Genomic DNA, 72089 nt, shown 5'->3' on the forward strand with positions numbered 1-72089 from the left:
CGAATAATTTTTTTTTGTGGTATATTGATTCGAAAGAGCAAATTTTCCCATTAATTATTGAACGCGATTTCATTCATGTGGCTGCATTGGCTGACTTCGCCATAGTATTTCTGCTAACCTAGTTTTCGAAGACTTTGGTGACAGTGTCTATCTCTATTTTACAAATCGGGTGCTCACTATTCGGCTTAAGAGTCTGAAGCGCTAATGGATTATTTGCATAACTTCGGTCTCAATAATGACTGTAATGACCACCGGTCCGAAATTCGCACTGCTTCAGGATGCATTGGCTTTTCGACGACAACGCTCGTATTATCCGATCCCTAAGTGTGGCACAACATTCACTTCGGAAATAAGTTTGCAATATCTCCCAACGTTGTTCAAGCGTAAAGCGTCTTAAGGTGGCGAAAAATGAATAGCGCTATTATATTTTTTCTGAATGACTTTTTATATCTCCCAATATTGTTCAAGCGTAAAGCGACTTAAGGTGGCGAAAAATTAATAACCCAGTTTTATTTTTGAATGACTTTTTACCTCGGAAAAAAATTATTTTGACCTTTACGTGCTTCTTTTCTTGTCTGTTTGTATAATGCAGCTGTCTAGTTTAAAAGTATGATGGATGTAACCCGCCATTGGCAAAAATTATATATTCCGATAGGGTAATTAATTTTGCGCCACCTATCATAAGACAAATAATAAAAATTCGAAGTAAGAAGGAAACAACAATTTGAATTTTCTTTTGTAAAGTTTCAAATTTCAGTGTACAGTCCTGGATACTTTCCGCATATGTGAGTTATATTAGTGAGTTATATCTGTGCATTAGATCGGGTCACACATACTACAGATATGGTTCTGTATTTAAGGAAGTAGGCCACGGTGCATTTTATCAGCTTGTCAATGGAATAATCAGAATTAGGAAAACTGTTTTTAATTGTGCATGTTAGAAATAGAATTAAGAATAGTTCAAAAGTAAAAAACAAAATATATTAAAAAAAATTAAAAATTTAAATCGTCAAGAAAAAATTTAAATCGAATAAAAAACCATCCGTACTTTCATTCAAAATATAATATAATTGTGATTATGCAGTTCAAACTTCAAATTTTGTCAAGATTTGCCCCGTTATGACTCCAGCCGACTTCAAATATTTATGTAGTATCTAGAAAAACGCGTTTACAGTTTTCGTTACGGCAGCCATCGTACTGAGAAGGGCTGCACTAATTTTCAAAATTAGAATGTTCAGACATTTTTTGCACTTTATTTATTTGAATGTTTAATTTTTAAGCACAGCTTTAAATAAAATAATATTAATTATAAGTTTTTTCAAATTTCGACAGCGGCCGAATCGTATCTTATATAGGGTGGGCCATGTAAAATTTGCTTTTTGAATCGGCTATAAAAAAAAAACTAATCAATATTTTTTCAAACTTTTTTTTTTTATTTTGAAGATTGAACATTGTCATTTATGAATGAAAAATAATATCGTTCAAATGACGGCCACGACTGGCTTTACAGTAGGCCATTCGATCAACCCAATTTTACGCACATTTTCGATTGTTCGGGCTCCAATTTCATGAATGGCAACTTCGATTTGGTGTTTTAAAGCATCAATCGTCTCTGGATGGTTCGCATAGCATTTGTCCTTAACGGCTCCCCACAAAAAATAGCCCAACGGGCTTAAATCACAGCTCCGAGGCGGCCAATCGATATCGGAATTTCGGCTGATTATTCGGTTTTCAAAAACGGTAGCCAAAAGTTCGAGTGTAACTTTGGCAGTGTGACAAGTTGCACCGTCCTGTTGAAACCAAATGTAGTAAATGTCATCCTCTTCAATTTTTGGAAACAACTCGTTGAGCATGTCACGGTAACGCTCGCCATTTACTGTAACCGCGGCTCCTCGCTCATTTTCGAAATAAAAATGGCCCGATGATGTCGCCAGACCAAAAACCGCACCAAAAAGTGTTATGGATGCATTTGCTTCTCTTCAGTAACGTGTGGATTTTCTGAACCCCAAATCCGACAATTTTGCTTATTGACGTAGCCACCGATGTGAAAATGAGCTTTATCAGAAAATATGATTTTTTTTTTCAAATTTCTCACAGTTTGAGTAGAAGACTCACCACTTTGGAAATATGTTTTCCCAATTTTGTTCACGCGTATAGCGTCCAATTTCGTAAATATCAAACCTTTAAGTAAATTATGAACACATTTGACATGTCATTTGTGTTACCATTCTCAAAAAAATAGGTGGTTCGAAAAGCAAACGCTATATGGCCCACCCTGTATACGGATGCTTTTGGCATTTTCCAGTCTTCTTATCTTGTAGATATATTATATGTGGCCTTTCTTATTGCTCTGCAGCGAACTGGTGATGACTGAGTCCCTCGTGCATTAGTTTTCTTTTCAAGGAAGAAAAAAAATATATCTTAATTCCTAAATTTCTTTTCCGTCCTTCAAGTTTGTTCGGCCTGGTAAGTCTACAAGTGCGTTAGTCAGAGCAGAGTTCAATAACCTTAACGGCAGTATTACTATTTTCGCAACGAACGAAAAAATTGCTAAAAATAAAGCCAAGAATAATAAAGGCAAGAAACAAGCAGTGGTTATTAAAGGGCACATTAGTGCAGAAATATTAAGAAAACTCATAAGAATAAGCCTAATAAAAAACAAACATCAGCTTGACGTTGACCTCGGTAATCATGCAAGACTTTACTGGCAGTTTCACACGCTTACAAGTAAGTTTACATGTGTGTGTATGCATGGAAATAAAAACACAGCAGCACATTTTTTTAATATTTGTGTGTATGTATGTATGTATGTATGTATATATGTATTTTAGTAATATACATTAATAAACATGCAGATCAGCCATGGTAAAACTTTCGGAACAAGGATAATTTTGTTAACTCCTCTGTTTGTCTACGAATTTGTTTGTTTGTGAATTACAGGCTTCTACGCATACTAAGCAGAAGCGTGGAGTTTATTGAGGCTTACAGGCGTTAACAAACGCACTTTTGCTACCCAATAAAGTTCAAATATAAACACTGATTGGCGCAATGGCTCTTTAAAGCGTGCCGACACACTTACACATATACATATATACATACATACATTGCGGTTAAATTGTCTGAGTAAATCAAGCGGCCACAAGCATCACGGATTTACAATTACATACTTTCGCTTTTGCCTTGCGTTTCAGCCATATTTTCTTTCTTAACCATCACCACCGTCCTCCTTCCTCCTCACTCTTTTATTTATTATGCTGCTTTAGGTCCTTTCAAACATTTTGCCGCTGTACTCGCTGTAGATAGAAATCAGCGTGCGTTCCCGCGGGTACTTTGCTCTCTTCTCATGCGTACGTTAAGGTTCAATGCCGCCACTTTTCCTCTCGAAAGTACAGCGGCAGCCACGCAAGTGTAAGGGTTCTGTAATTCACCGCTATTTGGTTCGGTAAACAGTTGTTTAGAAGTTCAAATTGGCTCGCAGAAATGTGGAAAATTAGCTATAAAGTAGTTGCTGCTTTGTGACGGTTATTGACAGACATTAAATTTCATTTATGTACAACCTGAGGCTGTTCCGGCGTGCTGCTCTTATGAGTTCAAAGTTTGAGAGCAATGAATTGTTTATAATATATTTTCTTGACAAAATTAAAAATAAAGGGAAAGCTGACGGATTTTCATGAAATGCGAAAATAATCAACTCACATGATTTATTGAGTACGGTAGTATTTCAAGGACTTATTGACAAGTTTTGATAAGTTATTTGCTTCTTATTTAATTTTAATAATTTTTTATGAAAACTATAGATCATTCTACTACAAAAACCTTTCAAATCTAGGCATACAACGTTTGCAAACTAAAAATAAAATTCAACAGATTTTCATAAAAATTTCAAATTTTTCGGTCAGAATTTTTGGCCAATTTTCCAGTATGCACTTTTATAGCCCATTAAATTTTGATACGTTAGTTAGGTTAGCCAGGTTGCTTTTTCAAGACAAGATATTCGGTGGCCCTAAGGCCCGTTGCGATATCTGTGTATGACTTCTATCCCCGAACTAAGTTGCTTAAACCCCTTAACTCTTTTTATAAAGGTAACTAGTCGCCTATAGAGCCACGCTGCGATCGGGCGCAGCGCGAGACATGTGGGACCGCTACAGAGAGCTAAAAAAGAAGAAAGACGTATTATCCGAAAGAAGAAACGAGAGGCCGAAATACGTGAGTGCGAAGAGCTTGAGATGCTGCCCAACAGGAACAACGCCCGAAAATTCTATCAGAAAGTTCGGCGGCTTACGGAAAGTTTTAAGACCGGGGCGTTTTCCTGTAAGAACAAAGACGGCGAACTGGTAACTGACATACAGAGCAATCTTAAATTATGGAGGGAACATTTGTCGAACCTGTTAAACAGTGACAGCTGCGCATGTCACAGAGAATGTGAAGCTCAGCCAAAATCGCGTAAGCGGTTATCGCGTCAATTAAGAAGAAGAAGAAGAGGATTTGCCGAAGATAAGTCCAATCTTGGTATAATAAAGTGTAATTTTTGGTGGCTTGAAAATTGTGTTGATGTTTGACAATTATTTTGCTGACGTTAGAGAAGAGAAAATGTTTTTATATCAATACGATTTATGAACTACTTGAAACGAAATTTTGAATTTGCAGACTTTTTCAAATTTTCACAAAGCTGAATTCTCATAAAATAATTATTAAAAGTAAATAAATGGTCAAAACTAGTCAATGAGTTACGGGCGTATAGCGCCGGAATATATTGTTGTAAAATTAATCAGACTATCACTTATAATTTTTGCAAATGGCGTTCTCCGTCAATCATATTTCATTTGCCACTTGTGAATTAGAAAGCGGCAATGTTCAAACAGACAAGTAATGGAGCTCGTAAAGATCAAAATACGGAGTCCCGTCGCTAAAATTTTGTTTTCATTTAGTAAAAAAAAAATACTCAAAAACAAAGTTGGATAATTAATTTTGCGCTACCTTGTATAACAACTCAAGTTATTAATTTTATTCATAATAAGGAGCGCGGGAAATAAATTTCGGGAGATATTCAGTAAAATACAAGAAAATTAAGTTACGAGCAAAATTTTATAATCGACCTTAGCAATACTCTCTCTCACTCTCTCTAATTCTTCGCAACGATTCCAAGGTTGCTCCCATGATTAACAGCACATTTGGTAACCTTTTGAAATTAACTCATTTAGCACCACGGAATGAAGCGATGAAGAGTTTGCTTGAGGTGCGACTTCATACTGAAGAATAAGAGAAAATTGCAGTGTGCGAACTCATGGCTAAAAGTTGGAATGTCTTTTTTGGCTAAAAACTTCTGCACAATGAACAAATAATGGACCGCTGCGTTGTCGTTTTGCAAAAACCTGTCAATCTTAGTTAGTTCGAACCGTTCCGTGTACGTGCAGTAATGAATATAATTTTGTCACGATATCGAAAAAGGATCAACATTGCTTCTAGTCACGATCTGGACGTACTCGCTTTCGTTGGCTGCTCCACACCTTTTTCCATTCTCGGCTGACTTTGCTTACGGGTCTCTGCCGCCGGAGGACGACGAGTTATTGCAGATCGATGTGAACCACTATTTTTCACGATTCCATTAAAAACAAGATTTCTTTCCAAAAACACGCATGAAATGGAAATCTCGGCTGGACTGAAGGAAGATCTCATCTCACTTTCAGACTATAACGAAGTCCTCGGAATTTGATTGCCACACCTCGTGCCTCGGCTTTGATTCGATTAAGTTGTTCTATTATATGATATATTATTATATTTTATTAAGTTATATTAACTATTGTCTTAGTTAACTTATATTCACATGCAGGATCTCTTGAGCCTATGTTCACCTTTTGTGGCTGCGTCCTAATGAAGAGTTGAGAAGTGATCATGTTCAACGGAAATATGCGAGCCTTTTTGGCCTTGCGATTAATTTCGGATTGATACTTTTACCAAGTATCTCTCCACCAGACTAGAATTCAGTAGGTTATGATCATTCTGATGACTCTGGTGTACACAGCATAAGTGTGCACAACAATATTCTCAACAGATCGTCCAGTTTTTGGTCTTTGGTCTGCCAGTTCTTTTTCTATCCTCAACAGAACTAGTTTTGAATTTTCGACTTATTCAGACGGTTATTTCCACCAAAAAAATCCCGATTGCAATTTGTTGCTCTTAAAGATCGATAATTTAAAATTTTACATCTGTCGACTTGAGAAATGTCAAAAATGACATAAAGAAAAGGTACCGTCTAGGAATTATTCACTACTGAGATCTAGACGTCCCTTTTGAAGCACCTTTTATTTCGCTGGAAGGAAAATTGAAGGTTATCTGCATTCAATTTGGAAGAAGAGAATCCGAGAACTTTTAATGTTCTTGCAATCAAGATCAGCTGCGTCTTAGAAAAGAATCTCCCAACCGACTTTGTCTAGATTACTTAGAAATATCACCCAGTGTTGCTGCATTAACTCACTAAAATTGTTCAAAAGTTATGAACGTCTTATATTATATTATTTAGCTATAGTTGGGTCACAGTTTTTGGTAATTTGCAGATGATTTGTTTGTTCTTCGCTCACTTAAATGTTATCAGACTTATTATGATTTTATTATTATTTATTATGAACAATACTGATTCAAGCACATTTTTTAAGGAAAACATTTATTTACTTAAAATATGTATGCACATATAAGATAGATGTAATACTATAAGTTTTTTATATTACCTATTTTAATTTTCCATGCACATTTGAAAAGAAATCCAATTACCGCTGCCCAAATGTAGCCATACAATATTTCATTTTGCCCACAATTCAAATTCTATTCTTGGCTTATATGTATATACATTGCATAGTTTTCAAATCTGCACAATGTATAAAACTATATATAGACTAATTTTCTGGAGTACTGACGTCACAACGGAATGGACTTTCTTATGAACTTCTTTGACTTTAGGCTGTATGTGCGTATGTAGGAGCTGGAAATTCTCTAGCTGCATATGCCATATGGTGGCGAATTGTTAAAACGAAGCAAAATATTAAACATGAACGATTATTTGCTTTAAAAATACCTAAAAAAAAGATAATAAGGCAAGGGCATTGAACTGAAACCGTTCAACTCAAGTACTATAAGAGCTAATTTTACGTGCAATGCAGAAAGTTGGAAAATCTTTTAGTGTTTAAATTAGGTGAAAAGGTTGACTGTTGAGGAGATTGAACGGATGGTTTTTTTTAACGTTTTCCGTCAGTTAGGCTCTTGGTGTGTTAGAATGAACTTGATTTCTAGAAGTGTCTGGTTTGCCTAGATACTGCCTTTTTGCTGTGTGGAAGGCTGGTGAGATGAGTTGAAGTTTTAGGGCCAGCAGGGTTAACTTTGTTTTCATTTTAAATGGAGTTTAAATAAATTTTTTATTTTATTTATTTTATTATTTTAAATTAATTAATTATCAGTCACCTTAGTTAAAATGTAATAGTGGAAAAAGTGAAGAATGTGAATTTTTAAATCAAAGTATTGTGTTCTATTCAATATAACCTCAATATATTCTCCTCAATTTCAATGCATTTGTTTTATTTACTGTACTTATGTAGTCTATGAACAATCATTCTTACAGCCTACTTACACAATTATTTCATTAGAAACTGTAATTACTTTGTTCATTAAAAATAATTAATTCCAAAGACCGAAATAAAAATTGTCTTTGTATTGAAAAATAAAGTTCGATAAAAGTTGAGATCTGGCTAAGTTCATTTAGGGCGATAGATGAATTAGTCGGATTAATATCGCCAAAAAACGTATGGTAACTAGAATTTATTTATTATGAAAGATCCGATTAGCTTAAATTACCTGAAACCTTAACCCTCGTTTCCCTAAAGTAGAAGCAGAAACACAAATTTCACTGAAAAAAGTTAAGTTGGAAATCGCCAAGCGAGCCATGTTGATTAGGATTGATTAAACTTTTAACTGAGAATTAAATGGTCCATTAATATGTAAATAATTGGCGCGTACACCCTTTTTGGGTGTTTAGTCGGGCTCCTCCTCCTATTTGTGGCGTGCGTCTTGATGTTGTTCCACAAATGGAGGGACCTACAATTTCGTGCCAGAGGAGGTTTTTCGTGGCAGAAATATACTCGGAGGCTTGTCATTGCCTGCTGAGGGCGACCGCTAAAAGAAAGAACTTTTTCTTCATTTTCGTGTTTCACCGAGATTCCGAATGGTAGTTACGCACCAACTCATTTGGCTACAGGTCTATTAATAAGGGTCCATTAATAATGGACTCAAAAAGCTTGGGAATATTCATTTCGTAATATTCGTAATATTTTTCATACTTTTTTTCGTATATTTTTTATGAAAATATAGTTCATCGTATAACCAGCGCGTCTATCTCTGTAACGATTTTCTGGAAGCTCTGAAAAATATTATTCTAAAGATTTTTATATATTCTTGAATTATTAAATAATGCAACATTAACTTTCCAAAGGGCTTTTCTATATGTAAGTAATTCTTCAATAAAAATGTTGTGTACTTTTCATCTGAGATGCTTATCGCAGGATGCAATTCCTCACTTAGTCTGCACAGAGAATATCATCCGGGGCTATTGCACTTTTTGGACGTTTAGAAAGTGGTTCATTCTATACTCTGAAACTCAACGGTGCACACTTAGAAATGAAGGATCGGAGTACTTTAAGGCTTTAATTATGTTTTATGAATTTCTGTTGCGTATAAAGTCCTTTTAAAATTTAACACTGCACAATATCCGATTATTTCCCTTCAATAGGCTTTCAAACAGAAGATAAATTAATAGATTGAAATCAAGTTTTTTCTGTGTTCACATGAAAGCTGAATTCTGTATGAAAATGGCCTATCAATTTTGATTTTTCGACTGGTAAATATGTAAGGCTTTGAATACTTTTCAAGCAATCTGCTTTTCTAGCCCATCATCCATTTATTTTCCGAGCTCTAGCAGATGAAATGGACGTGTCGAAAAACTCAGGGTAGTCAAGAGGTGTTAAACGCAACCTTCCATTATTAAATATAATTCAAGGGAGTTCAGTTTTTGTTAGACTGCTGCCACTTGGGAGCCTGAATTGTCTCCTGAATACGCCAGAATTCACCTCCTTGAGCTGAAAAGATTCGAGATTCAGTAACACGCACGTTGACCACTTAACCCCAAGGACTAACCTCTAGTAATTTATAACATTTTTCAGATTTAACTAACAACTCATTAAACTTTGATCTCAGATCAGCCACTAATTATCACACACAAAGACTGAGGGACTTGCGAATTTACACCAAATCAAGAGCTGTTTTCATTGGAGAAATACACTCGGAGTCTTGCAATTATCTGCCGGCTAGTGACCATCATTAGAAAAACATTTTCTATCAAGTGCTGTTTTATGTCCGAGGTTTTGAACCTATGCACTTCCGAATGGTAGTCAATATCAGCCCATTCGTCTATGGCGGCTTTATTTATAATTTATTAGGCTACAAATCAACGGGCAATACCTTCAAATTTTCTCAAAACTCTTATTAAAAAATTTTAAGTATTTCTACTTTCTTGATTTTGTTTACGTTCTGTGCAAAGTTAGAATTTTTAAAGAAATTTCACTTATAAAGACTTCAGAGCTCGTGCAACCCAAGGCGACGAGAACGACTAGCAGGATGACTAGAAGAAGATTAGATCAACGATTTCCTTTGCTCTGCTCCACCTGAAACACATTTACGGTATATTTATGGTATTCAAAAGCCTGGAGAAATACCTTGACGGTAGGAGGCTTAGTTCCAGGTAAAACTCCACACAGACAGGGTTGTGCTCTCGATGCTTTCTCTTTGTAAGCAACAAAAAAACATATAAATTTCTCTGCTGCACCTGTAATTCGCATCCTAATGCTCCTTTGCCTCAACTCCGACTACGCTGGAACAGCATATTTCCGTGGCCTAGAGGTAGATGACTTGAGTGGCATCACTTGCTGAAGCCCAGTCAGGCTTAGTAAGGCTGCTACAACAAGAACATGAAACAGTTGCAAATACAAATAAGAGCGGAAATACAGAATTTCGGTTGAACAGAGTACTTGAAAACATTCCTTGGCATAAATCAATTTTTAGTGTATCAAAAATAGAATATCTCAGTACGGATGCATCGGGTATTACCTATAAACTTACAAGCGCATATAAATATTTAGATAGCGTACACTTATTTAATTCTTAAGAAATTTGTGCATATTTCATACGAGCATGACAAAAATACGCTTATCGTCATAAATTATAGCACTTCATCAAAAGTTTATTCGCTTTGAGTTGCAAACTCATGCATCGCTTACTTGCTTCCTTGATGTGTGCACTGAGAAATGTGTCCCGAAAATGATATGCATACGCTTAATACTATCATATAATAGACTCGTGGCATAATGCATTAAATAGATAAATTGCATTCGCATGTTCGGAGGAATTTGTGTTGAATGAAAAGGTAATAAATTCAAAAGACAACAATAGAAGTCAGATAAGGAAATAGTTTTTATACCTGGTGCTCATGTGCCAGCTGTTTGTTGCAATCAAATTAAGCGTGGCGGATATGAACATACAGACTATGCAACGAATAGGTTTGAGTGAGACTAACTGATTTCACATGATCCAGTACTGGTCCGTATTGTTGCCAAGAGATTTTAAGTAGGCTAGACTTTGGATCTTTTGAGTTAGGCAGTGCAACTCTCAAGGGGCGACGTTTACAGAGCAAAAGCAAGGCAGCCAAATGGTGTTTCGCAAAATGTCGGGCAGTAACGCCGAAATCAGCAGTAACCACTGTTTTTGGCACCTAAAAACGATCTTATGCCGGTAGTGTGTGAGTAAAGCAGTAATTTAAAGTGCATTCAAAGGAATTTGACTGATATTTTCTTTATCAATGGGTCCCAGAATGAAACCGATTGAAGTTTGTAGTGACAGTCAGGCTGCAGTGAAGGCCCTGCAGAACGCAAGGCAGACTTTAAAGATTGTTCAAAAATGTAAGAAGAAGCTTAATTCTGTCGCAAGATAGAACAGGGATGTACTTATATGGGTTGCAGGACACTACGGTATTCAAGGAAAGGAAATTGCTGATGAATTGGCCAACTGGGGATCAGCGGTTAGCCCACAGGGACCAGAGCGAATAATCGGAATCAGTTCTGCAGGAATCGGGAAGGGCTATGGTCCTGTCTAGAACGCTGCAGAACTGTAAAGTTTTGTGAATAAAAAATTGTCGAACTTGTTTCTAAATCTTGGAAGGAAAGACGTTCGCTTGATGGTCGGCATTATTACAGGACACAACCCATGGGGTCAGCATTGAAATTATTATGGACTCAACTTGCCTGGCCTGAGCCTTTCCTCTGAGAGTGTCCTGCCTTGGCTGGAGCAAGACTAATAACTTTGGGCTCATGAGAATGAGTAAAATTCGTTCTCTCTTAGTTATCTTTGTCTCTATTCGTATCGCTTACTCTCTGTCACTTCTCTTCTTGCCTCCTTGACTATCTACACTTTTACTTTCCGAATATAATGGGCTTTTTAGGCTGAGTGTTTCGGGAGTTACCATTTCCTCGGTGCTTCTTGGCTCGCCATTTTGAAATTTCAATTTCAGTTAAAGTGTGTAAGAGCCAACTAAGTATATATTTATATAAATATATATTTTTATTTTTTGGTGTAAAAATGGATCTGTTATCTGAAAAATGGATCGGATAATTTGCAAAAAGTTTTGTGTAAAAAGTGGAATTTAGGGCTCAAAAACACTTGCAATGCTGACAGTGGCATAGAGTGATTCTGCCCTGAGTAAATAAAATGTTTTCGAATGGTTCAAGCCTTTCGAAGATGGCGGAAAAGATACCAATGACGAAACTCACATTGGACGCCCCAGCACGTCGACAACAGGACAACACACGAAAACATTGAAGCAGTGAAATAAATTGTTTTGAAAAATCATTGAATCACTTTTAGAAAACTTGCTGAGGCTATGCAAAGTTGTCTGATCTTTTGGGCATGAGACGCACTTGTTCTGAAACTGTTCCGTTTTGACCGGAAGAGCCGTCGCATGAGCGTCGCTCAGAAGCTGTTGAGTGGCGTCAATGATCATCCTGATTTGTATTCTAGGGCTAACTAAGTGCTTACAAGGAATGCTTCGAGGATTGGAAAAAGTATTGGCACATATTTGTGGGGAATCACTTGGAAGGAGAAAAAATAGATATTGATCAATAAATAAATATGGAAAATTTAAGATCTACTTTACTTTGTGAACACAACTCGCATGAATAGAAAATAGTTGGTGCTTGTTTGAAAGATTTTAGCAGTCCTGAAAGATGTTGACGTAGTCCATCAGTTAGGTTAGGTTAGGTTAGCCAGGTTGCTTTTCTAAGACAAGATACATGGTGGCCCTAAGGCGCATTGTGATATCTGCAGTTGATTTCCATCCCTTAACTAAGATGCTTAAAGCACTTAGATCCCTTTAAGAAGGTAACTACTCCCTCCAGTGGATTAGTTTGCAAGTTTCCAAGGTTTTTAAAGAAATAATCGTCAAGATATTTGGCACGGCTTCTTTGAAGTACAGAAAATTCACAATGGACCTGTTGTGCCGACTCAATTTCTTCTTCATCTCCACAGCCCCTGTAGAAATCATTGTGAAGTGCACCTATTTTCCAGGGTAGGGTCAAGCTCAGAGCCTTTCCTTGCTCATGTCCCTCAACTCCAAAGTGACCGAGGACCCAACAAAGTGTGGTGTTGTGTTATTATGTAACCGATAAGGACCTCCTGCCTTCCCTAACACATCTTAAATTGATGCGCACTGAGGCTAGTGCATTGATTGCTGCTTGACCATCAATAAAAATGGTAAGGTTTCCCGGATCCAAGTCCATTAGTCTTATCGTTTTTGCGTCTTTGGTAGTCTTAAGAAGCCATTTAGATATCAATGCCATGTCTAGTGCAGTTCTAAAGAAACTGAGGTAGGGGCAGACGTTTGTCACTTTGATCGGTGATTGCTGTCTGCCACTACCTTCTATTCTTTTTTGCACTGGCGCACATATGTTTTGTATCTGTCTCACCATTGCTACTGGATTGCTAGATCTGGATTGCATCCTACTAAAATCACACTCAATATATGAATCGGGTTCGCTACCGTCCGAACATTGGCTCTTTCTTACTTGGTTATTTTCATTTCCTTTGGTTCACTGCCTGCAAGCAAAATGTGAAATGCAACGCTTGAATATGTTACTTATCTTGACAGCTCGTTTGGCTGGTTCTCCTGCTCTGTGCCTATGCTTGCCTTAATTGCGGATATTCCTAGATAAGAATTTACTTTGTTTCACAGAAACTTTGAGAAATTTAAGTTTTTGTATATCTAAAATGCATTTTGAGTTTTGATTGACGCGCTGTGGATTATCTTGCTTTTGATATGTCACCCGTTGCATCCATTTTCACGGTTATCAGCACCGTTTGTTCGACTTTTGTGAAAATGTAATTTTGATTAGATAAAAACGCCAGCAACTATTTGGTGCTTTTTCATTGCTTTCAACGTTCGTCCTCGGCGCAGCACATTTCCTATTGCGGAAAAGTAGTTGAAGTGAATTTTTGTGTGAATGTATAATTTTTTGAATAAAAATTCACATTTTTGAAAATAGTTTCTTTAATACTTGTGAGCTCGTTGTTGTAGGAGAATTATCAAGTAAGTATTCTGATACTGGATTCAATTTTTTAAATATTGTATAGGTATATCTGGAGTGTTTAGAGATGCAAAAAGAGAATTAATAAATAAAATTTCAACTAAACATTTTTCTAATAGTAAAAAACACACGCAAGTTTTTCTTTTAACGATTTTAGAAGCTAGCGGTTCTCTGAAATAATATTTCGAAAATAATAGAGATTTTTAAGAAAACTGGACACTCTACAGATACAAAATTATTCTGCATGAAAAAATGCCATGTAATTTATCAATTTTCAAATTTTTTTGCGTACACTTAGAGAATTATTCGTAAGAAAATCTCATCTATTTATATAACTTTTTTTCTACTAACTCCTTTTTTTAAAGAGCCAAGACATCTAAAATAATTTTTAAATTACACTGCAAAGCACCAAAATACAACAATGGCCATCTAAAGACACAATAAAAAAAGGAAATAAAAAGTATCTATCATGGCTTTATAAATTTTGCATTTGATCTTAAGGTTTATTAAAGTTCACCCCTTCTTAGGATGGAATGCCGCACGAAATTACCAGATCCTTACATTTGAGGCATGGAACGCGAACAGCAATTTTATGTTGTACTCTGCGCGGTTGATTGTTTTTGGAAGGCGCAAGGTGCGCAAAAAAATCACGTCATTTTGTTTTTGATTAACTTTTTTACTAAATACAAAACAAAAAAAAAATGATTTTAAGTGATGAAAATCTTTATTTTGAGCTCTAAGCTCCATTGCTTTTCTGTGTGCGACAGCTGTCTAGTTCACAGGTGTCAAATATGATTGTTATATACTTTTTTATAGGGTGACTAATTTTTCGCCACCTAGTAGAATAGGTTGGCTGAAAAGTATTGCAAACCGACATCTATTTATTTATTTATTTATTTATTTATTTATTTAAGTCTATGAATTACAATCCTTACAGACTATGATACAAAAGTTGCTTAGATTAAGCTACAAATATATTATATGTATTTAAAAACTATACTAGCTACTAACTAACTATAATATAGAATTCAAAAGATTTAAAAGTGCTGTTCTTGAAAGCGAGAAATCAAGAAGAACATCATTATGAACGGCATTTAATTCCCGTAAAGCACGAGTAATGGGAGCATTGCTGGCATACGTAGTTTTAAAGTTTCCCCCATAATAAGGGTAGAAGTTCCTAAGAGATCGCTGGGGAACATTAAATCGAATCCTTTCCAATAAGTAGGGACAATCAATTACTCCAGTAATAATATTATGAGTAAAAGACAGACACAGTATAGTCCTACGAATCTCTAAGGACTTGAGACTTATAAGCATGAGACGAGCAGAATATGATGGCATGGGATCAATAAAATTCAGGGACCGAAGGGCATATTTGAGAAATATTTTTTGCACACGTTCGATTCTATTAATAGCTTGCTGACTACAAGGTCTCCAAATAAAAGCAGCATATTCTAAGTGAGATCTAACAAAAGATGTATACAGTAACTTAATGGTATAGGGATCAGAGAACTTAGTGGCGTTCCGTCTGACGAAGCCCAACATCGAAAAAGATTTAGAAGTAATATAATTTATATGGTTATTAAAAGAGAATTTGTTATCGAAGATGACGCCAAGGTCCTTAAACTCACTAACACACTGCAGGACACATGCCGAGATCCTGTACTTAGTGCACAAAATATTAGATGTTTTAGAGTACGATATTTGGAAGCACTTAGATAAGTTCAGCGAAAGTCGTGAATTCTGGCACCAGAAATAAAGCCTATTCATATCGGCTTGAAGTTTAATGGCATCCTCTTGCGTCTTGATCGCTGAGAAGATCTTAAGGTCATCAGCATAAAGCAAAAATTTAGCAAATGTGAAACAACTTTTGATGTCATTAATAAATAACACAAATAAAAGCGGTCCCAAGATACTTCCTTGCGGAACACCTGAGATGGCAGCAAAGGAAGTAGATGAAATACCATCGATTGTTACAACACAGCGTCTATTGCTCAAATAATAGTTTATCCATTGCAGAAATGTAGAATGAAAGCCAATACTAGCTAATTTTTTAACTAAGATTCTATGAGAAACTTTGTCGAAGGCTTTCGAAAAGTCGGTGTAAATACAGTCGACCTGGAAGCCAGCGGAGAAAGAATCAATGCAGTATTCACTAAAAACGGCCAGATTAGATACTGTAGATCTGTTAGCAATAAACCCATGCTGATTAGGGCAAATTAAAGATTTAACGGCAAAACTCAGCTTTGCATAGACCGCATGCTCAAAAATTTTGGAGATAGTCGACAGCTTAGAGATAGGTCTATAATTTCTAACGTCATTTTTATTGCCACTCTTAAAGAAGGGCGTAATGAAAGAGAGTTTCCATGCGTCAATGAAACACCCCGACGATAAAATGTTGAAAATAATTTTCAGGGGATAGACGAAGGCCGGACAGTTTTTTATCAAAACTGCTGAAAGTCCATCAGCATCAGTTTGAGAGGATGATTTCAATTTAGTTAAAGCATTACTAATATCCTCAGAAGAGGGGCAAAGACCTCCAAAGTTCAGGGCATAATCTAAGTCAGAAGAAAAGTCGGATGGGCGATCAAGTTCGTCGTCAGCAAAATTAGATTTAAAAAATTCAGCAAACAAGTTTGCCGTTTCAGTTGGGGTTCGCGCTTGGCTATTATCGAAAAACATACCAGTGGGAACACTGGCACTACTCCTTCTAGATTTTATGTATTTCCAGAAGATTTTGGGATTCGCTTTAATGTTTAACTCTATATTGGTAATATAGCTGTTATAGAGAGATTTATTTAAATCGTTGAAATCCTTTAACGCTTGCTTATATTTAACGAAGTACAAATGATTCTTCGTAGATTTAAACTTCTTGAAATAATTATTTTTAAGATTTTTAAGCTTTTTCAGAGACTTAGAATACCAGGGCAATTTATAGGGCTTTTTCTTTCTGAGCGGAATGTTATCTAAGCAGAGTTTAGACAAAATGGACTTAAACGCAGAAAAACTACTAGATGTGTCAAGTTCAGCAAATAAATTATCCCAATTAATGTCAAGTAATAAGTCATTGAAATTGACAAAATCGCATAAAGAATAATTGAATGATTGCCTGACATCCGATGCAGTAGTAGCAAAAGTATAAAAGTCGATTTTGACCACTAAGGGTAAATGATGCTTACCTTTTGGAGTTATGGAATTCAAACATTCATTGATCTCGTAATTTATGTTATCACTTACAAATATGAGGTCTAAGATTCTATTCAGAGAATTAACAAAATTATTAATTTGAAATAAATTAAGACTAAGAATATTATCAATAAGATATAATTCATGGTTTGCAGTTACATTGTTTGGTATGAGAATAGAGTTAGAGGCACTAGCACACCAATTTATTTTACTCAAGTTGAAATCACCTAACACACATAAATTATTGTCATTTAAGTTATTTAGGACAAGATATACTATGTTGTCAACATGCGCTTTGTACAGCTCGTATGAACTTTCAGGCGGCAAATACGAGGCAATCAGATATAAAGAGCCTTGTGAGTTGGGACTACTTATGCAGACGCACAGTATAGGAATCATGTTTTATGCGCCATTTGAGTTACTCATTTTTCGGACACTTACCTCGCGACAATTAATAATTAAGTTAAACATTAAGGCATTATGGTGAATGCTGCGTATTTTTGCTCGCCCACTGTATTCTCCGCGTATCCACTCAAATTAGTCGCTCGAATCGTTTACATGATTTACATATCCGGTTTGATTGGTATTTTTCGTGCGTATATTTGTATATAAATATGAATTTACATATCTGGTTGCACATAGCCAATAATAAATCAAAATATATGGCACTACAAATAGATATGTTTGCTTACTAAATATACACATCAAATCATTGATTTATGTGGATGTTGCATGAGAACTAATTAATTAGGCATTTGTCAAACCTAATTAAACTAAACAACGGAAAATGCTCACCTACTAAAATAATAAATGGAATTTTTATGCTAATTGAAAAATATTGTAGAAAAATTCTACATAGTTTATCTGGTCGTTTTATTAAAGTTAAAATATGAAATTAGAAATATATTTTGAAGTGAGGAGAAAGCGCTGTGCGAATTTTGGCGATATCAGACTTTAATGTTTTTTAGTTTATGTGGTTAATTATGCCTTCAAAGGTCCACAAAGCGGTTTGTGCTGCCTAGCTCTAGTTTGGATCTTTAATTTAAACGCTGAGATACACTGCGTTAAATAACTGGACCGTATGGACTTATTGACAGGTTTTTTGACAAGATTTATTGACTTCACATATAAGGTAACAGCTGACCTGTAAAAAGTGCAAATAACAAACTTGGAAAACGGAGTAGAGGGTAGATCGAGGTAGGATGCTGTAGTTTCAGAAGCAAAAGTCTGCACAAGACTGTACCACTTGTCATGATGATGATTGGCTTATTAAGTCGCATTTAATTTTCATACTTTTTTAACCAAAATACAGTTCATTTTCCCATAAAAATTATACAAGTTCAAGTTTCAAACTTGGTGCAAAATTTAAAAAAGTTCAGCCAATTTTCAGCAAAATTTCTATTATAGCCTATTGAATTTTGGTTTAATGAAGTGTACGTACAGAGGGTTCAAAAACGGATTGTGGTGTGGCAACAGTTATATATTCTCATTGACAAGGAACTGAAAAATCTGTGCGTATTCCCAATCCTTGCAGTGTCTTCCAGGGCGAAGTTTTAGGGCACTAATCGCACACTTTCATATCACTACTAAGCTGTAATCTATCACTGGATTCAATTACAACAAACTCTAACATCGGAACATTGAAGTAAGCGAAAAAGCGGACGAACTCGCAAGAGGAGGATCTGCCATGAATAAAATTCTTGGAGAATTCGAATTCGCACCACTGAGTGAAATCAAGAATGCAATCTCCTCAAAATACCTTCAAATCGCGGATTGCAGATGAAGAGACCTGGCTGGATATACATAGTCGTGAAGGAATAACCCGTATGACTTGTAGGTAGCGAGGATGTGGCAATAAAATGGTGCGGAAGCGCTGATTGGACTCTTGGAGAATCACCACTTCTATGAACCAACCAGCGAGAATGTAGGTGTAAAGGTCTTTTATATAGAAAAACTCACTAGGTGCAGTTCTTGCAGTGCTGTAGATTCCGATTTATACTACAATAACTTACACGTGATATTATATATATAAAAAAAAAATAAAAAAAAAACAATGAAAGAAAACATAAAAAAGTATTTCTGAAAGTTGTGAAAGAATTTCTTCGTTTGATTTGGAAAAATGTCTTCTAACATCGGTCGCACCCTGTCAATGAATGGTGAGCGCTTTTCTGCCATTAAAAAGCTTCGCACGACAGCACATTTGCTTGCCTTCACTACAGATTATTATTTAATGACCTTGACCATCATCACCATTTGGCGCTACAGCTCTGTGTGAGATTTGGCCTGCTGCACAAGATTTCTCCGTTTGCGCGAATCTTTGGTTGATTCCTTTCAGTGTTTGACTTTGAGTTTCCACATGTCGTCTTCTTGTTCGTCAAACCATCTTAATCTTGGTCTGCCTCTGGCTTTCGTTCAAATGTTTTAGCGTCAATTAGTTTTTGATGAGCTCTCGTGGGGTCCATTCTCATGGAATAGCCTAGTCTTAGTCTTTGAGCTTTGATGAACCGCACAACATTTGCCCTTTTTATAAGTTGGTTGCATCTTATTAATATCCTTGACAAGCAGCTTTATTAATAAAGACAATTAAAAAAAATATTGCATTTGAAATATTTAATCTTTAATTTAATTTAATGGCGCACAATAGTGTTTAGTAGTCACTAACAGTGAATAGAGACTTATGGTTGAACTCTGATATAATTTTGATAAAATTTAAATGAACTTGACTGTAATCTGTTTCTGAAAATTTTTTGGTGTTATTGTATTTATTGTTAATTATGTTTCTTCACATTTTGGAGGTGGGCGAAAATGTGCCCAAATGCTTCTCAAATGATCCCTGGTAGTTTGAGTTTATAGAGGCATAGTGCACTGTGTCTTCTGATGTGGTCCAATGGGCCTGATTGGGACCCTATACTCCAATAGGATATAAAGGCAGTTATAATGATGGTGATTGTGCTTGACCGCAAGCCGTGAAGTCATCTCAAAAATTTGAATACTTCCTCGGATTATTTTTATATTACCAATGGATCTAAAGACACACAACCTAGCTGAGTGAGCTTTCTCTTGCGAAATGCACTCTGGTGTTTCATCGCCCAGCTCACAAAAACGATCGAAGCTCGCTTCGTCTAATCATAGTTTCTGAAATGATAACAAAGACTACAATGCCAGATCGTACGGCCTCTCTACACCGATTTAGGGGCCCTGTTGAGTTCATATTATTTTATAATTACTTTAAAACTCCTATTTCTGAAATTTCAAATACATAAATAGGTAAAGATGTATGCCTACTTTTACGTTCATTTGCATAGATAACACAGTGAAGCGGTTTTAATCGCTCATGATACAGTTTAAGCTTAACTCGTAAGTCTTAAATAAATAAAATGTAGTTAAAAATACACCTGATTTGTTGATCATACGCCGCGTGGTGCGAGCGATCATATAAAAAAAGCCTTTGCGTGTGACCAAAATAAACAAATATGAGCCGCTTATAACAGCGATGCTAGACACGATTGCTACCGCAAGAATTTTTTTCTGAATTTATATATAGCGTCCATTGTATTTTTAAATAAATATGTTTGTGTTTAAGTATGTGTGTTAGGGTATTCCATTCAGGTTCTACTGAGAATGACAAGAATTGATAATGAATAAATAATAATGAATTAATATTAAATGTATTATTAAATATTATTATTAAATATATATATATAATTGGCACGTACACCCTTTTTGGGTATTTGGCCGAGCTCCTCCTCCTATTTGTGGTGTGCGTATTGACGTTGTTCCACAAATGGAGGGACCTACTGTTTCAAGCCGACTCCGAACGGCAGATATTTTTATGAGGACCTTTTTCATGGCAAAAATACACTCGGAGGTTTGCCATTGCCTGCTGAGGGGCGACCGCCATTAGAAAAATGTTTTTCTTAATTTAATTAATTAAACTAATTAATATAATATTAAATTTTATTGTTTTTTCAGCAACCTAAAGGTGTAGATGCTTTTCAACTCAATTTTCGGTGAGTATCTTATTACAATATTTACTTTTCAATCCACAAAACCTTTAAGTTTTCTTACATATATTCTTTGCACGCTCATTGCCTGGAGGCAATTCTAAATTTCATAAAATGTTCTAGATTGAAAGAACTTTTTATGTCTAAAAGAAACAGATTTTCTATTGTACGCAAAGCTCCTAAACTCTTGGTGGGGTACAATCTTTTATGAACTAATTCGGTATGGACAGACCAATGGCATAAAATAAGAAGAAATTAAGGTAAAAGCTAGCGGTTGAATATCAGAATAATTACTTACCTTTATGTCGAAATAGAATGCCATCAACACGTAATGAAAATATAAAACGATACCGTATATGGGAAAATAGTAATTGAGGTAAGAAAATCACAGAAAGAAATGAACCTTGAACTAACATTTCAAAGGAGTGGTCGTACTCGAACAAGCAAAAAAAATGAACAAATTAGATATTTCTTTTAAGTCATCTTTGAAATCGAATACCTCAAATACGGTTAAAATTTTAAAGTTATGCCATGTAACCAAATTAATTAGAAATTACCTAAATAATAATGCCCTTAAATATCTGGGACGACTTTCCCGGTAGCGTGGTATGACCTGGTAGCTGCCTGAAAACTAACCGGAAAATGTCAGTTGCTCATGCACCAACTTGTAAAATACTCATAGCTCGCCTTTATACGCATAGTTCATGGCAAAATTGTTGGTTAAATTAATAAAAAAGTTCCCGGAATAAATTCACAAAATTAAAAATACCAGTTTATTCCTCAAAAGCGATATTATCGCCTTTAAAGTACTCTCTATCAACTGCAACGCACTTTCGCCAGCGTTTGATCCAGCTCTGGAAACATTTCTGGAACTCTGTTTTGGGTATAGCCATCAGAGCCTTTTTCGATTTTTTCATTACTTCCTTTCGGCTGTAGAAACGCGTTCCCCGTAGTGGAATGAATCCAAAAATCGCAGATAGCCATATCGGATGAATTCCATGGCTGTTGTATGCCACTCGTTTCGTTCTACGCTCGGAAGACTTTTATATGGAAGATAAAGCTCAGCGGCTCAGCAAAAAAAATATCGGAATCAACGAGAATTTGCACCCACTTGAACATTCCACTTTGAGGATTGGTCTATAAAAGTTTATAATATAACTAAAGTTGATTTCTAAAGAATCTGAATAAAAAGATGAAAATTTTAATGTCTTTCATTTAAAATTGGTTAAATTTTTATATTAAGTGGGTTTTGTTGTAGAATGCACCATAATTAAAAAAAACATATCCAATAATTAAATACACAAAAAATAGTTAAATCTCGGTAGCTGGGTAGCGCTCATATTATTATGAAGATGAGTATTCAACAACTTCCATTGCTGAGGGCACGCAGGTGTTTTCAGGTTTTACAAAAAAATTCTGAATTTTAAGTTTTTCTGCAGCTCTGTCATTATGTGTTTCACTCTTGCACACAAATTTTATATTAATTTGAAGATTACAAATACAACTTTCATGATTAAGATAGTGGGAACTCGTAAAAAACATGAATGCGGAGTGTGTCTTCTCGGTGGCGACACTGCAAGAAGTCACGAGTCTTTATGCCAGTTTTGCAGCGAAATCCCGGAGTCTGTGTGATAACAAAGGCGTTGTCTGCTTAAGCAACGCAACGTTGACTGCGCTACGTTGATAATAAAATGACTCGTAAATAGCTTTTGCTGACATACCTCGTATTATATTTAATTTATTTATTTCTTTTCCGTGCAATCCATATGAAGAATGTCAAGTGCAGTAAACGTAACGCAGTAGCGCTGCGACGCTTTTGTACTCTGATTAAAGTAAAAGCCCGCGCTGATAAATTATTCATTGTGCCTTCTGTGAGATACATTTAAGCATAAAGGGAATTGTGTTTTTAAATAAATGTGGCTATATAAGAATTTGAAACTTCGATGCAATTGAATACAACTATTAAAGAGGACTTTTTTTTCATTCTCCAGTGCCTCGTACGGCAGCTCACACGGCTCGGCATATCAAAAGCTGTGATTAGCGTTATTTGAGAAAAGTATGCATTTGAGCAACAGCCGCTACGAGTTTTTACTCACACAACATCCATAAAATAAGCCAAAGATGCACGGCCGTCAACTATGGATGTATGAGTGCAATGGCTTTGAGTGAAATGAAAGGAGAATTACTCAGTGGAATGAAAACTTAATTGAACGTTAGCAACGCCCTAAATAAGCAGACGCTCTAAACAGACATCAAAAAATGAGAAGTGCTATGTTAAGGTAGTCGTCCGAACTGCTGTGACCGGCGCCTTCCAAGCGGAGATCTTTGCTTCAGAACACTTAGTATTTTGTATGGTCGTCCGATTTGGAGTTTCATTGAAAGTCAGGCGGCAATGAAGGAAATCGTATCCAACGTGAGGAAATCAAAGGCTGCAATGAAATGCTTCGAATCTCTGTGCTAAATGGGTCACTTAAGTGTCACCCAAACACAAGAATATTGCATGAAACAGAAAAATTATAGAAACAGTTTTTTCTTAGATTTTTCTAGGCAAGCAATGTCAAACCTCCGAGTGTATTTCTGTCATGAAAAAGCTCCTCATAAAAAACCATGTGCCGTTTGGAATCGGCTTAAAATTGTAGGCCCCTCCATTTGAGTAACCACATCAAGACGCACACCACAAATAGAAGGAAGAGCTTGGCCAAACACCCAATTTAATTTTATTTTTATTTGTTAATTAATAAGTCAAATTCGGAGACAGTAGGTTGTTGGTCTAAGGTCCCTATCCTCGCGATGGGATTACTACAGCTGCTTGTAAGCAGCCAAGCAACCGCTCGATACGAGACAGACGTTGCTTGGCTTTCTAGTTTTGGCCCGAGAGTGGTATTCTATTTTTTACTTACCCTGCACATCTGCTGAGCTTTCCTCTAACCGTCATGTAGGGACGAGTTCAATGGAAGACTAGAAACGCCACACGGATGATAGATGTATTTGGGTTACATAGGTTGGCCCCTGTTGTTATTGCGGTTTTGTGTTTACCATACCCTACTTATTTTGTTGGTTATATTTTCAAGAGCGCTATTTTCTAAAGCAACTTTATGTTCTCTCGGAATATACGCGGATACTCAAATTCCAAGCCTGAATTTTCGTCAACGTTGTTAAAGAAGTGTTTGTCAAGAGCTCGTTATCTTGCCCTTGATAAATCCGCTCACTTTCAAAGACAGTAAACTGGAGTTTTCTTTTTCCCTCTACTCTACAATTGCGGCGAATATTTTTGCAGTTGCTTAATTACGCCGCGTGCTCCCCAGCCTTCAAGTGTCTTATGAGAACAGCGGCTAGACTTGAGATGTTGGTTCGACCGTAACCAAGCATTTATTTGGCCTTTGATACGATATGATCAGCCATATTTTCCTAGAAATTACATAGTTTGGCAGTCCCTTCCATCATCTACTTATAATACTGTAGTAGTGGGACTCTACTTCTGCTGTAATCCCACTGCTTCCTCTTTGGTCTAACTTAATGAGGATTCTAACCTAATAAGCTCATCCACCTTCTCGCCACTTTCGATGTTCTTGTGGCTGGATCTCATATTAGTCTCAGACTGAATGAGTTGAGTTAAGCCCTTCATGTGGCATATTACGTCGTCATCCTGCTGAACCCAAAGACCGTCCAAGTTCATGTCTTTAATTTCCGCCGACAAAAAATTATTTATGATGCCTTTGCAGCGCTTACTATTCACTGAAATGGCATTTCAAGCAGAATTTTCAAAGGTAAATAAATGGTTTCAATAACACATCGTTTGGGCTACCCAACATTGTCTATATGAGTTTACAATATTTCCCAACTTTGTTAAAGCGCAAAGTGATTCATTTCGTTTGGTGGAGATATGATGCTGATTTTCCGTCGATTTTACCGGTGGGAAAGAGTTGTCGGTGGCAAAGTAACAATCGATTATAAAAGAACCACTATATGGACCTGCCTGTATTTTAATGCAGTTCAAGGTTGGGTGGCCACCCTGGCAATGAAAGAGACAAAAAGGCGTTGTGAGAAGTTATAAAGTAAATTAAAAAAAAAAAATAAATAAATAAATAAAATAAAAATAATAATAAAATTTAGCCAATGTTGGCAAAAATCTAAATAAGCATATCCGAATGCGGCTCAAAGTGCGATCAGGTTAAAGGACATTGGCCTCTGAAGGCAATATCTGAATGACATCATTTTTAGGCCGCTAACACCGAATTTCTCTTCACTCTATACACAAACTGGAGTTTGAGCGTCGTGCCAGGGCAGTCTTTCCAAGTAGGCAGGATTGGAACGCAGGGAAAATCTGTACCGAGACTGGTTCTTTTGTTCTCAATGACGGCTCTAAGATGGAATCGGAAGTCGGAACAGGGGTTTCCTCTAAATCAGCCAATTCATCTATTTCCTCAAAACTGCCGAATACTGCTAGTCGTTTTCAGGCGGAAGTCTTTGAGATCCTGCAGGCATGCAACATGTTTAGGGAATACAGTAAATGGGATCAAGGTTCCGACGACGCCATGGGGCAGATCGAAAGTGGTCAGCTCCTGCAAGGGGAAGATCAAAACTCCAGGATGTGGAGGTAGTGTTTCCCTGATCTGGATTCCAAGACATAGAAACCTCGAGGGAAATGAAATTGCGGATGAGCTTGCTTGGAAGGCGTCGACTGAATTCGTCGCAGAGGTCTCCCACCCGGTTATCGTCATCATCCTGACTGTTGTTAAAGAGGAATCGCGAACACTTATTTCTCAGAAAAACGCGGAACAGATGGAGCTCCAGTTCTTCGAGTATCCTTTGCTATCAGTACAATAGACGTGGTGTTTAGAAAGTAATGTGGACTCCACGCCATTCAATTTCCAAACTTGTAGCATTATTTAACGGTCGTTGGACGATTCACACACGCAGAAAAGCTAGGCTGGTTGTTGCTCATCGCGCAATAAAAACTGTAAAAATCAAATTTCCACACTTTGTGCTAAATTAAGAAAAGTTTTAAAAAATTCTCATCAACATTTTTCCAATTTTTGCATAACAAAATGTAAATTTGAAGTTGCCCTAAAAATAGCGCTTTTATAATATTTTTTGTATACGAAGGGGAGCATTTTCTTCCACATGAAGCCGACTAATATTATATAATTTATTTCTTCAAGTGCTTTCATATAAATGTGTAATTTTATCTAATAGTTCAATAATTTTAGTTCAATGAATTTGTTGAAAACTTTAAATATTTTAATGAGCCATGAAATGATTTTTTCCACTGACGTCAAAAGTGGTATGCAGTGTAATTGTGGCTCATTACGCGCAATTTTCCCAAACACTTCGTTAGTCACGAAATCCCAATTTTGTGGTATTTCAGACGATAAACTATAAACAAACTCATAAGTAATAGTTTATTGCAAAACTAAATGGTGGTGATTTTATTTGATGAGTATTTCCATAGCAACAAAAACGAAATGTGGCAAGTCGCATGAATTGACGTATTTATTTTTATTATTAATAAGAAAACAACAACAACAAGTATAAACAAGTATGTTTACTTTAAGCTATAAAAAGAGATATTGAGGTAGGGTAAAGCAGAGTGTACGCATGCCGACTTGAATGTGCGCGGATCTAAAGCAAGAGGGCATCGCAGCATCTGACGAAGAAACTGAAAGGCTACTTGCACCTTATGGATGTGCCGAAAATTAAAAGAAACTTAGTAGCTCCTTTTTTTAGGACCCTGTAGAATTCCATTTGCTGAGATTTTCTAAACTCGCACGAAATCTAATTGGTAAGAATAGCAATGCGTGGGCTAAGAAATATGTTCTTCACGGGTGCCAAACCTTACCAATTTTTTATGTTTACAAAGCTTTCATCTAAAGCAGTAACATTCGGTGAAGTGGTTGAAGTACCAGACTAGAACTCCCAAGTAGCACTAAAGCGTCGTTTTGATACATTTATGAGGCCTCCAACGGGCAGATAACTACAGCCAACCAGACCTATTGAAGTCTGATGGAAAAGATTGATGGGATTTAGGTTGGAGCACTGCCTCAGGTTGTCGAAGAAAAGAGCACCCAGTGACCTTAATCGTCTAGCTGCCAAACCTGGATATTAACAGAGGAAGTACCTGACAGTCGCTTTTTCTAAAAGCTCTCCACAACTTCTGCAATGGGGATTAATTCTGCGTGTGTATCAATCGCCAAACGACCCTAAAATAATGCTACAAGATTGGAAATTGAATGCATGGCGTCTCCAGAGCTTTGAGCTTAGTACTGCATCTATTGTATAGGGATCAAATAGTTTTTGGAAAAGCACATGAAGAAATGGAGCTACATCTGCCCATTCCTAAGAAAGAAGTTGGGCGAGTCCCCTTTGCAGCCGCCGTAGCCGAATGGGTTGCTACGTGACTACCATTCGGAATTCAGAGAGCGTAGGTTTAAATCTCGGTGAAGCATGAATATTGAGAAAACATTTTCTAATAGCGATCGCCCCTCGGCAGGTAATGGGAAACTTCCGGGTGTATTTCTGCCATGAAAAAGCTCCTCATAAAAAATATCTGCCGTTCGGAGTCGGCTTGAAACTGAAGGTTCCTCCATTTGTGGAACAATATCACGACGCATACCACAAAGAGAAGGACAAGCTCGGCCAAACATCCAAAAAGGGTATACGCGCCAGTTATATACCTATATATATATAAGTCCCCTTTAACAACAGTCAGGGGAATGCCAATAAATCTCTGAGGCCAATTCAGTCGACCCCTTCCTGGCAAGCTCATCCGCAATTTCATTTCTCTCTACGTTCCTGTGTCCTGGAATCCAGATCCGAGAACTGTTACCTGTACACCCAAGATATTTAATCTCCTCCTAATAGGAGCTGACCAGTTTGGATATACATGGCATCGTCAGAGCCTTGATCGCTGCTTGACTATCGGAGAAAATATTAATATCTTCCTCGCTCCCACATTCCTTAAGCATTTTCCATGCCTGCAGGAGCGCAAAGACTTCTGCCTGAAAAACACTAGCAGTAGTCGACAGTTTTAAGGAAATAGATAAATTGGCTAATTTAGAGAAAACTTCTGCTCCTACTCCTGATTCCATCTTGGAGCCTCTTCGTTCCCTTCCTGCCAATCCAATCTTGGAAAGATTGCCCTGGCACGTTCCTCAAACTCTAGTTTGCGTAGTATAAGAAAAACTGTGAATGGAAACTGAAATCAAATAAAAAAGCATCCATTTAAGTTGTTAAGCAAAATGTTTTACTTTACTTTAAACAAATGACATTTGCTCAGCGATCGCCTACATAGCAAATATTTATAACAAGAAGCCATTGTGAAAAAAGCTTGTAATTCTGAATAAAAAATACGAAATCTCACGTTTTCAGTTGTGAATAAAAATTAAATCTGCAGCTTCTAATTTTCAATAAAAATTATTTTGACTGGTAATTTCATGCATTCGCAATCGAATTATTATGGCTAAGGCAGCAAACCGTTGATTTGACACATATGCCGCAAATATCTTCATCGTATTCAGTAGCGGATTTTTGTTTGCTTTTTCGGTGGTCGACCTGGTTCGAGTTTGATTGATGCTTCCGTAAACGCTATGTATGCCGGTTTGGATAATATTTTGTTGGTGGTTTTGTTTGTTTTCCTTGTGCTTTATATATTTCTGGTCAATATGGCATTACACAGCGCTTGCCGACTTCGATTGGACTTTCTGGCGGGCATTGCTGCCTGAAGTGGTGTAACAATGGTTAATAATGAAGACATATTCGATGTTTGATACTTCAAAGTTATCATGCATTTGAAATGTTTGGTGCTTCTTTATTTGGAACTCCGAAAAACATGATGTAGTGCTGCTCTTTATCAGTCCTTATAGGTTCGAGAGCTTTGCGCATGATTTTCATCACTATTCATGGAAACTTGTTTGCAATGGAAATGTTTTTGTTTGTTTCCTAAGCTGAAAAACGAATTCCCTCATGTAATCACAAAATTTTGTGTGTCTCGACTTTGACGGCGTATCCCATTTAACATCGGATCATACGAACTGGGAACACACAAACACTTTTGAATTACATTTTAGTAAACAAATTTAGTAAATCTATTTTTTGCTTTCGTGTTTTTGAAAAATTTTTTTATTAAATAAAAATAATTAATTTAATACATTTGTTGTCTGTTTGTATGCAGTTTCCTAGTTTCTAAGTGTCAAATATAATTGAAGTACGACACCATTTGCAAAAATCACAAATCTTTCGATAGGGTGATTAATTTTGCGCCACCTTTTGGATAGGAAAGGTACAATTTTTTAATTTTTTTCTTTATGTAGAAGATCCTTATTTTTATTTATTTTTTATTTTTATTTATTATTTATTTTGTCCAATCAACCGATAGGGTGATTAATTTAGCGCCACCTTGTAAATACGTTTTTTTCGTTTCTCTCAAGTTGTTATGCTACTATTTCAACAATTAGTTTTGTGACAAATGTACGAGTATATTTCTCGCGCATTTAACTGCAAATAACGTGAAAGTTTGCAGGAAATTTTTGCACTACAGGGCAGTTAGCGTTGGCGCGAACGGAATGATTTAGATTGCGTCAAATTCTAAGTATTACTCCCTTATGATATATTTCAACATTTTAGTAACATTTATATAAAAAAATTGCTGATGGAGCTTCATTTTTGGTCAGTAGATTACTGTACGCAACATTTCTTAAGTTTGATCTTGTCCAGCACGTTTTTGTTCGTATTCGAATTTTTCGTGCCCTAAAAATTTTTATAAGCCAGCCAACTTTCTGCTATCATTTTCGTTCAGACATCTACTAGGGCAAAGCTCCCTTCATATGACTTTCGAAATACATTTTTATATTATTTCTTATATGTTTACCTTGCCATTTGCAAGCCAGTTTGTGACCGATCATAATTTTACATTGTGGCCAGTGCTTATTAGCAGATGAGTACATTTACCCATACTTTTATTTATCTGGCCATTCCACATTGTATCAGTTGTTTGCCGTTCCACGCCTTTTGTTTCGGTTAAGCGCAAATAGCAAGATAAAAATTGATTTTGAACCTAAAATGCAGTTCAATGTAAATCAAATTAAGAAACCATCTTCTGTTGAAAGTCTGTGTAGATAAATATTTTGATATTAAAATAAATTTATTTTTCATCTACGTAGTCACTGAACTCGGAAGCCGATCGATATGCCAAGTCGTAATTCAGTTGCATAAGAATCATTTTTTGTCAGCAAAATTAATAAACAATTGAACAAATAATGGTACAAATTATACAATTTTAGATGCAAATGTTTTTAAATTTCCTTAATCCTGCGCTTTTGAAAGCTTCGGTTGAGCACCCGGATCTAGCCTTTTTTCGTCCTGTTCGAGGATCCTCTTTAAAAGATTATATCCATAAATCGATAGAAAATTACATTTTAAGAACCTACTTGGAAGCTTAAGTCGTTAGCTAATATGAAATATGCTAAAATCAATTCAATTCCGGGTGCCCAACGGAGGATTAATTCACTCACTAGAGAACTTAAAGAGGTCTTATATGCTTAAATTCAACAACATCTGAGTAGTATTAACGTGATTGCATTCTATGGAAGGCAACAAGTGAGTTAAAATGGCCGCCTTTGTCACTCTATGCTACGAGTATACGAATGGAGAAAAGCGCATGGAAAAAACGATATTTGAAAGTAGCTAAGTAGTGGATACTTTTGCATCCCTTTCAAGTATTCACTCCATATTTTAGTAGAATTCCCTTCCAGTATTTTAGAAAAGTTAAAACTTATTCAAGTAGCTCATTTAAATGGATCCGCGCACACAAAAGTCTTTGAAAGCAGAAGTAAAAGCAGCGATTGAAAAGCTTGAGTAGAAAACATCTCTGTGTTTAACCCTCGAGAACTGGCGCGCGGATTGTCTTGGGTGAGCATTTTGCACTTTTGATATAGTAATGCAATTTTTTGATACATTTAGATTATTACTCGTTTAGTTGTTTTTGTTGTAAAATTAGTTGGTGTTGTTCTTAGCCACTAATAGCAAAGATGTAATTGTGTATTAAAAATATTAAAAAAAATATTTATTATAAAAAATAAAATTTAAAAAATTAGACTTCGCTAAATTTTTGTATATGTGTTTTTCGAAGGAAGTTGGGTACAAGGCAGGTAGGGCTATTATAGAGCAAGTTTCGACATAAAATGCATTATTTTTTAAATGCTGACCTAATCCTTTATCAATAATAGATGTAGAGTCAGTATCTAAACTGATAGGGGCCGTACAAACCGACTGTTGAAACTTAACAGAAATGATGTGAGAAATCTGTTTGGGGTACAAACAGGGCATTGTCTTATAGGCAGGCATGCCAGCAGATTGGGAGCACCCTATAACGACTACTGCGGATGCTCTAATGACTTTCAAGAAGAAGAGACTGTAGAAGACTTTCTGTGCTGGTGCATGGTTCTGTGTAGAAGAAGGTTCCATATTCAAGGAAAATTTTTGTTTGAATATTTTGGCAGAAGTAGCAAATTTAAAACTAACAGAGATTGTTAGACATATTAAAGCTTGGCTGGTTCAATGAGGACAGTGTAGAGTGCGGAGGGAGCACAGCTCTGGTGGTATCACAATGGGTCTACAGCAGGCCTACGTGTGTCAATTGGCAATCACTATATCCTATAGCATTGATAATACTTTACTTCAATCTGTTCATGAATTCAAAGGCCAATGGGAGATCTGTGACTCTCATTTTTGATTCAACAGTCACATTAACTTTATTATGCCCACTTCTTACTCTATCTTAGTTTTTATACGGCGTACTAGCTCGGTGTTCTCGTACCACTACACTCACAAATTACTTTTTACTTCCATTGTTCGCTTTAGATTAACGATTGCTTATCATTTATCTGGATGGTTTGCTACCAATTTGTCTCAGGTCGTTAAAATTTGCAATTCTTATCCCTTTTTATAATTCTTTCTTGATTTTAATTAATTTAAAGTCTCTAGAGAGTAGAAGGTCTATACTCTCACTGTCTCTTGTTTTTAGTGTAATTAAAGGAAAAATTGATTGTTTATCCCTATTACGTAGGGATATTCCTACTAGATCTCTACGCAATATTTTATCTTAAAATTCTTAACGCGAATTATGCTCCTATTATCCTCGCTTTAAGAGAATTCAAAGAGATCTTGGGCTCTATTCCGCTTGACTTTTCGATTTGAAAGAATCAATTTTATAAATTCTTAAACTCTTTTTGAAGTGAAAACTTCTTTAGAATCGTTGGGAGTGATTTGAGACTCGATGAAACGAAAAAGCGACACTCTTGGCTACGAAGCGTTATATGTTGATATATATGGTTGTCAAAAAAGTCTTGCGGTATTTTTATTGAATTTTCAATTGTTCTTAAAATTGGTTATAATAATGAGATTTAAGTCAAATATGCGCCGTTTTGTTCGATGACGAGTTCCCAACGAGATGCCAACTTCATAATGCCCCTCTTATAGAAGCTCGCTTCCCTATTGTCAAAAAACTCGGAGAGCCAATTTTCACAGGACTCTCTTGAGGACAACTTCCGACTACCAATCTCGTTCGCCATGGACAGAAATAGGTGGTAATCACTTGGTGCGAGATCCGGACTATACGATGGATGCAAAAGAACCTCCCATCCGAGCTCCCGGAGCTTCTGGCGCGTCACCAAAGATGTGTGTGGTCTGGCGTTGTCCTGATGGAAAACAATTCGGCCTCTGTTGATCAAAGATGGCCTCTTCTGCATGAGTGCTGCATTCAAGCGGTCCAGTTGTTGGCAGTACAGGTCCGAATTGAGCGTTTGGCCATAGTGGAGCAGATCATAGTGGATGATTCCCTGCCAATCCCACAAAACACACAGAAGAACCTTCCTGGCCGTCAATCCAGGCTTGGCCACCGTCTGGGCAGCTTCACCGCTTTTCGACCACGACCGTTTGCGCTTCACGTTGTCGTAAGTGACCCACTTTTTATCACCAGTCACCATCCGCTTCAAAAACGGGTCGATTTTGTTGCGATTCAGAAGCGATTCGCATGCATCCATACGGGCAAAAATGTTTTTTTGCGTCAAGTCGTTTGGCACCCATACATCGAGCTTCTTTTTGAATCCAAGCTTCTTCAAATGGTTTATAACGGTTTGATGACTCATGCCCAGCTCTTGGCCGATGCTACGGCTGCTACTATGCCGGTCTCTTTCGATCAATTCAGCGATTTTATCGCAATTATGTATACCTATACTACTACTACCTAATACCATCTTAGACCAAGCGTCCTACGAATGTTTGTGTGTATGTTAGTACGTCTGTGTAATATATGCGTTACGACGCTCATAATAGTAACCGCGTGTGCTGTATTGCGTATATTCGTAAATATTTTCATTTTTAAATATTTACCGCAATTGTAGGCGGTGTTGTAATATACCACAATCAAAATGACGGTGCTCGTATTGTAACTCCACAGAGAGATCTGAATGCACAGCAACTAGAATCACTGTCTATTCAGCTCTCTAAAGTGGGAGAAATATGTGCATGCGAAACCAGATTGAGCAATGGAAAAACAGTTTTGATTGTGGCAATTTATATTTCACTGAATCAATCAATAAATAGTATCACGGAATTCATTCACGAAGATTTAATAAAGTATACACCAGAAGTATCGCGGATACTTAGAAAAGATTACGATAAAGTTCCAATGATTTTAAGTGGCGATTTTAACGTAAATTTTGCATTGGACACAGCGGTTCCTTTAATTGACTTTCTCAATACAACATTCAATTTAAAAATGTGTAACATTATTTGACGCGATATTTCAAAGATATGTTGACAACTTCGAAACCAAAGCATTTGTATCATATTTTAGCTATCATAAGCCACTCGAATCATTTGTTGAAATTGAAAACAGTGAGGATGAATAATAATAAAATGAAGAAAATAAAATATGAACTTTATAGCAATATTATAATGAACCTATAATTATCCCGCTCCTAATGCTGCTTTCGTCTCATTCTCTCTCAGTTTGTTTTACGGAAGGTTTCACTTTTATCGCGTCTAACCGTTAGACTGGATTTTTTTTTTTAATTCAGTTAATAATTATCTTTAGTAATTTAAGTTCATATTAGATCTAAGTGGTCTGTAAAAACAGTAATTATGTTTAAAACTTGAATCAAACGAAAAAATCGAAATAAACCATGCTTACCTATCTACCTACCTACCTAGCGCAAAACTAAGCATCAACATTTTTTTAAATAAATTTGTTAATAAGTAAAAAAAGAAATTATTTTGAGTGATGAAAATCTTTATTTAGAACTTTATGTGTTCCATTGTTTATCTGTTTGCATACTGCAACTGTCTGTTTCACAAGTGTCAAAAATGATTGACGTGCGACTAATTTGCAAAAATTATATATCATTCGAAAGTGCGCCACCTTGTAGTATCCTTTATCCTCCTTTTGATAAAGTTTTTATGGTCTGCTTGAAATATGTGGCTTTGTTATCTCAAGAGCAACTTCCTTTAGAAAAGTTTCCTCCTCTGACTCCGATTTTCGGTATTGGCTGTACAAATAATTTGAAGAATTATGCTGACAGTAATAATGAGCCGCAACACTAGCAAATACTAATGTAAATATTGCCAAAATCAATCTTAAAAGTCATTTCTTCAACAAACAAACAAAAAATACTTTGCTTGTCGCACATTGAGCGAAGTGTCGCTCTCAATCCAATGTATGTACAAAATGCAAAGGTGTGGCGAACATCAAACCGTTAATCGGCTCTCAGCGAATTTGAAGGAACCAGCTGATTAGAAGAGTGTAAGAACTCTATTAGTCAAGAGGTGCCATACCATAATGTCATAACCTTCTCCGTAGCTTTAACCATAACCACTTTTACTGTCCTGTATTATTTGTACCTTAACCATAAATAGCTGATATTTACGTAAATTCATTGACATTTATTTGTTCATTTCAAAATGAAATTTAATTCATGCAGAAACTAAAGCCATGACCCATGATTAGTAATTCATTCATTTATAAATAATATAAATAAATAAATGGTGCGTTCCTTATGTAAGGGCTCGGCCTCCTCCTATTTTTGGCGTGGGTCTCGGTATCTTTGTTCCACTAATGCAGGGACCTACAGTTTTTAAGCCGACTCCGAACGACAAATGGCTTTTTATGAAGAGCTTTTTCATGACAGAAAAACACTCGGAAGTTTGCCATTGCCTGCCGTAGCGCGCTCGCTATTATAAAAAACTGTTTCTATTATTCGATGTTCATGCACGAATATTTGAACCTACGCACTCCCGAATGGTAGTCACGCACTAACCCTTCTGCTACAGCGCTTGTCGTACAATATGTATTTTATGTCTCCCATAACCGAGTTCACAACGAACTGAAACATTTTCATTCGACTCAACAGAAAATGAACAGAAAAAGTTTCTTCATTAATCATGCAAGTTGCACAATAAACCTATAAATACCGTTAAATTTCCATTACGCTAAGATAAATAAATTACTAATTGTGTTATGCACATATTGGCAATTTTAATATATTATTATATATTTAGACTGCAAAGAAAACACAAAACAAAAAAACAGACAAGTATGTATATAAAAACAAAATGTAATTCAAAGCAATTAATTATAGTAGTTGAGTAGGTGCTTATAGCATTTGAAATAAATTACGTACAAATATGTTGCTTCACAGTGGGAGGTGCACTTAGATTATTTATAAAAATGCGAATTATCGTATGTTCTTTATTATATAAGTAGTTATAATGTTTCTGACGATTTTCAACATTCATTTTTATTTTTTTTTAATTGGATGGTTTTCAATCAGAATGAAATTGCTATCCAATAAATACACTGTTTGATGGGTTTTTGAACGTATAAAGTCATTGCCGTTTAATAAGAACTAAATAAAAATAAAACAAATAAACTTGAATAACAGTGCCAGAAAAATTCCTAATCATGTTCATAGCATTTTTTCAACAACAGCGGGCATTTAACATTAACAGTGAACGATAACATGAAACTGTAAGCATAAATGTAAATTAACATTTTCAGTTAGGCGAGGCACCACTATGAAGAAAATTATATATGGTAAAGAAAATTATTGTTAGCAGTGATATTCAAAGGTCTTATTATTGACTTTTTAAGTATATGTTTTTAATATTAAAATATGTGGGCCGATAATTATGAAAGTGCTCTAAGTCAAAATTAAAACAAAAATAGCTTATCTGTTATTTCACACCATATTATATTATGTGAAACTAAATTCGATGTAGTTTTTACGATATTGTCAAAAATAAACCACTAGAGTCAAAAATTTATAGAAATTATGTAGTTAGAAAAAAATTGGAACTATAATGCAATAATGGGAAAGAGAAACTACATCTAAGAGAAAATCATGATGCACATTTACAAAATATCGAACGAGCCAGGAACTGCCTTGCAGACGGTCAGAAAACAGAAAAAGAAGATTCCAGGAATATTAAGGATTCTCACCTGATTTGCAAAATACCGCGGGCGAATCTGTCTCTTCGCTGCAAATACATAGGATCAGATTCTTGAAAAATGAACCTTTTAAAATGTTATGCAAAACTTCTTTAGATAAGTCTAAATTCTACGTTTTGGATTTCTCACCTAAAAGAGGAAGACCAAAAAAAATAAACAGAAATTTTAAACTTTTTATACACCACCACTAGACCAATAACGGAAGAAAAACGTAAAGATATTATGCGCTTACTACCATACATCCCTCCAGCTAGGAAGAGAAAACATTGGAAATGTTAAAATTGATCACTTTTTTAAAATAATTAATAAATGATTATGAATTATTTTATTAAAATACTGTTTCAAATAAAACTCATAGTTCTTTATTGTCTTCTTCTTAATTGGCGCGATAACCGCTTACGCGATTTTGGCCGAGTTTAACAAAGCGCGCCAGTCGTTTCTTTCTCGTGCTAACCGGCGCCAATTGGACACACCAAGTGAAGCCAAGTCCTTCTCCACCTGATCTTTCCAACCCAGAGGAGGCCTTACTCTTCCTCTGCTACCACCAGCTGGTATCGCATCGAATACTTTCAAAGCCGGAGCGTTTGTATCCATTCGGACGACATGACCCAGCCAACGTAGCCGCTGGATCTTTATTCGCTGCGCTATGTCTATGTCGCCGTAAACCTCATACAGCTCATCGTTCCATCGTATGCGATATTCGCCGTTGCCAACGTGCAAAGGTCCAAAAATCTTACACAGAATCTTTCTCTTAAACAGCCCAAGCGTCGCTTCATCGGATGTTGTCATCGTCCACGCTTCTGCGCCATACGTTAGGACGGGCGTGATGTGAGTCTTGTAGAGTGTTAGTTTTGTTCGTCGAGAGAGGACTTTACTACTCAGTTGCCTACTTAGTCCAAAGTAGCACTTGTTGGCAAGAGAGATTCTACTTTGGATTTCAAGGCTGACATTGTTATCGGTGTTAATGCTGGTTCCTAAATAAAGGAAGTCTTTTACAACCTCGAAATTATAACTGTCTACAGTGACGTGAGTGCCGATACGCGAGTGCGCCGACTGTTTGTTTGAAGACAGGAGGTACTTCGTTTTTTCCTCGTTCACCACCAAACCCATTCGCTTTGCCTCTTTATCCAGTTTGGAGAAGGCAGAACTAACAGCGCGGTTGTTAAGGCCGATGATATCGATATTATCGGCATACGCCAACAATTGTACGCTCTTATAAAAAATTGTGTCTGAGCGATTAAGTTCTGCGACTCCTACGATGCTCTCCAACATCAGATTAAAGAAGTCACACAATGGCGAGTCACCCTGTCTGAAACCTCGTTTGGTATCAAACGGCTCGGAGAGGTCCTTCTTTATTGCCTTAAGTCTCTTATAGGGCATTCAGTTAATATTGGAAAAGGTCTAAGTCAATTCCAACTTTAAAAACCACATTTTCTTCTGAAATCCATACAAAATTTAAAATTCAAAATAAATTTCGGTTAACTAAGATCAATAAATCATAAATAAAACAGTCGCATAATGTAAAAATGTTTTTTAATTACTTTAAGAACACTTTCATTCACATGTGAATAAAAAAACTTTATCATTATTAAATAAATTTGTTCATGTTAGTATTCGTATACAAAAAGTACAAAACAAACAATTTGGAAATTAGTTATACAACTTTGTTGCCAGTATATTGTAACAAATTTTATTAAGTAAATAAACGCTTTTTAAGTTTAAAACTAGCGCTTTGAATCTCAAAAAATTGCCATGTTAAAAAATAAGGAATTTGAAATTATTACCTGGAAACGTACAAATGCATAATTTTAAACAGGCAAAATAAAAACTTAGGAACGAACAATAAATAAGCAACACTGGATCATTAAGGTACTGCCATACAAGTCAAGGAGAGTCTTATTACTAAGCTTATAAAGCTTATGAAATTTAGAAAGTACAATAGCACAAAATAAATTTTACAAACACTTGTGTTCATAATATTAGCAGAGCGACATATTGGAAAGTTTTGACTATTAATTTATTTTTTATCTAATTTCTTGTAAAAAATTTTTTCATACTACATAAGAACCAAATAACTCAAAATTTTAAGCTTTGCAAAAATTAAAAAAAATTCATTTAAAGTTCATCAAACTACATCGAACTACAAAATTACTACAAAATACTGTTGAATTTTCAAAAGGTCTTTTGTTTCTTTGCCTCAAAAAAACAAAAAAAAAAAAATCGTGCATTTATTTTGTGTACAATTTTGAGTAAGCAGTTTTATAGCCCATTGAATTTTGGTATAGTCAATTTTTGGACATTTTGTTGTAGACGGTACTAGACCTCTCTTTCATATAGAATAATTCGTGCATACACTTTAAATCAGAAAACAAAAGTCGTGACATCTGAAAATTTTTAATTAGAATTCGTAGAAAAATTTGGAGTATGCAGTTTTATAGTGAAGTGAGTTTTAGTACAACAAAGTGCAAGTTTCAAGTGACTATAAAATACTATTGAATTTTGTAAACTTTTTTAGTTGACCGTGCATGTAAAATGCATGTAACTTGTGTGGAAGAAAAGGTGTAACATTAATCAGCATTCTTAGAAAAATTTCAAGTATGCAGTTCTTAGCCGATGGTTTTCCAAAAACAATCATTGACCACATTTTGCCAGAAGATGAACTTCACAAAACTCATCTGAAATCGGTTGTGAAAAAAAACGATGACGTGGGGGAACTGATATTTCACGACCATCTTGTGATGCATATTCGGGCATTAGTTCCACTTGCATTCATTTCATAAAGCATGGCCATTTGACTGCCAATTTAAGACTGTCAATTAAGGTTTAGAAAAGGTTCGTGGCGAGTGCCACGCAAATTGGTTTAAAAGCATGCAAAGGTGTATTACTCTTTACATACAATGATTTAAAAAATTACGTAGTCATTTTCGATTATAACTACGTAGTTTTGAAAACCCATCTCAGAACTTTAGTAGCAACCCTCGTATTGACTTAAATTTTTATATAAATAAAAAATTGTTAACTATTGGAGATGCGGGGCATCGATCCCCGTACCTCTCACATGCTAAGCGAGCGCTATACCATCTGAGCTACATCCCCGTTATATCGCCTCCTTAAAAATGCGATCGAAAAACTATAACACGATCAAATTAAATTCAGCAGTTCGTTATCCTACTACTTAAAATGCAAGTAACGCTTATTTTTCTAAGCCGAAAGCTATAAGCAACTACTCACAAGCAGTAACGGTATTCAAAATCATATGGAAGTTGAGGGCATAACGCATGAATTTTAACTAATCCGTATTTTCTGCTTGAAATTTGAATATCTCTACGCATTTTGTATAACTGGTTTTAAACATAAAACATTTAAAAAAAAGAAATACTTACGCTTGAAATTGGATGGAATATTGATTTATGCATGTGTGTATGTATGTAAGTATGTATGTATGTATATGTGTTTGTATGTTTTACCTAAATGATACAAGTTAGGCCACGAGTTCAAATAACACCTTAAACCCCATTCATTTTTTACCAAACGCTCAAAATATATTACTTTTTGTACTATTTTGCAGCTTTTGGAACCCAAAATAACAAAGTAATTTTTTTGGCGAATTAGTTACAATACATACGTAAATATATCAGATATCCTAAAGATAACGTATGTTTCGATATTCAATGCCCATTCAGCATACAGATTTTTTTATTCATTCACATACACACACGTACATATGCATAGGTATTATTTTGCCTTTTTGCATGCATATCTACTTCGGCTTACGCGTAAATATTTTGAATTGAAATTCAAGTCAGTGTGACAATAGCCTTTGGCGTTGATTTTCAATACACCGTTAATAATCCGTTATATTCAATTTAAAATTTTGGTATCAAACATGTGTATGTGTTAATATGTGACAAATATAACGGGGATGTAGCTCAGATGGTAGAGCGCTCGCTTAGCATGTGAGAGGTACGGGGATCGATGCCCCGCATCTCCAAATAAAATATGTTTTGATCGAGAAATCGTAAATTTTATATTTTTTTCTTTTACTTGCTCGATGCAATATAGTAAAATATTTTAAATATATATGTATGGAGGTTAAATGCGCAACTCAGGACAGGAAATAGATCAGATGCAGAGCAAGAGAGATCAGAGAGCAATGCTTAAATATCAGAAATAAGGGGTCTTTCAAAAGACGTGCCTAGATGTTATAAAATAAAGCATGAATACAAAAACAAAATATTAGATTCTTTTAGGTTTCACTTAATTTATTCAAAATAAGGATCTTAACAATTTTGTGTGAAAAATGGCATCATTTAAATTTTCATCATGTGAAATCCGCCAAACAGTCGATTCATTCAACATCTTTGGTTATTCAGCAACACTTTGCGCTATAGCAGCATTATTCTCAACATAACGCCCAGTTTTAGGTCTGATAGTGCTTTTTCTATTCTCTTCATAACCAATTTCTTGATAAATATTTTTCCAACAGCCTTTGATTTGCCCACTCATTCGGACGATTATTTCCACCAAGAAAATTACGAATTTCGCTATGTTTATCTTAAAGATCGAGGCCCTTTTGCTAATAACTTTCACTAATTTTAACGCATTCTTCATAGTTAAAAATTGTACGTCTGTTTACTTGACAAATGTCAAAGATATCACATTACTAACATCTGGGCGTCACTTTTGAATGACCCTTCTTATAATAAAGCCTCTGAATATGTTATGTTATTAGATTTTGCTAGGGAAATTTTGTTTGTGTAAATTTGATATCCTCAGAAGTTAATGGGTGTGTGTAAAATCACGTCCAACATACTAGAACCTCCATCCTTTTTTTCCAGTTAATAACTTTTGTTGTTTAAAAAATTTTTGGTTTGGAGATGCGGGGCATCGATCCCCGTACCTCTCACATGCTAAGCGAGCGCTCTACCATCTGAGCTACATCCCCATCATACACAAAGTGTACGAATACTAGCCTATGATAGTTGAAACTGAGTATATCGGTTTATTGCAAAAAAAAGCGCCTGAAGCCATTTTTGAAACCGACTTGCATTACTATTAAAATCATGTACTCTTATAGCTAAGTAAGTACATGCAACTCTTTTTAAACCGTAGAAACGTGTAGATATGCATAGAAAAGCGTGCAATAAAAGAAAATCGTATAGAAAAATATTGTACATGCGACGTTTGGTAAATTTGGGTATCGGATCCACAACAAAAAATGGTATAAGATGAAAAAAGGCTAAATATGTTTTCTAAAAACCGTGCAAAAGAAGGAATAATGAAATCTATATCACATAAGTATTTATACAACAAAAACAATTCATATTTTATTACAAACAAAAATTTTAATTAGTGTACAGTGAAAATTCAATCTCTGAACAAAAACATATAAATATGCAAATTGAAATTAGGGGAAAAATAAATTTTGCAACTATTTTTAGCTACTTTATAAAAAGCATGCACGTTTATTACGGACTGGACCAAAAATGCTATCATAAGTAGATATGTCAGATACTACAAAGTGAAGTCCAAAATAAATAAGGCTGGCGTCATAAAAATGTTTTTGATGGCATCATCTTTTTAATTAGTTAGTGCGTTGGACGTTACATCCCGAGCTGACTTCCAGTGAAAGCTTGGTGAAATTTCGGACAAAGAGCTAATATCAAATTTGGTTTTAAAATTGGTAAAACGTTTTCCCAAACATTTGAATTGATGAAAAAATTTTATGGCGATGATTGTCTATCTCGTGCCAGAGTTCATGAGTGGTTTACACGTTTCAGAGATGGTTGTGAGGACATAAATAACAATGAACATACGGGCCGCTCAAAATCAGTAATCACCGAAAGGTCCATCAAAATTGTACGTAATTGTCACAAATGAACCGAAAACGTTTTGCGTACGTAGGCCATCCAAAAAGCTTGTACCGACATCCTGAAGGACATTCCGGTCAATGGCCTGAAAACCTCTTTCGAAAAGCTTTTAGATCGCGCAAAGCAGAGTATCGAGGCCAGAGGTGACTATTTTGAATAAATGAGCTCGAAGTTATCAGAACGAAGCTCCTGTCGTTTCTATTTTAGTTCAGTCTTATTAATTTTGGACTTCTCCTTGTATGTCCGATATGTCCAGACCACCTGCCGAGTTTTATTCAAATTACTCAGCGGCTTCTGTTGGTTTTCTCGTTATAACAAATCTGTTATTAGCGACCGTTTTTTGCTTTCTCGAGTTGTTTATACAAGGCGGAGCGAAATGAATCACTCTGTCGGTGCCAAAAATTGAGCCTTCTATTGAAAAACAATGGAAAAATGCCTATAAAACTCCAAGCATGGCCTCTGAAAGATTATTTGTGACTTTAAGATACAGTTTGTGTCAGAAAAAAGGAATCGCGATTATTCATGAAGTATAAGAGATATATATTAAAAAATTTTTTACATGAAAGCATGTACAAAACTACGAGTCGGACTGGCCTTCCGGCTAGTTGCGTTTTCATAGTTCCCCACACATTTTCAATAGGGTTGGCGTCTGGGGACTGGGAAGGCCAGTCCAATATTGTGATACCATTTTCTTGTTTTGTTGTTTCTCAATGTGTTTTTCTGAGAGCAGTGGTTTTGATGATGTGAGACGGTGGGATATGTTCGCCTCCTTCAGTCGACATTCGATGGTGTTGATACTCACATTTATTCCCTTTTTAGCCAGAACTTATCGTGCTTGACGTAGTCACAACGAAGGTTCCCGCTTAAAAAGTTGGAGATCACTTTATACTGCTTTTTTGTCGTCACTCGCTCACGCCACGCTCGAAAAAGTCAACAAAATTTTTGTACTCCTGATACTGCTGATTCCACATCACAACAAATTTTTTTGACATCGTCGCGACGTGAGATTATTCGGCCATCAAATTTTTCGCGCAAAGGAGCCATTGTTTCGTTGGCTGTTTGACAAGTGGCATCGTCCTGTTGAAACCACATATTGTCCACATAAGCCGGAATAACTTTAACGCGTTGTTCGATTGTGTATCTTTACATGGTTCAAATTGAGTTAGTCTGAAATTGAAAAATGTCAAAGAAAATGCGAAAAAAACTTGACGCTTAGGTGTGGTTTACACTCAACATTGGCCCTTGAAATTTAACCACCCTTTATATTTGCACATTAGGGTGTATCACTCTCTACACAAAATCATACATGCATATTAAAAATAAAACTTTAATTACAAGATCACTTTCCTTTTTTTCCATGAGAACTATACAATTTATTGATATGTATTTTAAGACTTTCGCCAAAATGTTTGTGCAAAATATTAAAATTTACGTTAGCTGGACCGATTGCAAAATACCTCTAAAAATTTCATTATTTTGATTTCGTTGATAAAAGTAATAAATATCTTTATACAGTCTCTTTCAACTGTGGTGATTTTTTGAAAACAATACTTAAAAAACTATAGTGTTTTTTATAAAAATTTTCATTTCTAGAGACATATTTTCAAATCGATCCAACTCAAGCAAATCTGAATATTTTTCCGAAATATTGTGACAGAAGTCTTAGACATACACTAAATTTTATAATTCCGGTGGCTCATCACTTAGGTGTATGAGTCCTCGTTTTGCGTGAGCTACATTCACTCACGCCATATTTGCTCCACTTGAAGAGTGGAATAAATAGTCCAGAATGCACAAAAAAATTGGCTGCCTCCCTGCCATGTAGACTTCACGCTGTAATTGATAATACCTAACAAAGTACTAAATACCTTAAAATATAAAAAATTTAGAAATAAATAGTTGCTCGTTTTTAATTGTAACATTTAAGCTGCCGCGTGATTTCTCTGTATGTGTTTTTTTTTTCATTACAATGATACGACAGGATACTTTTTTGTACTTTATGTTGAGAAATGAAATAAAGCAAAATAAATATCTGTTTTCCCATTTTCGCAAAATATCGTGAAATATGGAATACTTTACAAAAAAATCGTATACGTATCAAATTAGGTGTAAGTGACTGTACATACATACCCGCAAAAGATGTGTTTTTGCGTCTCATTGTCCAGCGCGCAAAACGGCAAATGCTGTTTTTTTATTAATCGCTTCTTCTTATTATAAGCCGCAGTCGCTTGAAATGATAACGAAGACTACAATACGAGTATCCCGTATAGTATCCAGAGAGAGTTCGTAAGTGGTTTCTGTCCACTTTTAGGAGTTCACTTGATGATCATCTAGAAGAAAAGATAAAATGTTTGCTTGCCTCTGACTTGGGTGCTCCATTCAGTATTGCATGAATTCCGTGTATTTCCGGTCGTTGAAAATTTCTTTATGTGGGCTTCCGGCCCATGTGTTACGTATGTGAATATATGTAGTTTTACATAGAAATATCTAATGAACAGCATATGGTTTATTACGAGAAACAACTCACAACAATCAAAGGTTTATCAAAGGAGGCCAGCTGCTTCCATGAGTTAAGTAAACTGAAAATATTCCTTTGTTGTCATAAGCAATTGGAGCGCGCAGAAGTTGTTTTACAATTTTCAATTAAACCTCCAAGAAAGCATGCAATATATCAAAATAAATTTGCGATTCCTTAGCACGATACTCAAGTAATTTCCAATTTGTTGTTGAAAAAAAAAATCCTATAAATTATCTACGAAATTTTAATAGTCACACCATACGGCATTAACCGCAACATTTTTGGCATATAAACAAATTGGCTAACACAGCTGGCCGGCACAATAGCCAGAGTAGCCAATAAACGAGAGCACCCATACACGTAACAGCCACCAGCAACGGCAAACGCTCGATGTAAAATAAATAAAACTCACACGCTGAGATGAGTAGACAGCGAGAGTTGAACAAATTTGTCAAGAGTTAAAACTCAAGTGGATGTAGTGGGAGTCAAATAGTAAGTTCGAAGTTCTGAGTGCTGAGTGAGGCTGTAGTGCTCGCTGAGCACATTTACAGCTGCTGGGGGTGTTGCTACCACACTTGAGTGAGGTTGTCAAGTGAAATTTACTGAGCACTTTTGGACCACTTTTGTGTCACGGCTAAATGGGAAAATTACTTCCAAATGCATGTATGCTATCTGCGCTTGTATGAGTGTAAGTGCACGACTCGTAATCATAACAAAAATATCAATAACAATGAAAACAATAACAAACACTTAAAACAGCGTGAGCTTGGTGAGGGCTGCGAGGGCTGCTGCGATGGCGTTTACTTGCCGGCCTGATCGCGCTCTTTTTCCATTCTATTAAAATAAAATTGAAAAAAAAGTGTGCGCATCGAGTTTTTTCTTCTCAACTTTACAGAATTACTTATTATTTGTAAAATTATATTATTCATTCATTCTTTCATTTCCCTAACATTGGCGACGTGTGTATGTATGTAGTCGGTGTAGTCGATGTGGTGCTGTGTTGCTGTAGCCGCCACTGCCACCCTCACCACGAACGCCCTCCAGTTGTGTGTACAGGTTTTCTGCTGTTTTTGTTGGCTACGGCTACCGTTGTCGCTGTCACTGCCACTGCCACTACCGTCGCTGGCTGGTTGGTTGGTTAGTTGGTTGTTTCGCTGTTTTGTTGTTTATGTTGAGCGTGTGTGCGGCTGATTGACTAAATGACTGAATGCTTGGAAAATAAAATCAACATGACGCACTCAAGTGTCAAGTTAATATGCGATTGTTGCTCGTTACGGTCACATCGGGCAGCATTACGGTGCCGTTTAGTCAAGAACAACGTAGCGTAGCTTTACCGGTTTACTTGCGGTTTGAAACGGTCGGTTGTGATTAGGCAAACAGTCGTCGGGAGACTATCCGTCGGTTGAGCAGTTCGACAGGCCGGAATAGTTAAGGAATGGCTTAACACCGGATACAGCAATTTATAACAAAAAACAAAAAAAAAAAATTATAATAATAACAAAAAAAAAAAAACGAAAACAAAAAGAAAAACCAAAAAGGTTATATTGGTGGTGATAGTGACAGTTGCAAAATGTAACCAAAAAAAGGTAAACAAATATTATTGAAAAACTTTTCATGCAATTAAAATATTTAAAAAAAAAGTTTAACATAGCGGAAATAGTCTTTAAACAACTTTCTGTCTTTATGCGATTTTTGTTATTCACAGAATATAATTAAAAAAAAATATAGCCTAAATGGGTTTTAAAAGAAATGAAAACAAAGAACGTTCAAAAACTGTATGCTTTGATTTCTTTTTTGTGATAATTGAAAATTTTGGTTCAATTGTATGCACTTTGCTTATTCTATCGTTTCTATACTTTGTTGTACTGCCACATTGTGGGGCGTGGCATTTCAAATTTGCTAAAATCGACATCAACGTCAAAAGTGTCCGAAGTGCGCAGCTGAGAAAATGAAAATGCTAGAAAAATAAACACAAAATCTGTTTGAATATTTACTGGCAAATGTAGTGGAAATATTGGCATTAAAAGTTGAAAGTTATGGGACAGTAAAGGGGTGCTGCCGCCATCGTTTTACTACTAGATGCTCCTCCTGGCGCTTGCTACAAAACTCTTTCTAATTTTGCTGTTCTAATGTGAGAAATATAAGAAATGACAAAAATATAATAAATTTATTTTAAATGGATAATTCTAAGTTATATTGTTGAAGAAAATTAAAAAATAATAATTTTAAATAAAAATTTGCTGAAGTGAATTTCGTAAGTGAACGCGTTTATTTTAAATCTGCAATGTAATGATAATGCAAAAAAAACTGAAGTTATTTACTTCATTTAGCATAACTGAACTTGCGAAGAAAATGATTTATTTACTCGGCGCGCTCTTCAAATCGCAGGGCCATCTATGTGAAATACCAGCATTTAAAACGGACTATTTGATTGCATTCAAAGGGATCCTTTAATGGCTATTTTCTTTTATCGCATACATCACAAAATATATGGGAAAATCATGCACTTGATTTTAAAGTCATATACCTCTGTTTTCACTTGGAATACGCAGTATTGCCTTGAAACCTCATTCTGTGACAGGCTACATAAAAGTGATGCTAAGAAAGAAAGTGAGTTAGCGTGCACATATGTGAAATTTTTGATGGGTTATAATTTTGAAAACAGTTATGAAACAATGTGTGAATACAAACAAAGCGCTGGAAGTATGTATTAATCAATTTACCTGCCCCAAATCTGCTAGGGAAACACGTGGGCGTCGCCTCGGCGCTCAGACTCAAAAGTATGGCGCTATGGAAAGACCGGCCACGCTTCTATTTTGCACTCTCTGAATAGTTACAAACAAGAAATAGACTACTCTATCCCTAGACTCATCTTTGAAAGGCTCTTCAAGACGAGTATATCGTCAAGAAGGGAGTGACAGACACCAGGGCCATGGAGAAGGGGGGAATTAAACTTTTATACAGATGGTTCCAAGCTAGACGATAAGGTTGGCTATGAAGGAAGGAATTAGGACTGGAACTATCCGTTCGACTACCAGACTACTGCAGCGCCTATCAGGCAGAGGTACTAGCTATAAAAGAAGTGGCTACATATCCAAATACGCACACCGTAACAAAAACGACTATGAATATATTCTCCGATATCCAGGCGGCCATCAAATAAATGAATGCGGCTTTACTAAGATCGAAGGTTGCACAGGAATGCCGGGCAGCTCTAAATGATATTAGTGACGTATTCAAGGACAGCCTTATTTGGGTTCCGGGACATAAAGATATTGAGGGAAACTGTAAAGCTGATGAGCTAGCCAGAAAAGGTACTGCTCTCCAACTGCTCAGTGATAAAAGTACCATTGGAATACCGATGTCCATGAGTAAACTAAAAATAAAAAAACCACATTATCCAAGAGGCCAATAGGTCGAGCACTTCCTTTGCAATTGTCCAGCCCTAGCTAAAATCAGAGCAGGTTGTCTAGGTAAATACTATTTTAATTCTCTTACTGAACAGTCTGGGGTTGACATCAATACTACGTTTCATAAGAGCCACAAAATGGTTTCACGAAGGAAGATAAATGAGGTTCCCGTGTAGCACAGTGGTATCACAACGGACCTGTAAGGTCTAGGTGAGTTGGTCGTGCAGACCTACTACCACTATAACCTAACCTAACTTAACCTTGCTGTCTAGTTCACAAGTGTCAAATGTGATTGACGTTCGACGCCATTCGCAAAAAGTATAAATCTGCCGATGGGGTGATTAATTTTGCGCCACCTTCTACTTTCTATGGTGTACGCTTTAAGTGACGCACTTTTGTACTCATCTTCAAATACCGACCGTAGATGACGAAATAAAATATGCTTGTAGCAGAGAAAAACCCTCTTGCTGCATCTCTGACACACACAATCGGCTTATTACGTTACGTTTAAAAAACAATATTCCACATCGATCATATTAATTCATTCACTGTAACTCTAATCCGAGGTTTTACGGTTTTGAATGCTCCAGGCACTCCACTACGTCTACAACGAAAATATCGCCTCGCTTTATATGGAAATACGTGGACAAAAACGAGCCTAGCTCGTTGAGTTGGCAAGCTGTTAAATTATATTAAGACTCAGAAACCTACTGATAGCTTAACTTTACTGTTTAACTTCTAAGCCATGTATTAAAAATTACCTTTAAACACTTACAGTAAGACTGCAATTAGTGAATGTATGAACGATGCCCCGCTACCCGAAAGATAAGCAAACGACGGATAGTAACTCGAAACGTTAATATTTAATCACTGTTTTTTTAAATAAAACTAAAAAAATAAGTTGAGTTGGGAGGAAAAGGCAGCAGAAGCAAAGTTCTGCAACCAGTGAAGGGATAAAAAAGAACTAAAAATAAAAAAGAATGCAAAAATCGCAAGTTTACTGGATGATCGTCATATTCCAAGGAACCAAAATATCAGCAATCCTCCTCAGTACCAAAGTTTTCACTTTTTCTTCTTTCTTTTCAAGAAATTTTGTTTTTCATATTAAAATTGTTTTCTGATTTTTACGCGTGAATGTTTACATCAAATAGGTACTATTCCAAAAAAACAAAAAAAAAAAATAAAATAAAAAAAAACATAAAAATAAAAATCCCTGATAGATCCGGCTGGTATGTCTACCGGAAATTAGTCCTATTAAAACAGTTGACATGTTAGCTAAAGTTTGGGGGGACTGAAATAAAAAAAAATATTAGTAAAAAGAAAAGAGTAAGCTAATCGGCTCAACAAAGTGGTGCACAGTCAGAATTTTCAAATATTTCTTAAACTGTAAAAAATCCCCCGGTCCCGATCGGACCAATAGTTTTCTTAAATAAGATCATGTCAACCAGGTCATAAACCGAGTTAAACGCATTTAAAATTGTCTTTTTGTTCTTGTTATTTGAATAAAAAGCGAGAGAATAATAAGGTGCCACTAATCAGCGATTTTGACAGGATCGCTGTGTGTTTGGCGTCATACTCGCATCTGTGCAATTTATTCGTGTGCTATTTGTGCAATTTCTTCTTCTTCTTGTACTCTTGTTTGCATTTTCATATTTCCCTGATGGGCGCAATCTTGCATTCATTCTTGCCTACATAATAAAGGACAAAATAATCAAAATTTAAACTAAAAACACAGATGGTGCGCGTTCAAAGTTAAAATGTATGCTCTGACTGGTGCGGATGCTTACGTTTTTCACGTTTTTTGACTTGCACTCGATCTCTTTTAATCAAAATAACGTTCTCCACGACAATTCTGTAAATGTTTACTATACGAATTTGAACTTTTGTGAAACATCTTTTTTTAAATTTGGTTTGCCTACTAATCACTTAAAAATCGCAATTTATTATTCCTCTCTAAGTAAAAATAATTTAATACATAAGATAATGAAATACTGTTAATAATAAATAGAAGCCGTTATGATTTTTTAACACATTAAAAAGCAAACTCGGCTGAATTTTGTACATACTTATTTAAAAATCGATTCCGTTTTCGCAATCGAGCGATATAGAAGTACGAGTATTCTGCGTTAAGGACGTTCCGTTCGTAGGTAGACACCTTTTTCTTTGTAAGAGAGGGATGCTCTGCACTAGTATCATTTTATTTACATGAGTAGCTGCTTTTATCACAAAATAAAGCTTGTATTTCCGAAGTCTTGCGATTCTTATAAAATTCTTCAAATCGGTTATTGCTATAAGACAACGACTGGCCCAGTTGCCGAGAGTTTTTTGTCGAATAAAAAAAAAGCTTCAAAAGTTTTCAAATAATATGAATGAAATGAGCAGAAAATTTAAACGAAAAGAGTTTCGATTATATAAGAATGCTACCTGATATCTGCCAAGTATGTTGTTGTATTCGCCTTCGCAAGAAAGTTAATAGAATTGTTGACGGTCTGGCTACTTTTTTATTTTTATTAGTTCATTAATTTGTGTAATGCTGGTTCAAAGCCTGACTGGCTCGTTAAGTGATATGAAGCTGTTGCACACATTGATATACACAGAGGTTTACAAATTTTAAGTTTCTTTATGGGACTGGTTTCCGCTGTAATTTTTAGTACTGTACACGATTCGAGGGTTCAATAGTTCTCCATCATGGCATGGTTAGGTTAGGTAGCCAACACTAAAAAGGAAAGATTTGTAAAAAGATCTCACTTAGATATAAAAGATATCATTTTAAATAATTCGTAATGCATGTATTCGCAAGTTTTATCATGCCGTTTAGCCCTTTGTTTGCAATATCCTTTAAGGATGAAAAATATGTTGATCCTAGCCACATTTGTCGAGCCCTACAGAGAGCAGGGCAGAGCCAAGGTAGATGTTTTAAGGCCGGCGGGCCAATTAGATGTCCTAAATTCAGTAGTTTTTGCGAAGCGTTGTAGGATGAGAAAAAAAACAATTAGACAAATGAAGTTTTGGGGATAGTTTAATATATACAGGTATCCCTTGTATAACGCGGTCTTATACAACGCGGTTTCGATATAACGCGATTTGGAAAAATTAGGTTTCAGTACAACGCGAAATTTAGGCTTATATAATATAACGCGAAGGGGAAAATACATAATTATAAAATCTGGTAACACTAATTTGCGTACCACATATTTATAATATGTAATGTATTTTTAATTTAAACCGGGAATTACCCTTTTTTGCCTTAGATAGATAGAATAGATATTAATCTAGCACCTTATTACGAAATTGAAAAGGAGCTTAAAAAAACCACCCACCAAAACCTGATAACAGATTTTGCAATTATAAAACCAGTAGAAGAACCACAAGGTCCCACAACTAGTTTCTTATCCAATAGCGAAAACTATGTTGAAGAAATATCTTCTGACGAAGCTATTGCTCCCCCAAAACGCCCACGTGCAAAGATCTTTGAAGACAGTGAAACAGATTAATTACCATATGAAGTTTGAAGAATAACAATAAAGTTTTTAATAAACCTTTAACTTGTTTTAGTTTGTTTTTAAATTTTTTGTTTTGTGTTTTTAATTGTATAAGAAAGTCTGAACTTTAGTATTGAGTTCAAATATATGTGCATCTGTTATTTTGTATGTATTTTATTTAAAAAAAACCTATTGGAACATAACCCCCAAATTTATATGAAAACTATGTTTTAGATAACGCGGAATTACATAACGCGCAATTCTTCTGGAACGTAACTATCGCGTTATACGAGGGATACCTGTAGTTGAACTAAAAAAAAAAAATGTGTACAATCTCCAACAATATATTGTAAGCCGAGTTATCAATAGATTCCCAGAGCGCCTGTATCCAACTTCTGTATAAGATACAACTTGCAATTTTCATCTGAAAACAAAAAAAACAAAAGATTATTAATTTTGATGTAATTATCTTCTATGTGAACTAGAAAACATCCAAAAACTTTTTTAAGCGACTTTTTTACCCAGTTGAAGAGTTTTTTTTTTCCTTGAAAAACCACTTTTTTTTTTCTATCTTCCCCAAAAATTCGAATTTTACGTGTTTCTTAGTTCACATCGAAGATAATTACATCAAAATTAATAATCTTTTGTTTTTTTTGTTTTCTCTAATGTATTCATCAGTATCTACTAAAGCTCTAGATACCTGGGTATCAAGCAGTGCGTGTAGTTTGTTACTCGCTCAAAACTCGTTCATTGCGCAGCTTCTTAAGTGTTTTTACGAAATTTTTGAACTTTTTCCAACTTTCAGTAATTAAACAAAAATTGCCAATTTTGTTTGTCAAAATTTTCAGCTCTCCAGTGGCGTAGAAATAATTCCTAAAACTTAGAAAAAATACTGAGAAAAACTTGAAAATAGTCAAAAGTATTGCTCGAATTACTCGAAAAAGCTGGAAATACTCGTTATTAATTTTCCCGGGCTATTCGAAAGTTTACAAGTATAATTGAGAGCTCTACTATCTACTTTCTTATTTAAAATAAAAATCAACTAATTTGCAGAAAAATTTATAATTGAATAACTAGTTTTATTTATTGATTAAAATATTTCCGTATTACTTTGGCCTTTCCCTACGGGGCATCTACACAATAAACAACTTGGCAACACAAGTAAGAATTTCATATGTAAAACAAAGACAACAAATTCCAATAACATTCAGAACAACAACACTATTGGCAATGAAAATATTACATGTTTTCTAATGCATTTTATAAATGGCAATGAAAATATACCAAGTGAACTTTAGCCAAGGGTTTGCATAGAAATTGAAGTTATTTCCACGTATAGAAATGTAAAGGGGTTACCTTGAAATGTGTGTGAAGTTGAAAATTGTCAAGCTTTTTGGGAACAGCTTTTACTATAGTTCTATATAAGTAGAAAAAAAAGTTTTTATAAATGAAATTAAAAAAAATTATTAAAACATTAAAATTTAATTTGAAAATATTATAAGTTTTTGTCAGAATTTTGAGGGATTTTCTAATTTATCTTTTAATTTTAAACAGCACGTACCAGCCAGGCAAGAATGAGAGAAACGAGATTGAGTGCGTGTGTCGGGACAACTAGCAAGTATAGCACTCAAACAAGGTTAAGTCCATTGCACTGCACTCGTGTTTCCTTTATAATTTTTTTTAAATCCATCCGATCTCCGAAGAAATCTGCGCTTCTTAATACACTAGTGTCAAAGACCTCAAGTCTGATTCGAGCGAAAGCCGGACAGACGCATAAAAAGTGGTCCGCCGTATCTCCACATGCTGGGCAGAGTACACTGTCTGAGCTCCCTACCTTTCCCGTGTGCTTCGCCCATAGAAAGTGGTCTGCCATCAGTCCAACCAGCTGCCTACAGTTCCTTCTGCTTATTGACAGGAGGATCTGCGACAGTCGGTAGGACTTGACAGGTAACATCAGTTTATTTAGCCACATAGTTCGTTAGGTTGGTGGCATCTCGACATCACTTCTCCAGCGAGTGGCGCGGATTACGGCATACGGAGTTTCCAATATTGTATCTAACGTAAAGGCCAACATTTAGAGGAAATACTTTATTTATTGAAATCGTTAGTAGCCGAGTGGGTTGATGCGTGACTACCATTCGGAATTCAGAGAGAACGTATTTTCGAATCTTGGTGAAACACCAAAATGAAGAAAAAGTGTTTTCTAAAAGCCTCCGAGTGTATTTCTGCCATAGAAAAGCTCCTCATAAAAATATCTGCCGTTAGGAGTCGGCTTGAAACGGTGGCCCCTCCATTTGTGGAACAGGAAAGGGTGTACATGCCAATTATGTATATATATAATTATTTTTTAATTCAGCTTTTAATTTTTAAATCTACCCCCAGACAGTTTGTATATCATATAGTCACATGTACTTCAAATATTTCATAGATGAGTACAAAAATAGGTGTGCGCTCTTTCGAAAGATGTTTCTTGACCAGTAAAATATCTGACATCTTTTCTAATTTCCAGGAACTTACTGATTCACACTATTAAAAATCATATGATATTTTCGTTATATTTATAAAAAAACACAGTATCTTAAAAAACACCTTGTCTAATTTGACAACCTGCCAATCACTTTGCGCTCGATTTGAGAAGAGTCGGTCACTTTCTTATAAGTAAAAATAAGTAAATTCATATATTCGTTTAGATGTACGTGTGCACACCGCATTGCTTTTTAGTATTTGGTTTCATAAGTGGGAAAATGTGGATTTTTTTGCTTGGCCATTTAAAAAATTCATGTCACTTTGACAGTCGAATTAAGGAATTTGTCAAAGATACCTATGCCAATGACAAGTGACTAGCGTTGGAATTAATGCTGGGAAAATATATTTGTATTTAATATTAATACTAAAGGCATGTCTGGCAAAAGGCAACTGGCTGTAAATGCTTACATACATACACATCCGTGTATATAGTAGGTGTGTGGGGGTCGCGCCGGTTAATGTGTATTTTTATTGCAAATTCGCATCGTTAAGCGAGTAAAAACCTATGCGCGTGTGTGTGTGTTAAATAAATGCTTCTGCTTTTCCGATAATTTTAATCGTTAGACTATTCGATTATGCAGAAAGTCGTCGTTTTTTTTTAATAGAAATTGTATAGATGTACAGGGTCTTTCCTTCTTTCAGAGTGCTCGATTCTGAAATGTGAATAAAAACAATTTTCTTTTTTAATATACAATTAATATTTTTGTGTTTCAAAAATCATTTTATGGCAGCACTTGTAGAATATAATGTTGTTTGAATATCCGGCGCGGGCTTGCGATTAAATCTTCGATGGTTTTTTTTTATGAATCTCAATGAGAATAAGCGAAAGGGTCTACAAAATATGTTATAATGTATAATATAATAAATTATATATGTAAATAATCCAAAGTGGCAAAATGATATGAAATAATAGCGTTGGCCCCCGGTAGGTAATGGCAAACTGCCGAGTGTATTTCTGCCATAAAAAAGCTACTCATAAAAAATCATTTGCTATTCGGAGTTGACTTAAAACTTTAAGTCCTTCCATTTGTGGAACAACATGAAGATGCCTGTCACACATAGGAGGAGTAGCTCCGGGCTTGATAATCCTGATAAAAAATATCTGCTGTTTGGAGTCGGCTTAAAAACTGTAGGTCCCTCCATTTGTGGAACAACATCAAGACGCTCATCACAATTAGGAGGAGGAGCTCGGCCAAACTCCCAAAAAGGGTGTACGCGCTAATTATATATAAATATATATATATAAGACTCCATAACTATCAATTATATATAAATATATATATATAAGACTCCATAACTATCTTTACGTGCTTACGAACCAAACGAAAAATTCGACCAGGCTATGCAACGCATTCGGCAACCTGTGTATAACAGACCTAGTAGGAAGTCGGCTCACTGGGCATTCAGGGGAACTTACAGAGAATTAACATAAGAAATAAAAGTTGACTTAAAATAGAGAAATATTCTTTCAAACATCAAGTTAAAAACGTATTTACCCTTTATAAGTTTTTGCGTTAAAAGTAAGGTTGTTAATGTTTGAATTTTGTTCTAATATTTTGGGACCCTTTTTTACGCGTATACAGCCATGCCAGAGCAAAGGAAACACGCTTCTGTAGCATGGTCACCGATTTCTTTGAAATTATGAAGATGAACCAAATTTACAGAAATGGTCTTAGAACAGTTTTGACATTTTTTTCACAGCTCTGGTTGGCTGTAAATATCTGCCAGTTGAAGGTCTCAAATGGAAGCAAAACGGCGCTTTATAGCTACTTGAGGAGTGTCAGACTGATACTTCAACCATTTCACTTACTTATTTACCCAAGGAGGTGGCAAAGATCAAAAAAGTCCTTATAAAGAGGCGCTAAAACCTTAAATAAGTCAAAATTTGCTGATTCGATTTATATAACTGGAGACTTGTTGAAAAGGTTATAACTTCTCCCACAAACTATTTTTTTAAAAGGTTCTATTCTTTATTTTAAAAATTTCTTTTCAAACTCCCAAAACAATTTCGACTAAAGAAGGGCTGCATTCTAAAGAAGACATTTTTTGACAAAGAACGAAACGGATATCAGCCAACATCCATCAAGCTGATATGGCTATCCGCGTTTTCTTTCTGTTTGATCGAATTAAACAACCATTACGGGGAACGCGTTTTAACAGCCGATAGGAAGTAATGGAAAAAATGGCTTTGTCGAGAATAGAGTTCTAGAAATATTTTGAGAGTTGGATCAAACGCTGGCATACCCGTAAGTGCGTTGAAGGCGATAATAACACTTGTGAGGAATAAATTTGTATTTTGAATTTTCTGAATATATTCTGGGACCTTTTTGATCAAGGTGCCGTTAAGTGATGTGCAATGGATTCGAGTGAATTATCTAAATTATTGATCATCTATTACCTTCTTCTTCTCCTTTCGGCGCACGATAACCGCTTACGCGCTTTTGACCGAGTTTAACAAAACGCGCTAGTCGTTTCTTTGTCGTGCTAAGAAACGTTCGTGTCTCGGCGCCAGTTTGACACACCAAGTGAAACTAAGACATTTTCCATTTGATCTTTCCAACGCAGAGGAGGCGTTCCTCTTCTCTATGTCTATGTCGTCGTAAAGCTCATACAGCTCATCGTTCCATCGCCTGCGATATTTCCCGTCACCAAAGTGCAAAGGTCCAAAAATCTTGCGCAGAATCTTTCTCTCAAACACTCCTCATAGGATATTGTCATCGTCCAAGCTTCTGCGCCATACGATAGGACGGGCATGCTGAGAACCTTGTAGAGTGCTAGTTTTGTTCGTCGCGCTACTCATTTGCCTACTTAGTCCAAAGAAGTACTTGCTGGCAAGATAGATTCTACGTTGGATTTCCAGGCTGACATTGTTATCGGTGTTAATACTGGTTCCTAAATAAACGAAGTCTCTTACAATCTTGAAATCATACCTGTCAACAGTGACATGGGTGCCGAGTGCGCCGATTGTTTGTTTGATGACAGGAGGTACTTCGTTTTGTCCTCGTTCATCATGCGATGCAATGTACGCATAAAACTCTGTCATTGGTTCACTTCTTGCCTAAATTTACTATGAAATAGCGCGGCTGTCTTATTTTCCCCTTAGTAGACTGCATTATGCAAATAATCATGAATCAATAAATAATGATTATGGACTGTTGCACAAAAATTAGATCTATACTCCATGCTTTTCTTAGCTTCAGCAAAAAACTTGCTTTATGCCACTTTTTTAAATTTTAATTTGCTTCACTTCCAATCCAATCTAATCATTTTTCTCCTTTTTTCACAGTTCATCGAATTCAACTTCAGCAGGCCATATCTCAAGCCACATCGTCCACCTAAGCGTAAAAACCAAAGAGTTAAATATAATTTTTAAGCAAAAAAAAAAAAAATTTTAAATTTAAATATGATAAAAAAAATGTGTCAATAACCTAAATTAAGAAAATGCGTTAAATAAAATATTTAAAAAATATATACATATATTTCAACTATCCACCTGGAAAGAATCTCAAACTTGCCAAAAACAGCATCACTTCAAATATCAACGCTATTTATAACGAACACCGAAAACAAAAACACGAAATGATTGGTGATACAGCGGAGAATATTGGCGAACACGCCTGGACAAAATTGCTCGACGATAAGGACAGCATTGGCAATAATGCAGCCATTGTGAAAACGGCACGTATTTCCGAGGTGGATTTTCAAAAGCGCAGCACCAAAGATAGCAGTCCACTGCCACTCGAGCGCTTGAAAGGCAATTGCAGTAACCTGAGTAGCGCGGATGGCGGTGGCGACAGTGGTGGTGGTGGCGGTGGAAGCAATCCACCAGCCGATGGTGTTGGTGGTGAAAATAAATCACAATTAACCCGCAAAGGATCTCTACTTGGCTCATTCCATAAACAACTAAGACGTTCTTTGAAAGCTGTTAGCGAATCACCCGGCCCACTAACGAGGTAAGTGGTGCTAATTGTTTTAATTATTTATTTATTTTTTAACGGAAAATATTAAGTATGTAAGTAATGTGAGTCATATGAGTATGCTAAAAATAAACAGTTACTGCAGTTTTAAGGAAATTCAAGGCTCCTCATGCACATTTTTCCATATTAAAAATATGAAATCTGATATCTTAACTTCAAAAATAGTTTTAAATGTTTTTCTTTTTTATCTGTTTGTAGTATAAGTGCCCACATGGTTGTGAATTCGTGAGTTTATCATAGCACTTGTACACATTTCTTCTAGCTAAATTCACGATTTATATGGCCTAATCATGTATTCTAAGCATCACTAAAGTCCATTATGTTTTATATTATTCCCCTTAGAATTAACAGTGTTTTAATTGCCTTGACGCCGATTGTAATGACCAAAACGTATTGGCACTTACAACTGCCGTTTTTATGATTTTGACAATAAAGTTATTGCATTAAATTTCTTCGAAAAATCTATGTATTTTCGTCATACGTGGGAAGGTCGAAAAGTTCGGGGAATGGAGTGGTTAGAGAAGAGGGGCTGATGTTTGAGTCGTAAGCATTACTGGGCGAGTCAATACAACGGTAAATACTTAGTTTTGAAAGTTTTTGTATGTAATAAAAAAAAATAACAGTCAGAAAATGGAGTTTCGTTTCACACAAGTTTCCCACTAACGAAAGAAAAAAATTGCAGAGCCGTATGGAAGAGATGTCATCTTTTAATGGATATTCTTGTCCAGGAAAGGCAATGTGTAGGTGACATGATCCATTTATGCAAGATAGAGAGTCAATTGAAGACGAGAAATGGTCGAAGTCGGTGGATTGAGATGACGTCCATCAATAATGTTGATAAATGAAAAAGTTTGCTCTTGCAGAAGCGCGTTTGAAAAAGAAAGAAACGGCAAACATTACCAGAGTATCAGCTATGCATATTTTGGGTATCCTCCATTATTACATAGTTGCTAGATAAACCGCTTTTGACTTCTTAATTTGAGTCCACGTAAAAGATTCGTCGATTTCTGAGAGCTCCTCATTAAGGCTACTGCCCCAAGATCCTTTAAGGCATTCCTGCGCCGTTATATTTGCAAGTTCCAGTGAAGTGCTATTCCATTCATGTCAGTCACTGGCTTGCGCAGTGTATATCCAAATTGGAAAATTAAATTTTCCTGAGGCTTACAAAGCCTGCTTGGCTTTGCTGGTTCTGGTAACGATATCATCCATTGCTTCACCCTCCAGTGTGAATTGGCTTCCTAGATAGGTGAAGTTGTTGACATTATCGATGGATTCTCCATAAGTTGTGTTCTGGTGCAAGGTGTTGATTTCCATGGTTTTGGTTTTCTTGACATTGATCTGTAGTCCCACGTTTTTATCTAGGAAGCTTAAGTAATTAAATTTGTTCTGCATGTGTCTGCTATGCCGTGACGAGGGAGCGATACCATTGGCCTAGTCAAGATCGCCTAGATGTTCCAAAAATTGCTTGAATTCCAAAGAATTCTCCTTTCTGAGTTGGTATCGAGAGCATTGCTTAGTATATCGCCAATGACTATTAAGACTTATAGAGGCGATAGTACACAGCCTTGTTTGACGCCTGCTACAGATTCAATAGGCTCGGAAAGCGCATCATTATGTAGCACTTTACATTTGAGCTTAAAGTGTTGGACTCCAATAATTTTGGATATTTTATTTGGAACTCCCGTCGCTGTAGTGCATCCCAGATAAAGCTTTCTCAAAGTCCACGAATCCTTCATGCTCATCGTATATCATAAAGTGGGCAAAGAAAGCTCGAACTGACTATTTATATCTGATAGATAAAAAGTAAGTATGGTATAATATAATACAGAAATGTACCAATAGACCGAATATAACAAAGAGAGAAAGAAGTCTGTAGACAATAAGAAATCAACAGATTAAGATTGCGTAATACATATATAAACCCTTTACTGAATGTTTGGCCGACCTCCTGCTGCTATTTGTGCGGCCCTGTGGTTTTATGTCGCCTCCGAACGGCCGATGGTTTTTATGAGGACCTTTTTCATAACAGAAATGCATTCGGAGATTTGCATCCATGGGCAACCGCTAATAAAAAATTATTTCTATAGTTTGGTGTTTTATGTCCAAGGTTTTGAGCCTCTACTTTACTACTGAATTATACTCACGCACCAACTCATTCAGTTTTGCCGGCCTCATCAAATACTCGAAATAATAAAAAAACAAATAATTTGCTGCGGCATTGCAGATGGTTAATTGATGGTTGTTTCATATTTTGGGATACCGAATATTAATTGGAAAGATACGCAATTTGTAGGAAGGCATAAAATAGCAAAATTTTAATGAACGGGGAGTAAATCTTAGGATAATGTAAGCTCCCAACTTCATTCAAATATTGAAATATAAAAATATGTGAATATATAAGACATTTAATGAAATGCTTGTCAGATCCCCGAGCTATTCGAACTTTTCTAATTTTTTCTCTTACATTTATTTCCATTAAATTTAATAAACTTTTGCTCGTATTTATTATACAAGTAAATGTTACAAAGTCCTCGGGTGTGGTTAAAAACAAAATGTGAAACTGTCTTAATCGCATCTTGCGAAAGCTGAGCAATTGACATGATTCTCAATCAACATTCCTCAGGTATGCAGCAATAATAGTGACTCGACATTGATAGTGTTCTGTTAAGAACTACACCACCATCGATAATCGCGACTTTCCTGCCTTAGAAGCTCCCTTGAATGCTGCCCATCTAAACTTGACCCGCGTTTTCAGTTACATAGGCTCATTCTGTATTAGGAGATATATAAATACATTAAATAAAATTCTTCAAAATATATTGGGCTAAATAACTATAGCACCTAGTGACGAGTTTCGATAATTGTTTTATGTATCTCATTTTTAATATTGTATATATATTTTTTTTAATATAGTTCATTTTTTTACAAAAACCATATAAACCCAAGTTTTAAACTTTGTGTAAATTTAACTCTAGAAACCTCGTAAATTTCACGGCAATCACTTTTATATCTGATTAAAAAAAGTATAATCTCCTTTAAAATTCCAGATTCGCAAATCTATTTTACATTTCCCTTCTAGTTAGGTAGGCAGGCCAAATGGTTGAAGAATCAGTCGAGCACTGTTCAAATAGCACTAAAGTGCCATTTTAGTTCCATTTTGAGACCTCCAACGGGCAGATAACTACAGCCAACCAGACCTGATGATATAACGGAGAAGGTTTGCGGGACTTATGTTGGCGCATTGCCCTAGGCTGTCGGAGAAAGAAGCACCTAGTGATCTTAATCTGGCTGCCAAGCCCGGACATTTACAGAGAAAGTGTTCAACAGTCTTCTTTTCTGAAAGGTCTCCACAGCTTCTGCAATCGGCGTTAAATGGTAAACTTAGCTTTTCTGCGTGTGTTCCAATCGGCAAATGACCGGTAAACACAGCTACGAGTGTGGTTGGTTTGTTAAAGTGGTGACTCATCCAGAATCCAAGTTGTTCGAGACTCTGGAATAATCGTTTGCCTAGGGCTGACATTCTCTCCTCCCATAAGGCAGGACAATCGCAGAGGAAGTGGAAGGTTGTTTCCTTTTTGCCAGGTTGTTTACAACTGTGGCAGTGGGTGTTGTGAGGGATGCCCACTTTGGCTGCTTGTTCTCCGACAGACCAAAAGCCAGATATGACTGCTGTGAGTCTCTAGGAGTGCCGTCTTTTCAACGTCGTAGGTGGTCACCCAGTGCTGTGAATACCGATTCTGCAAGAATGTTTTTTATGGCAGATTTCCCTCTTGCCAGTTCATCTGCTTTTTCGTGGAGTCCCCAGGAGTATTCGTCTATTGGACGTTTTCGAAATAGCACACGAAGATATGGAGCTCTATCTGTTTCTAAGAAATAAACTATGCAATCCACCTTTAACAATAATCAGGGGGTTGCCGATGACCGGGTGGAAACCCTCTGAGAAGAATTCAATCGACCCCTTCCTGGCAAGTTCATCAACAATTTCTTTTCAATCTATGTTCCTATTAGTTATTTAATGTGAACAAAATTAGAAATGTTCGAAATGCTTAGTGGAGTTGTTGCAAGTCCCGCACGGTGTTCAAGGCAGTGTGGGTGCTAGTAAATTTTACGAGGTATACTTTCTACAAATTTCCATGTATATCTCACACTTGGCAGCCGCCGTAGCCGAATGGGTTGGTGCACCACTACCATTTGGAATTCACATAGAACGTGGGTTCGAATCTCGGCGAAACACCAAAATTAAGAAAAACATTTTTCTAATAGCGGTCGCCCCTCGGCAGGCAATGACAAACCTCCGAGTGTATTTCTGCCATGAAAAAGCTCCTCATAAAAATAACTGCCGTTCGGAGTCGGCTTGAGACTGTAGGTCCCTCCATTTGTGGAACAACATGAAGACGCACACATAAATAGGAGGAGGAGCTCATCCAAACACCCAAAACGGGTGTACTCGCCAATTATATATCTATATATATCTCACACTTGTAAATCAGAATATTTAGACAAATTTTGGGTATGCAGTCCATTAAATTTCCATATAAGGAAGCGGAAGTTACAAGTGGCTCAAAAATCGCTTTGAGTTCTCACACTTTTTTCCTTCCTGGCGGTCTTCTGCATTTCCACCTTATAACGAATGCTCGAATGTTCTGATTCGTGCCAAATATTACTTAAAAAATCTGTCCAATATCAAATTAATTTGTGATAAGCCAATTCGTCTACTAAGTAATAACAAATGGAAATGATATGAAGACGTCAACTGCTTGCATCTTTAACCTCAATAACGACATTTAAATGACATAACGCAGACCAATCATTAATTGAAATATTAAAAAAAAAACCATTTATTTACATAAATTTTCCCAACAGTGACTTCCCGTACAGCGAGCGTCGAATTTTCATAGCAGCTGACAAAAATTCAAAATATATATGTATGTATGTATGCAAAATATCAGACATTCCGATGTAAATAATTAAATTAAAGACCATTTAAATTAATTTATTACCCGCAGTGAGCTGAGATGAGCTTTGAGTGCGAGATATACATACAGACAGACATAGAACAGACACTTGAGAAAATTTTATTATTATCATTCGCTCACAAATTTAACCACAAAGGCACAACAACAATGCCGTCTGTATTATTGTGTTGGCAATAAAAGCGCTGTCACACGTAACAACAACAGTAACAGCAACAGCATCAATAACACAAAACGGACAAGCAATTTGACACAAAAGTGGCAATAATAAAAATACTCAAAATAATTACAACAATCATAAGCAATTAGAGCGCAGATTAAAATATACCTAGTCAAGCAGCGCAAGTGGATAGTGGTGCTAGCGGCAAGCAGGGGAGAGGTGTTAAATCGTATTAATATAATTATTTCGGCTCACTGATTGTGATTTCATACGAAATGTGCGGTGTTGTAGTCAATAAAATTGTAAGACTAATAGTAAACTATAGTGGATTTTCGTTGCCGAAATTGGGGTTAACGCGCTTGAAAATTATTAGTTTTTACACGAGCGCCTAATTTAACTTCAAATCTCGCCGAATATACCTATGAATGAATGAAAGTGGCGCAAGCTAACTATGTAACGCTTCAGTAAATTTACATAAATTAATTTACGCTTTACGAAGGCGGAAGTCGTAAATGTTATGACTCAGAGGCGGCTTGCTTTGATGATATTCGATGGAGTAAATATTTACACATCATGAATGAACATACGAACATATGAACTGTTATAGGCACGTTAATATATTGTAGGTTAGGCTTAAACGACGACAAACCAAATGAATTTTGTCGCTTTAATTGACAATAAAAAAAATTTCAAGATAAGCTTGAAATAATACCAATTAGTAACATAATAAAGCTGAGGTCTTGTCAAAAAAACTAAATATTATAAAAAAAAATAATCTGTGGCGCCATGTAATGGACATTAGATAAGTTGCGTAATTGAATCGACTATTGTGACCTTGAACTATGTATAAAGGGTCTTTCAAAAGTAACGTCTCGATGTTGTTTTAAAATAAAACAAGCAAAAATTTATATTCTTTCAGGTTTCTCTATTTTTATTTTATTTATTTATTCAAAATATGGATCTTAAGAATTATAATTGTTAAAATTTTGTGAAACCGTACTATGTCAAAAATGGCCAGATTAAATGGTCCACCATGACCACGGCACGTCTACGGGTAAAGTCCGCCAGTCTATTCGTAAATGCCTTATTGTGGAGAACGTCGAGATATCGAGTTTGAAGTTTGTTCAGCAACACTTTGTGCAATGGCGGCTACATTCTCAACAGAAGGCCCAGTTTTTGGTCCGCCTGTCCTTTATTTATCCTTGGCAGAACCCAGTTTGTTCACATTTTCCCAACAACCATTGAATTGTCAACTTATTCGGATGATTATTTCCAGTAAAAATATACGAATTTTGTGATGGATTGTTATTAAAGATCGAGACCATTTTTCTAATAAGTTCGAATAGTTTCACTTTTGAAATCACCTTTCCTTCGCTCAATGTGTGGCGCCAATAATTTTGGCTGATAGTAGGAGCAAAAAAAATCTTTGCATACTTCGATCGATAATTTTTTCCTGTGCACCCACCGCTGGACAACAAAGCGGTATAACAGCATTTGGGCCGAATATGGTTTGATATGCTAGCAAATGCCATCAATTGTGACTGCGTCTTGTTACTTGCTATAATTCATTGTAAGTACAGTGGCGGTCAAAATTTTATTGGAGCGAGATATTGCCAAGTTTGACTACATCTTTTTTATTCTTTTTTTTATAATTAACGTAACAGAAAAGAACTACAAAACTAAAATTTCAAACATTGCACAAAATTTTAAAAAATTTAAACATTTATCGACTTAAAATTTAAGTTATCAAAATTTTGCAAAATTTTCTAAATTAAAATTTTTTTTAAATTAAGGAGACAGATACCTGTAAAATTTCGAAAAAAATTTTTTTTTTATATAAAATGCTAATATAATCCTTTAGGAATATGCCAAAAAATTGTAGAACCTAAATTTAAGTATTTCTTATATTATAGATCGTCAACAGTGACGACTCTATTCTTTGCGTTCGAGCGCTGGGAGAGGTGTAGTTACGTTGCCGACTTTAGACGCGTTTTTTCAAAACTTTATTTTTCGAATTGGCGTACACGATAACTCGAAAAGTTATTGACCGATCTCCCTGAAATTTTGCAAACATCTTTTTTATTTCTATGTGAATTTACAAGTTTTTGAAAATTTTTCGAAAAAATTTTTTTTTCGAAGCAAAAATAGTAGGAAAATTCGCCCTAAAATTCATTTTTTTTAAGCATTTTATTCCGCGAATTGTTTTTTTTTTCCATTTTTTTTAATTCATATAGAAATTGTGACATTAATAAACAAAAAATTTTTTGGTTGTTTGTATTCAGGCCAGTGACGCCGATGCTACAATGCCCGCCGATTGAGAAGCCCCGCTGCGACCTTCATGGAAGAATTGAGTGTACATCCGCCATTTTAAAAGATTAAACAAAAAATTACATTATTTTAATATATAAATAAACTGTATGCCAATTTTGAAAAAAATGTATTGACTTTTTCATTTTAAATAATTTGAATGAAAATCAGGGGAAAAATGGCCGTTTACAGGTATCTGTCCCCTTAAATTGTTTTCTTTACTTTATTTCTAGGTACGCAGTTTTAGAGTCAAGTTTATTTTTTTATTCCTTTTTTTATAAAAATGTAGTTAATACAATAAAAAATAACCACAAAACTTAAATTGCAAACTTTGCACAAAACTAAAGAAAATTAAAAAAAATTATCAAATTATCAACATTTCATTGATATTTGAAAATTTGTTTTGAGTTGTGCATTTGCTTATTTGTGCAAGACATATAACAAATGTCGGCAACTCGGTATATAAAAGAAATGCATAACACCGTCAAACAAATGTTTAATGTGCGCAGCTTATAAGGAAATTGAATGGATAACAAAACTGCATGCCAAGAATTTTTTGTTTTAATTCTGAAAAAATGGTGTGAAATTCTGAGAAAGATGTGAAAATTTGTTGAGCTTTTTCAAGGCTTGTACAAAGTTTGAAGGTGTGAATTATATGGCATTTTTTAATAACTAATTCAATTCTTATAAAAAAAGAAGCTAAATAAAACACTAACAGTCAAAACCTGACGTATGTTGCGCTGCTGTTATTTTGACCTTCACTGTTTTTATAATTATTTGATGATTTTCCAGAAATATTTAGTGAGGAAATACTATTTAATATTTCTCCCTGTATACGCGAATCATAAAATAATACTTTAATTTTTTAACTATTTTTTTAATAGAAATTTGCATACTCGCATAATTTTTTTAAAGCTATTTTAAACAGCCTTCTCATGTTTTCATGCTTTATTGTAACTTCAAAATAACTTGTGACATAAAAAAGTATCTTCTAACCGAGCGAATTTCATCTCAAACCGTATAGTGATTCTGAAGTTATTCACCGTTAAACATAGAATGAAATGAAATAAAGAACAATAATATTAAAAATTAAAGACAAAATGAAAATTTACAATCCTGAGGGGGAACTAGTGAAATTTATACTGGTTTAAAAGTAGTACGTTTTCACCGATTGGAGACCATTTCGCTGCGTATGTTACAAGCATCGACATCTGTCTTGAGAAATATTAAAAGAGTAAAAGATTAGGGTTAAGAGTTAAAGAACATTAAATAGTACGATTGTGTCGTTGTACGCCGACTACAGCTTCTAACGCATTCGAATTGATCTGAAGGTTAGTTTGGACTTGGTTGATCCTCTAGAATACACATAGACCACAATTATAGCAGCGCGATATGTTACCAATTTTTATGTTTTTTTTTGTATTTTTTATTTATTTAAAAAAATATTTTTGAATTTATTCTTTATTATTTTTTTGTATTTTTTATTTAATTAAAATTTGTTTTTCTTAATAATGTTTTTATTCAATTTTTTGTATTTTTTATTTATTTATATTAAAAAAATATTTTTGAATTTATTCTTTATTATTTTTTTGTATTTTTTATTTAATTAAAATTTGTTTTTCTTAATAATGTTTTTATTCAATTTTTTTTAAGTTTTTCACGCTTTGTACAACATTTTACAAATCCAACACATTTTCATCAACATTTTAAGGATTTTTTTCAGAATTTTCAAAGTACAAGTTTTAAATATTTCAAAATTTGCGCTGATTTTTGATAGTTTTTTTCATTTGGTGTTATTTATTATTTTTTCCATATAACAAATGCTCGAGCCATCCAACAAAAAAAAAAGAAATTCTAAAAAATTAACGCGACCTTTTGCGCCACTTCAAACTTGCGTTCTGCACACCAAGAATTTGTTTTTTTTTTTATTTGGATTAAAGATTTAAAATTTTGATGGAAATTTGTAGAATTTTTTTTTTTTGTTTTGATTTTGTAATATACAAAGGTTGATACTTTGAGGTATTTCGTTCTTATTGTGGTATGAACTGTATTTTTATATATAAAAAAAAAAAAAAAACAATACATAAATTGTCAACATTTTGCACCATATCGGGCTGCTTTTATCCTGAAGATAAGTGCATGTGTACAAGTATCATATCCCAAACAGAATAAGCATGAGCAATAGTAAAATTTTTTATTTTTTGTTTAAATTTAGCGCTTGTAGCTGTCTGTCAAATTTAGGCTATAAGTTTCGTATTAACAAGGAAGGACATTTGTACCCTTGCGCCTCTTAGTGTATGACCGTGTAGAAGTCACCAATTGCTCATATGAGAAGTAACTAGTCATAGTTCTGAATTCATGAGAGGTGAACCAGTTCGTCACAGTGTATGCGCCCACAGAATCTTTATGAAGTTATGTACAAAACGAAACTTATTTGTAGTATCTCATGCAGCAAATAAATTTACATAAAATAAATTCAACAGAAATATGTTGATATTTTTCCACCAACTCAATTTCATTAGTTAAGCTCGCTTCAGATGGCTTTAGCTTCTCCAGCGTTCCTTCCTTCACTACTCCATTAACAACCAACCAACCAGCTTTGGAAACGAGCCGTAGCATATCGAATGTCATTTGTCATTTTACTTTGCATGTTTTAAAAATAGACATAAATCAAACGTGATGATAAATTGGTAAGAAAAACAAAAAACAACAAATAGTTAAAAATATATGCAAATGTATGTAAACAGAATTATTTAGCAGAAAATCGTGTAAATCCATATGAGCGCCAAAATGTTGACTCACTCAATTTGCGAACACGTGTAGAAATAAAATTAAAGCAAAAAATGTTATTTAAATGAAATATTCTAACATGGTTACAATTTTAACAATGTTGTTAAAAAGAAAAATATTTAGCAACCAATTCGGTAATTTAATTTCTTTTAATTTCTTGCAACAATTTTTGAACATCTGGAGCTCAGACTCGAGATTAATATACCGTCACACATGCCTTATTTGATACAGATACGATTTTTTGTTAAGTATTCTATATTTCACAATATTTTGCGAAAATCGGAAAATGGAGCTTCCAGATATTTAGCTTTATTTCATTTTTCAATATAAAATACAAAAAGTGTCCCCTCATTTCATTGTAAGACAAACCACAAAAAAAAAAAAAACACAAACACAAACAGAAGAGAATTCACGCCGCCGCTTTAATGATACAGTTAAATGTACCGCTATTTCTGGCGCAAGTTTCAATAAACGAGATTGTATTTGTAGTGTGTGAGAGTTTATAGGGCCTGTTTTATATTGAGATATATACATATATTAAATTTTATGAATGCTTGATGTTTTTAACCATACGACCCCCTACTTCGATAGAAAATCATGAGTTAGTTCTGGAGCATTTCAAAAAAGGAATATCGCATCGTAAAATAGCTGAAATTATACATTCAAATTCGTCAACAGTTCAGCGCATTATTGAACACTTTATGCAAGAAAGTCGTGTGGCAAGTAAGGGACGATAGGCCCTAAATAAAACTTTCATAGAGAAAGAGTGTTAGTAGTGAGTGCGCCAAGTGATAAAAAATCCAGCAACAAGCACTCTAAAGTTAACTGAAATGGCCAAAAAGGACTTAGATAAGAGTTGCCCAATTTTCGCTAAAAACGACCGACTGATTTGTTAATGTGTGAGTAAGAAAAGCCGAAGAAATCAAAATTTCTGAATGATTGGCTTAGCAGAATTTGATTTAAATCCACACAGACTTCAAAAGTACAAAGTTTTGGAAATACGCCTTAAAATTGAGCAGGCATAGAAATTTGACCTGAAGTAGCGGACGTTCAAATACTCATAACTTCTTAAAATTTTCTTCGGTTTTCTTAAAGTTTTTCTACTCATAATTTCTTAAAATTTTTCTACTGATAACTACTTGAATTTTTCTTCGATTTTCTTAAACTTTTCCCTTTTATAATTTCTTGAGTTTTTCTCTGATTTTCTTAAATATTTTCTACTCATAACTTCCTAAATTTTTCTTCAGTCTTCATGCACTTTTTTACCCATAATTTCTTAAATTTTTCTCCAATTGACCTAAAATTTTTCCACCCATAACTTATTAAATTTTTCTCTGATCGACTTGAAATTTCAATTCAATAATCTTGAGACATACCAATATATAATATATTTATATCAGGTCGCTCCATAAGTTCGTGCGCTTTTTAAAGGGGGTTTTAAAATTAATAAAAAATATGTTTAAAGTATTTATTAATGAAAAATTCTTTGTCTTTGGAGTTAAAATACGCTTCGTTATCCCTTTTTATAGCTTCTTTTGATGAGTAGTTCTTGTTACTCATATGGGATTAAAGTCCACGGAAAAGGTGATAATCACAAGGTGCAATATCCGGAGAGTATGGTAGATGCGGCATTAGCTCCCATCCGAGCTCGTTCAGCTCGCCTAATGTTTGCCTTGCGGTATGAGATCTTGCGTTGTCGTGGTGAAACAAAACTTTGTGTCTATTTACTAAAGACGGTCGATTTTTGTTAAGTGCCTCATTCAGGTTTGATAGCTGACGGTAATAATAATCAGCAGTTATCATCTGGTTTGGTTCCAGAAGTTCATAATAAACAATACTGGCCATATCCTACTAAATAGACAGGAGAATCTTTTTTGAGTGAATGCCATCTCTAGGGGTCGGTTCTGGTGTTTCGTCTGTATCAATGGTTGGCGTTTGCAAACAGGACTGTTATAAAGGACCCATTTTTCATCACCAGTAACGATACGGTTTAAAAAACTTTCATTTTCAAACCGTTGCAGCAGCTGAGAACACATATTCACTCTCTGCTGAAGGTTGGCGACGGAAAGTCTATGCGGAACCCATTTTGCCAGCTTTGAAACCTTTACCAACTGAACCAGTGCCTGTGAACTGTTCCATGCGATGAATTTAACCTCTGAGCTATCGTATCGACTGCCAAATTTGGCACAGCTTCCACGACCAGTGCGCGGGGCATCCTCCACATCGCAGTTACCACTTCGGAATTTTGAAAACCACTTTTGCGCAGCCCTTACAGTCACGGTATCCTCTCCGTGAACAGTTTTTATTTCTGCAGCAGCAGTTGTTGAATTTTTACCACTTTTATAGAAAAAATACAAAATATGCCTTTTATACGCGTTCGAAGATTTCACTTTATTTTTTAACAACACGTGCTTCTATCCGCGATTAAAATCACTTGTTCAATGCACAATATATCAAAGAAAGTATAAGTAGTTCCGTTATATTCCGCGAATAATTTTTTGTATGCAAAAATCGTAGATAGATAAAGAAAAAGTTGAAATATGTTACTCTACCACATTAAATCACATAATAAGTTATGGGTACACCCCGTGTTTCTTCCTTTTTTCTCAATGTTTTCTTTTTCTATATATTTTTCTCCTTGTTCACTCCGCTCGGGAGCATGGGGCCTCGACAAGATTCTTCGATTGTACACGTTTCTGGGCTGCTGCTTTGCGTCGTTCCATGTAATGTCGGCATCTGCTAGTTCACGTAACATCGATCTTCTTGAAATATTCTTTGCCAACCTCGACCTCTGCTTTCTTGTGTTTTCCAGCCCATTGTAATTCTTCTGATGCTATCTGGTGGTTTTCTAAGAGCGAGACCTATTCATCGCCCCTTTTTGCATTTGATTTGCCATAGGATGGGTTCCTCATGCGACGACGCTCCATAGCGCGTCGTTCCTAATGGTGTTCGGCCAGAATATTCTACATCTCATGCAGATGCATTTGTTGACGAAAGAAGGTAGTCTTTGTGTGATAGGGCACTTCCATTTTGCGCTTCCGCACAACAATACTTACTTCACACCTAAGCCGAATATTCGCAGTTTACAGCGCGTGGAGATTTGCAAACTCGCCCATACTGTATGAATTCGCCCGTACGCTGCCCTTGTTTTATTTAGTCCACAGTTGACATTTTCATCTGCTCCGCCGTCTGGTGTGATAGTACAGCCGAGGTAGCAGAAGTTTTCAACAAATTCCACCGGGCACCTTTCAACAATTCATGTCTTACTTGTTTAAAAATACATTTCGTGCGCTTGTTGCATAGAGAAAATGCGCAACACCGTCAGGAGAAAAAATTATAAAATAATCAACGTGATTTTTAGCAACTTCAAACTTGCACTTCATTGCATTAGAATTCAATAAGCTACAAAACTCCATATCAAACATTTTTGTAGAAAAATCTAATTAAAATCCATGGATTTGTAATGAAAATTTTGTGGGATTTGTCTAATTTTTTGTAAAATTAGAAACTTGCCTTTATGTATATGATTTTTGTTAGACAAAGCGCTACACACAAAATGAACATTCGATAAAAGAAAAAAATTTCAAAACTGGTCAAAACGTTTAGGAGCTATTATTGTTTGTCGCTGGCTGTATATGGGGGTATGTGTGTGAATTTTACTATTTTCGGTTTGTATGCACAAGCTAAAAATATATTTTTAGCGAATGTTGTGAT

The 72089-nt window shown here is 35.5% G+C and overlaps 1 protein-coding gene and 2 non-coding genes across 4 annotated transcripts; 2 read left to right on the plus strand and 1 right to left on the minus strand.

Annotated features, from left to right (window-relative positions):
• The first annotated feature begins 13529 nt into the window (after window positions 1-13529).
• LOC128871618 (uncharacterized) lies at window positions 13530-59033 on the plus strand. 2 transcript variants are annotated; one of them, XM_054113506.1, is made up of 3 exons: window positions 13530-13672; window positions 20829-20866; window positions 57455-59033. In XM_054113506.1, exon 3 carries the CDS (start codon window positions 57748-57750, stop codon window positions 58123-58125), a length of 378 nt encoding a protein of 125 aa, XP_053969481.1. In that variant the 5' UTR covers window positions 13530-13672; window positions 20829-20866; window positions 57455-57747; the 3' UTR covers window positions 58126-59033. The 2 variants fall into 2 exon arrangements, with proteins under 2 accessions (XP_053969481.1, XP_053969480.1); XM_054113505.1 differs by lacking the exons at window positions 13530-13672; window positions 20829-20866 and adding an exon at window positions 45102-46336.
• Trnaa-agc (transfer RNA alanine (anticodon AGC)) lies at window positions 40281-40353 on the plus strand. The gene has a single exon. It is a non-coding gene; the product is annotated as a tRNA-Ala (tRNA).
• On the minus strand, window positions 41235-41307 carry Trnaa-agc (transfer RNA alanine (anticodon AGC)). Its single transcript has one exon. It is a non-coding gene; the product is annotated as a tRNA-Ala (tRNA).
• Window positions 59034-72089: the final 13056 nt, after the last annotated feature.

Source organism: Anastrepha ludens, chromosome 2, assembly GCF_028408465.1.
Source record: "Anastrepha ludens isolate Willacy chromosome 2, idAnaLude1.1, whole genome shotgun sequence".
NCBI classification, from domain to species: domain Eukaryota; kingdom Metazoa; phylum Arthropoda; class Insecta; order Diptera; family Tephritidae; genus Anastrepha; species Anastrepha ludens.

Coding starts and splice junctions, on each gene's coding strand:
- LOC128871618 (XM_054113506.1), top strand. CDS start 57,748: ATGATTGGTGATACAGCGGAGAATATTGGCGAACACGCCTGGACAAAA.